The 72,089-nt window shown below is 36.2% G+C and overlaps 4 protein-coding genes across 4 annotated transcripts; 1 reads left to right on the plus strand and 3 right to left on the minus strand.

Annotated features, from left to right (window-relative positions):
* The first annotated feature begins 608 nt into the window (after positions 1–608).
* LOC107822910 (26S proteasome non-ATPase regulatory subunit 13 homolog B) lies at positions 609–6,268 on the plus strand. The gene is made up of 6 exons (XM_016649503.2): positions 609–866; positions 1,680–2,126; positions 3,321–3,401; positions 5,033–5,229; positions 5,328–5,427; positions 5,824–6,268. Exons 1-6 carry the CDS (start codon positions 717–719, stop codon positions 6,007–6,009), a joined length of 1,161 nt encoding a protein of 386 aa, XP_016504989.1. The 5' UTR covers positions 609–716; the 3' UTR covers positions 6,010–6,268.
* A 25,592-nt stretch (positions 6,269–31,860) lies between these two features.
* LOC107807644 (uncharacterized) lies at positions 31,861–33,625 on the minus strand. The gene is made up of 2 exons (XM_016632067.2): positions 33,152–33,625; positions 31,861–32,271 (listed from the first exon to the last, which is right to left on the minus strand). The coding sequence occupies exons 1-2, from the start codon at positions 33,552–33,554 to the stop codon at positions 32,045–32,047; spliced, it is 630 nt and encodes a 209-aa protein (XP_016487553.1). The 5' UTR covers positions 33,555–33,625; the 3' UTR covers positions 31,861–32,044.
* Positions 33,626–36,223: 2,598 nt separating this feature from the next.
* On the minus strand, positions 36,224–51,022 carry LOC107807649 (protein BLISTER). Its single transcript, XM_016632071.2, has 13 exons — positions 50,549–51,022; positions 48,999–49,749; positions 48,312–48,835; positions 47,326–47,445; positions 46,649–46,714; positions 45,384–45,494; positions 44,416–44,492; positions 39,729–39,796; positions 38,484–38,597; positions 38,205–38,383; positions 37,997–38,065; positions 37,488–37,643; positions 36,224–36,807 (listed from the first exon to the last, which is right to left on the minus strand). Exons 1-13 carry the CDS (start codon positions 50,603–50,605, stop codon positions 36,727–36,729), a joined length of 2,373 nt encoding a protein of 790 aa, XP_016487557.1. The 5' UTR covers positions 50,606–51,022; the 3' UTR covers positions 36,224–36,726.
* Positions 51,023–54,999: 3,977 nt separating this feature from the next.
* On the minus strand, positions 55,000–56,427 carry LOC107807650 (putative glutathione S-transferase). Its single transcript, XM_016632072.2, has 2 exons — positions 56,029–56,427; positions 55,000–55,420 (listed from the first exon to the last, which is right to left on the minus strand). Exons 1-2 carry the CDS (start codon positions 56,335–56,337, stop codon positions 55,067–55,069), a joined length of 663 nt encoding a protein of 220 aa, XP_016487558.1. The 5' UTR covers positions 56,338–56,427; the 3' UTR covers positions 55,000–55,066.
* Between the last annotated feature and the right edge of the window lie 15,662 nt (positions 56,428–72,089).

Below are 72,089 nucleotides of genomic sequence, written 5' to 3' on the forward strand. Positions count from 1 at the left end.
AGACACTCAACATTCTAATTTTACTAACTATCTCAGTACGAGCAGACATATTCATAGAAAAATAGTAAAATTCTAATCTTGCGAATGCTAAAAAATTAGTGTTTAAAGTTTAAAATTAAAAAATTTAATTGAAAAATAAAGATGAGAAATTCAGAAAAGTTTGGTATGAAGATGACGATAGAGAGAATTGAGAGAAGGAGTAAAATTGTAATTTTAATAAAGTTTATTGAGTTATCGATTAAACTGTTAATAAAATTAGGCAAACTAAGACCCGAACCAATAACTCAATAGTCAAATAACATTAAAACGTTACCGAACTATTAATTCAATAACCCAATACCCATAACCCAATAATATTTTTTCGATGCGAGTATCGATTTTACCTGATATATGCCAGCCCTAAGTCTAGAGGGGTGAGTCTATTATCCACTTAATTTTGAATTGCCTTTGTTCTTTCTTGGTTATAAAAAATAAAATCTTTTTAAGTTTATAAAATCTATATTGAGTGGGTAAATTTGTCTTATGAAAGCTTCGTAAATCCCACATTTGCCCATTAATCATATCCAAATTACGAGAAACCCCACTATAAGATATTTTGAGAGTCTATTCCTTTCTTCGTGCAGAAGAAGAAATCCTAAATTTTAAGAGGTTTTATAAAAGGATTTACAGTTTCACTTCTTCTTCTTCTTCGTGTTCATCATTGAGAGTAATCGGCGATGGCCGCTTTAGAGTACTTAGATTCACTTCGAAATGCACATCCAGAGCTATCCGATTGGTACAATACGCTATCAGATCTGTACCAGCGCAAGCTCTGGCACCAGCTTTCTCTTAAGCTCGAACAATTCGTTGCCCTCGCCGTTTTTCAGGTCTGTTTTTTGAAATTTTATGGTAGAATTATCTCAAAATTTTGTCTAATATTAGTGGAATATATGTTATTATTGTTATATTTGGCATTTTGTAGTTGTGCGATGGGTTTAGGTTTGTAAAAGAATTAGGGTCTTTGCGGATTAATTTGTTTTTTTCTCTCGTGCTTGAATATATAGTGCACAGAACTTCTACTACTTTTTATTTCTATTCCCGTTCTGCATAATGTTGGCCTGAGATGAATTTAAATTGTAGAATCATGTTCAGTAAGGATTCATATAGATGGCCCCAATAGAATTCAGGTATACATGACTTGTATAAATAACAAAAACACAAGTTAAGAAATTAGAGCTTTGCTGGGGAAGTCTTGAGATAATTTTAACTAATTGATAAGCAGATCTAGGATTTAAACTGTATGGACTGTATGGGTTCAATATCTGAGTTTTTTAGCATTGCACCCATTATATTTTTAAAGTTATGGGTTATAGCTACAATTTGTTGCAATATTAATGAATTTTTACACATAAATTGTGCTCGCATCAAAAGTAATGGGTTCAGATGAACCCGGTACCATAAGGCTGGATACGCCCCTGTTGATAAGGCCTTCCATTAGCTCCATCCCTGAATTTGTTAATTTGTGTTTTGCTATTTAAACATGTCATGTGTACCTGAATACTATTGAGGATGGAACTAGTAAAACTATGTTGCATTAGATCTTCTCAGGAGCGGGTAATGCTCCAGAGTGCTGACTCTTTTGGAGCTTAGAGTGTAATATTCTGAACATATTTCTTGTTGTTCCCTTATTTTACTTTCAGGCAGGCGATGCACTGATACAGCTGTATCACAATTTCATCACTGATTTTGAGACAAAGATCAATCTTCTCAAGCTTGCACATTTTGCAGTCATTGTTTCCCGGCGGTATGCAGAGAAAGAAGCTGCTATAGGTTACCTTGAAGGAGTGATCGAGAAACTTCAAAATACTAAGGAGACACGCATAGAGGAGCCAATTCTATACATTAAGTTGCAGATTGCCCTATTTAAGCTTGAACAAGGGGATCAAAAAGATTGCAAGATTCTTTTAGAAGAGGGGAAAACTACACTTGACAGCATGACTGACATTGATCCCTCTGTTTATGCTAGCTATTATTGGGTTTCGTCTCAATACCATAAAGCTCGCCAGGAGTTCGCCGAGTTTTACAGAAGTGCTCTTCTTTATCTTGCATACACTTCTGTGGAATCTCTTTCTGAATCGTTTAAGCTGGTAATTGTTTCTCGGTTCTCATAATATTTGAAGACTGATCTAAGAATTTTTTGGTCATGGCTAGCTGTATTTATGACACCCATGCATACGTCTCCCTTGCTTCAATTTTCTTGGTGCTACAAATCTGCTTGCTAATCAGAAATCCTATAATTTGATTTTGGACTAAATATGGTGTTTTATCAGCTTTATCAACACGACTGTTTGAGATTCCAGTGGAAAGTTTGCTAGTTATTTCCTTGGCTAAATTAAGTTGATTATCTTGCTTAAAACATTAGATTAGCATCTTGCTTTTCTTCATAGATTCAGTTTAAGTTTAGATACTTTTTAGTGTTACCTTGGTTCTCCTTCATGGCTATGCTACTTGGTATTCAAGAGATAGGAGGAATCTTTGGCATGAACCTTTCTTTAATCCCCATCACGTTTGAAATTGCGTACTATGAGTCAACCACACATTAACAAGAAAAGAAAACATTAGACATGTCACATTACCAAAAATGAAAATATTGTCATTTTTACTCCAGCCTCCTCTCTGTGCTGTGTATCCTTGCATTATATAAGCTCTCTCTCTCTCTCTCTCTCTATATATATATATATATATATATATATATATATATATATATATATATGTATATATATGTATATATGTATATATCCTGTATATCCTTAACATTATGCTGTGTGCCAGTCTAGTTAGAGGTAGAGAGTATTGTTGGACGGAGCTGCCGGTGCTATCAGTGAGTTCCTTAACATATACAGAATTTGAACTTCTGTATGGCAGTGGCAGCTCATGTTCATAGTTTGGTCCTTAAGTACAGTATTATTCACTAGGGTTTCTGAACCGATGGTCATCTGTTTTTTCCTTTTTACTTATTAACTCTTCAAAATTTGGGAGAAATGGTTGAAGATCCTTGGTTTTGGATTTATGATAAGTGTTTGGCAATCTATCTTGAGTCTTTAAAAGGTATTCCCATAATGCTTATTTGTCTTTTCTATCAGTTGATTGCATTAAGCTGGATTGCCTCTTGGTTTGTTATTGAGGGCCGTTCGTACTAGGTATTTAATTTCTGAGTAGAAATAATTCTTGGTTGTGGTGCCTTGCAACTTTAGTCTGTTAATGAAGGTACACCTCAAATTTTGTGATTGTCATATGTTTTATTGCTATTTAGTGCTAATTATTTCTCCTTTGACATGTAGGATTTGGCGTTTGATTTATCTCTGTCAGCTTTGCTGGGAGACAACATATACAACTTTGGTGAACTGCTTGCTCATCCAATTGTAAGTTTACACCATACATTTCCTTGTTTTTTTTGCTTTCCGTATGCTAGAGAGCCTAGAGTTCTGGGATTGGGAGTGTCCGGTAAAGCTCTTTCTTGAGGAAGTGGCTAAGTGACGACCCTTCTGGGAATTTGCTATTGGCGTCCTCTCCCGAGGACTTGAAAGTCCCAGAAGCTTTAACATGATGTCATCTGTGCTGGACTGGGAGTTCACATCTGCTGCTGAAAGTTTATTATCAGGGCTAATGCCAATGATACTGGTTGACAAGGTGCTTTGATCCATTAAACTGTGAATGGTTCATGTTTCTAGTCTGGTTAGACACTAGATTTCACCTAAGTCAAGGCAAAACCAGTAAACTGGTCTAAACCACAATGGACCTGCTTCAATGGCGCTTTCCAGTTCCTAGTTCTTGAGCTGGGTATTATTAAGAAATCACAGCTTGTGCGCTTATGTTTCTGTACTTTGCTTCCTCCTTCTGTCTTTTGCTATAAGGATTTCAAGCTTTCCCATTAAGGGATAAAAACTGTCTTATGGTATTAGCTAAAAAATTCAAGGGTAGTGTCATTTAGATGTCCTGTTCTGCCTGAAATGCGTCGTAGTTTGTGTCTTTGTGATACTTCTAAATGATATGTCGCTGGAAGATTTCCGGATAAATCATTAAAAGTCATTCTATTTCAATTTGCCTGCTGATTAATCTCTGCACCATCTTCTAGGAAGTTTAATGATAAAACTTGTGTCTTCTACTATTTTACTACTTTCAGTAGTTATTTATCATAATGTCTTCAAAAAGATTATCGTCTACCCTATTTGTACAGTGTTGGTTCTGGATATCTAACATGTTTTACCGTGTTGATCTCGAACATTCAAGGTCCTTATGGTAGAATTCTTTATTGTCAGAGGGTACTATGAATATTACATGTTCTGTGTGGATAAGGGACATAATATCTTCTCTCTTTTTTTCTTTTCTCCTTTTAGGGATAAGGGTAGGGAATGTCGTATATTGTCCTAGCTATCACTGGTTGTTCCTTACATCTCTCCTCTTCTCCATAAAGATCTTGTTTCTTCTCATTGGAATTTGGAACATCCAAGTTGGCTAATAGATAAACTATTTATCTTTTTTCTCTACTCCTTGAGTTTTCACATGAATGGGGTGGATTGAATCCCATAGTCCTACACCTACTCCAGAATTCCAGATACCTTAACCTCCTTTTGAAGAGCTTTGTGACTTTAAAAGCTGTCATATGAGGCAAAAGTGACACTATAGCTTTTCGCTAAACACTTATAACCGTCCATCCTGATAGTGAGCGCCTTGACTGACTTTTTTCTTATTTCCCTTCAAGTTATTGTAAAAGGGAAGATTTTCTTTTCTTCTTTTTATTTATTGTGGGAATTTAGTTAATTCAGTACCGAAAGACTGAAACCGTATGCAATAGGGTCAAAAGATGTCCAGATCAATTATCAAACCGAAAACAAACTATCAACTTAGGAGCGTTACTGTAAAATTGGCTAAGGAACTCAGAAAATTCCTTTTTGACTACTGTTTTTGACCACGGGAGCCATATAGCAGTCTTATGTTTGTGTGTTGATGATGTCATGTCGAATATAAGGAGACTTGTTTTAACTTGTTATAGGTAAATAGCCTCTTGGGGACCAAGGTTGAGTGGCTCTATCATATTCTTGAAGCATTCAACACCGGCGATTTGATTCATTACCAAGAATTGTGCCATGTCCATCAAGCTGCATTGAATGCTCAACCAGCATTAGTGCAGAACGAGAAAAAGCTTCTGGAGAAGATCAACATTCTCTGCTTGATGGAAATAATCTTCAGGTATTGTTATAGGAAGTTCTGCAGGAAATGAAAATATTCATCATATGTTGCCTGTTACCATGATTTGTGAATTTCTGGATTATGTATTTTGCATGCAGTCGCGCGGCAGAAGATAGAACTATCCCATTGAGTGTCATCGCAGAGCGCACAAAGTTGGGTGTGGAAGATGTTGAATATCTCCTCATGAAGAGCCTTTCTGTAAGTGGAACTCTTTGTAGTTAAATTAGAAGAGTTGCCTTTATATATTTTCGAGGGACAAGGGAATTTGGCTCTACCATCTATTCAAGGAAAAGAAAGAAATTAGATAGTTTTGTGAATTCTTCGCTTTCATGATGCACCTTCCCTTTCTATTTCATCCATCTTAGCTTCATAATCCTCTTTTATTTTAGCACAACGACCTTTGATCTTCCTTTTTTTTTTTTTGGTTTTGTGGATTAATGAAAATAAGAGGTGTGGTGAACATTACAGTCATTCTGATGTACTTTGCATATTCCACACCTGCAGTTCTGATGTTAGCTGTCTTCCCTTGGAGGTTTAGGAAAGCCTTTTTGTTTTTATTTTACTTACGACTGTTTTGATGTTATCCTACTGTAGGTGCATCTGATTGAGGGAATAATTGATCAAGTGGAGGGGACAATTCATGTCTCCTGGGTGCAACCAAGAGTTCTTGGAATCCCCCAAATCAAGTCATTGCGTGATCGGCTAGACAATTGGGTGGAGAAAGTTCACACTACTTTGCTATCAGTAGAGGCTGAAACTCCTGATTTAGTTGCATCATAAATCATAATCAAGCAGAGACGCTAGCGAAACTAAATCTAGTTTCTTGGGTTGTCATTGTCCCGATTTACGTAACAAATTCAATGATCTCAATGTGTTTTTAAGGGAAGCTGGTGCTTGTTATTGTATTTAATTTCGTCAGGTTCATAATGACATTCCTAGGGAAAACAAGGAGCCAAGTTGTGAAATGGCTGTACTTTACTACTTTAGATACTTAGATCTTTTATGCACTAGAATCTAAAAGAATCCAGTTTTTGATGGATGTTTTGCGTCCTTTGCTTTCTGGTTTTTGACCTATTCTTTTGTTTGCTACGTTCCCTGAACAGTTAATGAAGTGGACACGAACAACCTTTGTTGGACATGATTTCCTTGCGATTTGGTGGATTATAGCTCAATATAATACGTATAAAAAAGGGGCTGTCCGGTGTATTAAGCTTTCGCTATGTGCAGGGTTGGGGAAGGGCCGGACCATAGGGGTCTATTGTATGCAGTCTCCCTACATTTTTGCAAGAGGCTGTGAAAAACAGCCTAAATTCGTGACCTCCTGATCACATGTAATTTTACTAGTTACGCTTAGGCTCCCTTCCTCAATATTAATACGTATAATTTCATTAATTTTTTTCCACATGAACCTTATTTATTCGTTGTTGATATATCCATTCATAGATGTTAGGTATATTCTGTTGGCTGTTCCAAAGATGAGTTTGAGCATTTATGTGACGAAGCAACAACTGTTATTTTAGCAAAAATTGTACTACTGGTTAAAGCATCATACTCGTCGATATGTTTCAGTTTTCTCGTGTCAACTGATAACTCACTTTTGCAGAAGTCTGGAGGTGTACAAAGAAAATCGACAAACTGCACCAATCCGATAATTCAAGTCAAACCGAGAAAAAAAATTCGATTATGGTTTGGTTTGATTTGATTTGGTGTTGGAAAAAAAACCCGACCTTAATTGGTTTGGTTTGGTTTTAACTAAAGAAAGTCAAACCGAAACCAAACCAACCCGACATTACATATATAGAAATTTTAGATATATTTAATATATAAATATACTTATTGTGATGTAATTTATAAATATTTCTTAAAAGATTTCATAATTTTATCTTTTGAGGTATTATTTCAAGGTTGAACTTAGAACTTTTGAATGTTCCAATAAGTTTTATAGCCATTAACATTAGTAAATTGAATAGTGCTAACAAACGCCCAAACCAAAATCAAATCAATACTAATGCTAACAAAAGACATTCAATTCAATACTACGAACATATTGAATATTTATTTTTTGTTTTGCAATAATTTAGATAAAAATGCATAACCTATTTTTATTTTTTATTTAGCGTTTAGTCATGTAATTAATACTTCCTTATTAGTCTACTTATTTTAGCATGACTTAGTACTTTTAGAGGTCGTTTGGTACGTGGACAAAATAGTACTGGGATTATAACCCCGATACTAATTTATACCACATAAAAGATGGAATAATATAATCCCACAATTGATGGTATACATTGGGATAAGATGGGATAAGTGGAATAGGATTTGGGATTATGTTTATACCTTGTTTGGTTAGAGGTACAAATTTATCCCAGGATAAATTTATACCTCCAACCATACAAGATACAAATTTATCCCAGGATAAATTTATACCTCCAACCAAACAAGGTAAAAATTTAATCCCAACTCTTATCCCACCTAATACCTCATACCAAACGACCACTTAGATTATGTTTATTTTTATTATGGCTTTTTAATTAGCAATATTTATATTACATAATTTTATTGTCTTTGTTGTTGAATATTTTAGGATAATGTCATGACATATTTCATATTTTGTATTATTTTCTTGGAAAATACTTTATATAGTTGTATCTTACTATGACTAAAGAAATATTTTGAGCACTATTTATATGTTTTATTCTACAAAGATTTTACCGGGGAAAAAAATCGAAAAAATCCGAATAACTCGAAAACCCGAGAGTAAAAAACTCGAATTTTATTGGTTTGATTTGGTTTTTAGATTTAATAATCCGACACAATTGGTTTGGTTTGGTAATTGTAAAATCCGAACCAACCCGACCTATGTACACCCCTTATGCAGAACAATGTTTGGTCGCTTATTTGTTCACTGTAGAATCCTTGCTAATGACATATCAATGAAAAGAGTCATTTGAATAAATTAAAAATAATAATTTTAATCCATAACTAGTTGAGGTCTGCAGCGTAAAATTTTAATACATTCCCCTTTATTCGATCTCATTTCATTCCAACACTAAATTTGTCTTTATATTTAGAACTCCTTTAAACTAGAGATAACACACTTATACCTAATTTGACCACAAAAAGTTCATTAAACCGACTAGTTTGCCAGAATTGTATTAGTGTAGTTCAAAACTTTAAACTAAAGACAAAGGCTTAGTATTGAGGTAGTTTCTTCCACGTACTAATTCTCCATAAGAAGTGAGAATAATAATAATGAAAATAAGGTAGAAAAATATATTAACAAGTAAAATCATAATCTTAAATATAAGGCATGTTTCTTTAATACAAAAGATAAAAATAACTTGGTAGTATAAAATAACTTTACACGTTTGTGGCTATTAATTAAACTCGGAAAACGAAAAGAATAATTAACTTAAATAACTTCCCGCTCAAATGTTTAAACTAAAAATATCAAAAGATATATAATATATTAATAATTCATATATGATGTATATAACGTAGATAAGTAATTTATAATCTAAGTAAACAATGGGGCTATGGGCTATTTATGTAAAGATGATGATCAGTCGGTCCATGTTTGACCCGATTCTTCAAATATATAAATAGGCCGTTGCACCATTAGCCAAGTTTGTACGATTCGCATTGCAACCGTAGAGAGAAAGAGAAGAAAAATCAAAATCCCTTGAGAATCAACAGCAATGAAGCCAATGGTAGTGGACTTTTTAGCAGACATGGAAGAACAAGGATCTACAATGGCGATGGACGTTGACGAAGTGGACGCGCTCGACTTTTTCGGTGAAGGCCCACTCGCCGCCGAACACCTCCGTCTCGCCGACGCCGACTTCTTCAATTCCTTTCAGGATGATTTCGATGATTCCGACATTAACTGAATTTTCATCTCCAAAACAACAACAAATTGTATGTTCTGTTCCTATCCGTCTAGGGTTTACTCGTGCCCTTTTTCCTTCTCAATGATGGTATTTTGTACTTAATTTTCTGGAGGAATAAAACAAATTTTCGAACGTTGTAGAATTTTATCATAGTTTATATGCTTATTCGCGTCAATGTTTAGCTTTTGAGGGGCTGTTTTGGGCTTAGTGTTCTAATTTATGATCATGAAACAATATTTAGTTGGATGTTGAGTATTAGCTGATTATGAGTTGTGGAGCTGATTTTGGTATTTTTGTTTGGTTAATTGTTGATTTTAGAGTTCTGGAATTGGAATTGTTTTGATAAAATTTTATTCATTGATGCACGCCGTGGTTCTGAACCCTGGCACATTCAAAGTCTGGTATCTAAGTTGAAAGGAGCCATTATGCGTTGAGTTTCGAATCGTACGCCATTGGCCCGTGGGGATTTCTTGGTTATTAAAAAAGTAATAATTTTAATGATTTGGGAAGAATTGCCATATGCAAGCCATAGATTGAAGAGAAGCAAATCTACCCAAAAGATATGATTCTCTCCTAAGACGCTCAATCATTAATACTAATACTACAATAGGTATAGACTATCTTGAAATCCAGGCAGATCTAGCAAAAGATAGAATACAAAGTTGAAAATTTGTATAGGTTATATCAACTAGAAGACAAATGCTTATTAGAGGACTCTTAGCATATTATTGATATAACCACTAGTGTATACTAGAGAATCCCTAGTGTTGGATAATCCTCAAGTACGGAGTATTCAAATACTGTATTATGGATCCAGACAGAGCATTGTGATAATGAGGATTCATACTGTCGATTAACTTTGGATTGAGGTGTAGCTGCTCTTGTTGTTGGTGTGCTGGAAATTTGTGGTTGCCTTGTCGTTATTACAAATTTACCTATGTGCAAAACCTTGTTGGCCCAAATCTGGATAAAAAAGGAATTTTATGTAGGTTGATCGTGCTTGATAGTAGGATGAATCCTCTTGACATGGGTGGAATCACGATTAATGTAATCAACCCCAAGTAATTTGGAATTTAGGCATAGTCGATTGATTTTCATATTGTTACGTGGTGGTTGCCCAAATTTGTAATTCTGCGCTTCAGAATAACAATTGATACTTTTCGAGTGAGCTGCGTGATTCCATTCATTGTATTTCACTATTCCTCATAGAACTTAAGCTGTCAGCTTCTGTAGTATTGTTTTCTTGGAGAGTCAAATTGCTTACACCTAAGTTTAGGTTACTGCGTTCAAGCATTTCAAGCTTATGGAATACAGGGATAATACTCTGGGTGGCTTGATTCCACTTAGGCATCAGTGTTGGCTTAATTTAATATATCTCATTTGTACTTACCAAAAAATAAAATATACTATGTCATTTTGAAGCTTGTCTTTTTAGAGCCAATACTGTGCATTTTACCAAACATTGGAAGGTAAATCAATGACATAGGTATTGCAAGAACATATAAGCTTTTCAAAATGCTTTTATCTAGGTTATGTATTTGTTGGTTGTTCATGTATAGTCAGTGACAAGGAATGTTTGGTTTTGTATGAAAGATTGTAACTTTTGCTTTCCATTTCATGTTGGGAATATTTTATTTTACCCTTTCTTTCATAATGGTTGTGTTCTAGCCAGCTTGTGCGCGGACCTTGGCTGATCCACCGAGTACATGCTATCTGTTGGTATCTAGGGAATATTTTACCATTGGAAGTTTAGTACTTAAATGAATGTTTCCGATGACCAGTATCTTGTTTCTGTGGTTGCACGTCTGTTGCTTATTGACATTGTTGGTATTGATACTGATGTTATTTATGTAGAGCATGTGTTGGTACTTGACGCCTAAATTGGGCGCTATAGGACTTTCAGATCTTGATCTACAACCTTATGTTGATGTTAAATATTTGTGTTGGGATCCTTTGCAAATATGGATCTACAATCTTATGATGATGTTGATATTCGTGTTGTTTAAAGATGTATCACTTAGTGTCTAGGTGAATTTGATTTCTTACCAATGAGTTGGCTTTTCCAGAACATAGTGATTTTTTAAGTGGATAAGGGAGATGACTTGAAAACTGGGGCTGCCTTATTGATTGTAGAGGGTAGCTAAGAGGGGTTAATCTATTTAACTAGAGAAACAAGCAAACTGCACCATGTAGGCAGTGTTGCATAGTTGTGAGCAGACAATACGAATTTTTAACCATAGTCCTCGCCTCCTCGGTATAGACATGAGTCATACCAAAATATCAAAAAGCTTGAAAGTAGTCGACTGCAGAAATGGTTCAGTTACAATTTGATACTGGTGCAACAGATCCAACATCTGTACTTAAAATGTATCCGATAACTTCTCAAACTTCACCATCTATATATGGTCGTTTTTAAATTGAAATGTAATAGATTTAAATGAAGTTTATTTAGTATATTGTATCCTAAAAATGAACGCTTTAAAATAATATCCAATGTATCCACAAAGTCTTTGTTCACGACTTTTCTTGGATTCTACTCAATTTTTTGTTTTGGATTGTTTGCACTTTTGGTCATGCACGGGAAATGCAGGTGTCTTGTATATTCTCTTTGAGTTTTGATTCTACATGATTTTTTCGAGCAAGAAATTGTATTTTTCTGATTTAATCACGGAAAGAAAGAGTTCTTCACCCCCCCACCCCCACCCACCCAAAAAGAAAAAGGAGAGATGAAATTTATCATGAATAAATGTACTGTAAGGTTACAATCTTCAATAGACAAACAAGAAAGCTCATTGTAAAAACAACAAAGGAGTTTCCTATTTTACATGGAGTTGAGATTGCAATTATTATTTTTTTCAACCGAAGATCAATCGTTTCGATTTGGTAAAACAGAGCTGATTCCAATTATGCCTTCCTTTGTCATATAGATCCAAGTAAATTATTTGTGGTAAAGACAGCTTTGTTCTTAGCACGAGATATTTAGGTTATACCTTTTTTTTTTTTTTTTTTTTTTTTTTTGAAATGTTTGCACTTTTGGTCTTGCACGGGGATGCACATTTTCTACGTATCCTCTTTGAGTTTTTCTGCCTTATGTGGAATTGAAATATTACAATTATTATTTTGTCGGATTGGAGGTCAATCACTTGTATTTGATTATCCAAATATTGAATCGACCGTCAAAAGATTTGTGTACATCATCTTTGAGTTTTTTCTACCTTATGCAAAATTGAGATTGCAATCAATTATATTACCATTGGAGTTCTATCTTTTCTAATTTGGTTACCTAAATGTTGAATTGGTCGTCAACCGATTTTTGAAGGCCAAACAACCAATTGTGTCTTCCTCAAGCCAGTTTGTGTCATATAATTCAAATAAATTATATTTAATAGCAATACCTTTGTTCTTAGCACGAGTTTTTTAGGTTGTATTCTAATTTTTTATTGGGAAATGTTTGCATTTTTGGTATTGCACGGCGCTTCTTTGAATATTTTTCTACCTTATGTGACATTTAGATTGCAATTATTATTTTATTGATTAGAAGTCAATCTTTTTTTTGATTACCCATATGTTGAATCGATCGTCAAGCAAGCAGTTGTGCCTTCCTCAAGCCATCGTATGTCATATAAAAGGATTAGTGGCCGTGAAAGAAAGGAAAATATAGACAAAGAAGATAAAGAAAAGGAGTGTTATCACTTATCATTTTTAGCCCGCGCCAGAAACTATTTATATTGTTTAGTCAAAAGTGTATAAAATTTATATAATTTTTGTATATATATACAAAAATTATACATTTTTTGCCATTATTTTCAGAGAGACAATATAGTGTCATTTTTCCAAAAAGAAATAGGAGAAAATTAGAACAAAGAGCTATTAAAGATAGTTTCAGACACTCTAAATCGAAAAATTTCAAGCCGACTGATCTGGAAAGGCTTGAGAAACTGGACTAAAAATTTGAGAACCTTGAAAGATATTTGGAATTTTCATAAAGCACTATCTTTTAGTGGTAATTAGCTATCTATAGATACCATTTGCTATACTACGGATTGTAGATACGTTTTCTGTTGTTATAAGATGTATTAGATGTATATAAGCTACTGTATGCGACTGTATTCATGGCGTGAAACATGGGATTACAGCTGGATAGATTATTGTATTCGATTGTATTCACGGCGTGAAATAGGGGATTACAGCGTTTTTAAATGGAAAGTGAAACAATTAACATAATAGACTCCTAATATAACTCAACAAACTCAATTATAACACACAAAATTTGTATTTCCAGTTATAAAAAAGATTCTCAACCGAAAATACCCCAAAAATATAGCAATCTTCAGAGAAATTATATAATACATCTGAATGCATAAATTATATATTAATTAAAAAAAACATATGAATATATTCATGGCATATAGTGAGACACTGAATACAATGAAATACATAGAATACAGCGAGATACATTGAAATACAATGAAAAAAAAAAGATAGTGAATACAATGAAATACATGGAATACAACGAGATACATTGAATTACAATAAGAAAAAAAAGACAATGAATACAATGAAAGCCAGATGTTTTGGCTGTCGGAGGATTCTCGATCTACGAGCAAGGAAGGCTCTGAAGTGCGTTTGAATAGTACGCGCTGCAACATTGCGTAGGGACTAACGAGAACGATGAGAACTAGAAGAGGTACGGCAGAGGGAAGATTCTAAGACAGCGATCCGACAGAGAAGAGATGTAACAATGCGTTGATTTTGCTGTTCTGGTATTTTGTTGACTTGATGATTTGCTTCTTGAAAATATTGATGATTTTGGTTAAGGGGTTGGCATTGGCATTGAGTAGGAGGGTTGTAGGGTGGTGGGGGTGGGTTAGATGGGAAACACAGAGAAGAATTTTGAGATTGAGCATCGTGTTTTCAGGGAATGAGGGAAGAGAATGACATGTATCAAAGTAGAGAGAGAAATAAAATAGTATAACTGAATAGCGTATTTAGTGGCTTAGGGGTAGGAGATAACCAAAATTAGATATTTTTCTACAAACATTAAAAGATATATAAAATATAATTTTTTAAATGATATTTATTTAAAATAAATAAGATGTTAACCTTTGCTAGGTAAAAATTCCTTAAAAAACAGTTCAAAAAGAAAATCGAGATTGGTGCAGAAGATCCGAAATTTGTACTTGAAATAATTGTAATAAGTTCTTCGACATCACCATCTAGTTGGTTGCGTCTTTAAACAAAAACTTCAATATAATATATTCAAATAAAGTTTTATCATGTTTTTTTCTTAATAAAGAAATGTCGTAAGAAATATTTTTTTTTTAAAATAGTAAAGCTTATTGTAGTTTATTATCTACATGTATTTTCCTCCAATATATATTACACCCTTAAATATCATTCTTCTTAGCACGCCCTTTTCAGATTGTAGGAGTATTCTAGAAGAAAAAAAAAAGTGATAAGATATTAAAAGGGAATGAAATAAAACAGGATAACAATTAAACACATATGGGTTAACATAATTTGCGCAATGGCAAACAAAGATAGCCACAAAAAGGCATATCAATAGCAGCAAAACAAGCATATCAATTATCTAAACCAATCACTGAAAAACCTCTCTATAAAAGCTTTTTATCAGCCCAGAAGGTTTTTAATTATATTGAATATCAACTCCCAAACAAATAAATAAAAATAAATAAGGAGCTATTCTATTACTAATATCAAGAATCAAATATAGCAAGTGCTCAATTCAATGCTCATCAATCCCATGACCAAGCTGGGGTGTGTCACACCTCCTTTTCCAATTAAAGGACAATCGAAACGGGATTTATTATTTAATTCAGAGTCACCACTTGGGAGATTTATGGTGTCCCAAGTCACCTGTTGAATCCCGAATCGAGGAAAAGATTGACTTTGTATTACAGTCTGCGAACCAAAAATCCGGATAAGGAATTCTGTTAACCCGGGAGAAGGTGTTAGGCATTCCCGAATTCCGTGGTTCTAGCACGGTCGCTCAACTGTCATATTCGGCTTAATTATCTGATTTTATACAATTATGAACCTATGTGCAAATTTTAACTTTTAACCGCTTTTATCATTATCATTATTATTTAACAGAGATTTGCAACGTATCTCGAACCACGTCACATCAATGTACCCGTGGTTATCGACATCTTTCGACTCCGTTGAGATTTGGATTTGGGTCACATAAATGTGCACCCGGATTTAAGAAAGTAAATTATTAAAGGCGCTCCTAAAACGACTAGCGTGTCATCATTTTGGGGAAGGCCGTGGACTTTTGCTAAACGGCCCATCCCGAAGTCTAAGGATTTTTACAAATACTTATAGAGGGCCCCGCAACTTATGTATTTCGTTTGTCGAGGCTCGTCTCATTTATTATTTAAAAGGAATTGCAACGTCATGGAAATGCATCTCGAACCACGTCACAATCAATGTACCCGTGATTGTCGACATATTTCGACTTCGTTGAGATTTGGATTGGGGTCACATAAATGTGCACCCGGGTTTATGAAGGTAATGTTTATTTAAAGTACGTGCCTAAAGAGACTAACATGTTGTTATTTTGGACGAGGCCGTGAAATTCGCTAAACGGCCCGTCCCGGAATCTAAGTATTTAATATATACATTTAACGAGGGTCCCGCCATTATGCGTTTTACTAAGCGAGGCTCATCTCGTTTTTTTTTTTAAAAAAAAAAGCAATCCTAAAGTGACTACATTTTCCTATTAATTTCGTCTTTTAAATAGAAGAGAAGAAGTCCTACTTAGTGACATGTTTATAAGCTCGTGCCTCTTGTTAGTTATTAGATTAAGACAAATGCGAACGAGAAATTGCAACCGAGCTTGCTCAAAGGGGGATTGTGTCGTTCCTTGTTCTATTAGTTAACAATACTAAATTTGAGATTAGGAATTGAACATGAGATTGACACACGGCAATGTCAGAATAAACTAACGATTCTTTGATCAATTTAAACTAACAGTATTAGATGACTAGGTTATTAGGAGAAACCTAATGTAATATCAATCCATTTTTTTTGAACTCTTTTACAACTGTTGAAAGTACCTCAATATTTGAAGATTGACATTAGCCTAACATTATTCGAGTAACCATTTCGTCAGCTTTGAACCTATATGATGATACTTTCAATTCATTTGAATCCCCAAAAAACTTGGAAAAAACGGTGGCTCACATGGTCTAGATACAGTCCAGTTAGGTAAATTTATGCAAACTAGTCTTATTGCAGAAAACTAAACATTATATATATGCAACCCTATAACTCAACTACATATTTAGATAGGGGGGGGGGAACTCTATTCGAGCACAAATCTAAACAAGAGGGATTTTAATCAGAAACAATGCCTGGTCAACACTTCATTTTTGCTTCAAACCAAAAGTGTACAAATGTGTACCTGGAAGGAATACAATGGGGAAAGAGAAAAGAGGAAAGTCAGCAGCAGTAGCAAACACCAGTTGCAACAGCCATGCAACAAAGATAGCCAGCAGCGATTCAGGAAACCAGTTAAAATTCCCAGCAATACCAACAGCAGTACAATCCCCCCCCGTAACTGACCCCAAAACAACATGATAGCAAACAAATCTCAATCAGACCACAGGCAGAAACACCCCTAGAATTCAGTAATCAAGAGAAAACTCGAAAATACAACCACACAGTTAAAGCTGAAGCTCTTTTCAGCTTTAATGGAATAGTACAGGTAGAACTAGGCTCACTCTCAAGACCCTTCTAATTTTTAGAATGTCCAATGCCCTAAAGATTTTCAGAATGTTCTCTTCCTAAAGTCTGCCCAAAAGATCAGCCAGACCAGCCTCAAAAAGGATCACAGAACTGATTTTTTAGCTACCAGAAACCAGCCTCCACTCTGTCCGACTATCCCCCCTATTATGTCCAAACCTTCCTCTATTTATCTGCCCCCCAAAAACAGACCCTTCCCCCTCTCAAAAGCACTTAAACTAATGCCACCACCATCTTTTGCCCATGATATTCTCTTACAGCCCATTATCATGCGTCTTGTGCCCAAAGGCATGGGCAACTTATAATATTCAATTAATCCCCCATGCTTTTATGTTTTGTTCCCCACTAATACTAAACTATTCATTAGTTTAGTGTTTTACTGACAGCCCACTTAAACTAGCCATTTTTAACCTTTTCAATTCCCAAATTACCCTCCTAAAGCCCCTGAAATCATACCTCAGCCTCTTTCAATTTGTACCCAATCCATCAGCTATAACTAATTCAACTAAGTTAGGAATCCTAACAATTGACTAACTAAAGCTCAGAGGTGAACTCAATCTCATATCAGTCCCCAAACATTGTTATTTGACTCAGCACACTCAAACAACCATTGAATTCAAACTAGATCAAAATAACATTGCACCAAGATGAAGGACATGGTGATTCAAGGAATAAACCAGACACAATTCCATGTTAATCCTAACTACGGACAATACTGTAAATACATTAAATGAAAACACTGAATTCCTATACAAAATGATGGGCAATCACAGATGACATACTTTGAACTTACAGTTATAGCGAGCAATTACGGGAATAGCTACAATTTATACACAACTTACTAGCACTGACTGATTCGAATCATTCAGGAAAACAAAGAAGAAACAAAATACAGAGTAAGCACAGAACATTCGAATTTAAACAAAATAGGAAAGGAGTAAAGAACGAATTTACTGAACCAAAACTAATAGAAAAAGAAGGTAAAAGTGAAAACCTACCAATTAAACGGGGCATGAGTTCGAACCTCCGATGCCTTTTGGACTTGGGGCCAAGACGGACCCTAGTAGAGTGTTCCTAAACGAGAACACATTCGACTAAGGTCCGTTTTGACCACAGTCTCTCAACTAGCTTCAAATTGCCATTCTGAAACCCTTGATTCGAGACTTTCCGGGGTGATTCGAAGGAAACTGAGCATGGGACTGGAATGAGGGAGGTCAGGGGGTGGCAGGGTGTGAGTTTGGTGGCATATGAACGAATTAGGGTTTGGGTCGATTCCTTTGATTTAAGATTCGAGGAGCTCGGGGGGTGATTCGAAGCAAACTGAGTGTGGGACTGGAACGAAGAAGTCTTGGGGAAGCTGTGGTGTGAAAGTGGGGGCTATTGGACGAGATAGGGTTCTGGCCTAATTTTCGATCTAAAATTCGAAGCACATGGCTGGGATTTGAGGACAATGGAGGGTAGATTTGGAAAGAGGAGGGTGTGGTGGTTCAGGAGTGTGAAGATGGGGTCGTTTGGACCACCGGAATCGCCGTGAGGCGATTTCCAGTGGGCGGAGGACGGTGGTTGAAGGCGGCGGACATGTTTGGCCTTTGAAGCTCAGAGACGAAGAGGTGAAGGGGGTATGACTTTTGGGGGGGGGGGGGGGGGCTGGGTAGGATCTTAGGAATATATACGATGTGAGGGATTTAATCTCGGCCGTTAGATCAATTAAGATCAACGGCTAGGATCAAAGAGCTAATCAAAACGGTGTCGTTTGGTTTAGTGTTGGGATCGGGGTCGATCCGGGTAACGGGTCAGGTATGGCGTTACGGGTGAGGGTGGAGTGATCTGGTCCATTGATCCAGTGAGATCAACGGTCCTGATCAGGGCCTCCCCAAAACGATGCCGTTTGGGTGTCCGGGCAAAAGGATGTTTGGACTGGGATGCAAAGGGGTTATTTTGGTGTGGGCCTGGTCTATTTAATTCAAAACTAGCCCAATCCGACTTTCTTTTTATTTTTTCCTTTTTTTCTATTTTCTTTTTAATTCCTAATTACCAACTAAAAATCCTAATTATAGAATTGACAATTAGCTAAAATATTAACTCTTAATAATAGCTATCACATGAAATTAATCATCAAATAAAGATGAAATCACTCAATTCGGATATTAAATGCAAAGTACATATTTTTTTGGTGATTTTTTCATTTTTGTAAAACAAACCTGTTTAATCAATTCGGACATTAAATGCAAAGTACATATTTTTTGGTGATTTTTTCATTTTTGTAAAACAAACCTGTTTAATTAATTCCTAAATTGTAAAATTAAATCCTAAATGCGCATGCAACACATATTTTTCTTAATTAAAGTAGAAATAAACATGCACAGACAAAAATACAAATAAATCACAAACAATACAAAACCATTTTATTTTAAATTTTTGTGGGAGTAGTTCTCCTAGGGCAAAAATCACGTGATCACAGCCGCCCCTCTTTGTCCGGAAACATGAAGAGTTTCCGTGCAAAGATAAAGTGAGCGGATACGAGCGATTTTTGCCCGTTCGGCTACTCCGTGTGAAGCTTTTTTTTTAGAAAGATTTGACCAAACCTTTGCTTCAAAGGTTTCCTACATATCCCTGGTTAAAAGGGAATCAGGTCAATGTAGTTCGGGAAGTTTTGGTAGCTGAGACTACCATGAGACTGGGATTTTGCTGTTACTGCTGTTGTTGCTGCTGCTGCTACTTACTGACCTCCTTGTTACACCTTGATAAAAATAAAGAAGTTATACTAAGCTATGACCTATGAATTACAAAGATTTGTTCTCAAACTTGGTCATGTGACTGTTGTTGCCTTGCGGTCCTGTTGCCTTGTGTTTCCTCTGATGTTTCTTTACTTCTGACTTTACTCGTATTCTCCCTTGATTGACGAATTTGAACTGCTTATTTCCTTCTTGTGAGCTTCGAATTATTCTTTCTTCGAAGCTTGAACTGCCTTCTTCTGACTAGTGTTGCCTTCATTCCGACTTCTGAGTTTTAACTTATGCTGGGGTTTTTTGTTGTAACCCTCCGCTTTACTGACTTCAAACTTCAATGTATTCCTCTGTTATATGGGCGGACTCCCAGCTTCAAAACTTGAAAATAAAATGTCGTTCCTTTCTTCAGGCGGGCTCCTGACTTCAACACAACTTTGAAAATAAAAACGCCATTCCTTTCTTCATGCGGGCTCCTGACCTCAACAACATCTTCGGAAAAAAAATAAAGCGCCATTCCTTTCTTCAGGCGGGCTCCTGACCTCAACAACAACTTCGAAATTCCTTTCTTTAGGCGGGCTCCTAACCTCAACAACAACTTCAAAAATAAAGTGTCATTCCTTTCTTCAGGCGGACTCCTGACCTCAACAACAACTTCGAAAATAAATCGCCATTCCATTCTTCAGGCGGGCTCCTGACCTCAACAACATCTTCGAAAAAAATAAAGCGCCATTCCTTTCTTCAGGCGGGCTCCTGACCTCAACACCAACTTCGAAAATAAATCGCCATTCCTTTCTTTAGGCGGGCCCCTGACTTCAACAACAACTTCGAAAAATAAATCGTCATTCCGTTCTTCAGGCGGGCTCCTGACTTCAACAACAACTTCGAAAAATAAATTGTCATTCCGTTCTTCAGGCGGGCTCCTGACTTCAACAACAACTTCGAAAAATAAGTCGCCATTCCGTTCTTCAGGCGGGCTCTTGACTTCAACAATAACTTCGAAAAATAAATTGTCATTCCGTTCTTCAGGCGGGCTTCTGACCTCAACAACAACTTCAAAAATAAAATCGTCATTCCTTTCTTCAGGCGGGCTCCTGACCTCAACAACAACTTCGAAAAATAAAGCGCCATTCCCTTCTTCAGGCGGGCTCCTGACTTCAACACAACTTCGAAAATAAAACGCCATTCCTTTCTTCAAAACTGCTTCCCTCAAAACTTGTATTGTCCTCCTTCTTCAAAACTACTTCCCTCAAAACTTGTACTGTCCTCCTTCTTCAAAACTACTTCCCTCAAAACTGGTGTCTCATTTCTCTGCGAACTACTGGGGATAACACTTTTTCAAAAATATGTTATCTTACTCCTTCAAAGGCTACTTCCCTTAGGACTGATGTTTCATTCCTCTGCAAATTGTTTCCTTTTGCGAAACTGGTCTTCCTCTTTTTTTCTTTTTCTTCTTCCTTCAAAGACTACCTCCCTCAAAACTCGTGTTATCTTTCTCCTGACATTGCTTTCTTTAAAACTTGTTTCGCGTTCTCCCGAAAAACTGCTGGGGATACTGCTTTTCACCAAACATGTGTTAGACTTCCCGAAATTTTTTGAAATGAAACAAAAATTTTCTGCCCTAGTTTGATAATCTTTCTTGTGGCGCATCTTTCCGTCATCAGTAACATTCCCTGTCCCTGCTTCAAATCAAAGAAAATTTGGTCAGTTTAAAACGTGGTGGTTGGTTGTGATACTCCTGCTGGGGATACTATCAACCATTTTCCCATCTATGCATTGTCTGACCATCTTGAAGCTTGGCTGATACCTTCCGTATCTTGACGATTCCTTATTCACAAACCTCTTAATCATTTTCCCAGTCTCCTTATCTGACCTCATGTATTTTCATGACAACTGATTTCACTTGAAGATCTTGCATGTTCATTGATTAACCACTCCCTCCATTGTCTGTGTTACTGAAATACCTTTTTCCGATGCAGACCCAATATCTTCTTTTGCGGTACTGTCCGTGAACTGGCATTTCTCCAACCTTTGAGTCTCCTATGAATTTCTCAATTATGTCCATTGATTTCCGCTGGCCTTGGCCTTATAACCCTCGATTTCTGCTGGGGGTATCCTTCTTGACACCTGTCCATCCTTTTGTCAAGCTCATCATCGAATATACCCTCGGTTCAATCCCCTTAGCCCTCTTTTTGTTGCACTGTCCCTGAATTGATATGGACCAATCTTGGGTATTTTGCGCGAACTTCAAAGCACGTTGACTATTACCAGCTCATTGTGCTTGTTCTTTCCTGACTTATATCACTTTGATGTACTAGTCAGATCTCGTCTTGCATAATTGGAAAGCTGATGGCAAATTTTGAAATCATTTCTCGCTTGTTCTGACCAAAGAGACTCAAGAAGAGGAAATGACAAAGGTAAAAGGAACAGAGTAAAAGGCAAAAGAAGGAGATGACTCCTAACAAGAAAACTACAGAGTAAAACCTATCAGATATGGATACCAACTCTATTGGTCATGACATGCACACGTGGCCTATCCTCCGTCGTTAATCGCCTTTCACAATCTTCGTCTGGTGTTTTCCTGTATGATTCTCAATCTTTATTTGACTTGTAGTGCCCGAAGGGTTTTCACTATCAAGCCTCTCTCATTTTGATTTTTCTCTCAACTTATAGCCGCCTCAAGGTGCCCGTGAAGGTTTTCACCGATAAGATTCTCTCATTTTATTACTTTTCTGACGGGGATCAGAGTGTTATTCTCGACTTCCATTTGCATGACTTGGCATCTTTCGAAGACTATTCAAAAGGTCTTTCTTTGGACCGTAACGTGGGGTTTTGGATAGGGCTTAGAAAGAAAGGTATTAGCGCCTCAAAACGAATCGATTTGGGTTAAAAATTTACATCCTTCGGAACCAGATTTCTTTACATCAAACACAACTTCGCCCCAGTTTCTTGCTTGGGGATTTTTGATTTTTTTTGTTACACTATGACCGAGCCGTGAAGCGCCTACGTATCCTCTTTGAGGAATCAGGTCAAACGTAGTTCCCAAGTCCTTTTTGTTTTCCTTTCCACTTATTTATTATTTTCTTTTCTTTTTCTTTTTCTTTCTCTTTTGCTCATTTCTCCTTTCTCCTTTTTCTTTTGTTGTTTTGTTGTTTCTGTTGTTTTCTTTTCCTTTTTTCTTTTTCTTTTTCTTTATCTTCCATGCTTGTGTTTTCTAATCTTTGCTACTGATTCCGAACGAGGGGTATGAATGAAAACCAATAAGGCTCAAAGGGTTAACGAAGGATAAAGTGTTTAGATAGAAGAATAAAATGCCTTCGTCATCCCAATCTTCAAAACATGCCAAGCACAAACAACACAATTAGACATTCGCCACATCTTCTGATTGTGCCGGACTTGATAACCATATCCACACATTCGCCTTTTCATTTGTCATTTTTAAAGCACCGTTGGGCAATACTCTCACTTTTGTTACCATGAACGACCCCCTTGTTAATATGGCTAACTTGCTTTTATGGTTTTTCTTTATGTTTTACTTGCCCCAGTTTCACGTGGCTCGGGCTTCAAATGATCTCAAACTGTTCTTATTTCCCTTAAGTGTCCCGATCATCTCCCAATGGCTTTATAATTAACTCTTAAGATTAGGCCCAAACTGTGCGCGCATGTCATGTCACTAGAATCAGCGTTGAACAAAGACAATACAAAAGGATAAAAAGAACTAAACACAAAAGATAACTGGAGGTAACAAAAGACCGTAATTTGTATTAGACCAGCGGTGAAACGGTTCGTATAACGAAACAAGCAAAATAACTGGGGTACAACCTTGGGACAAACCTAAAACAATCCTAGACAACACTAAACAAACCACTATGACAAAATGGAAGGATAAGAGGGTTTGACACAAGACAATGTCTGGATTACAACCCTACAAATAACCCGGACAATAGAAATGATAACAAAATGAACCACCGAAATTCCGCTCCGGCTGACCAAGAAAGGGAGCGTCTTCCTAATTACCAAGCACGACATCTTAGCCACTGAGCTTCGCATCAAGACCACCATCTGCTTCAACATCTTCAACTTTAGTCAATATCCTAAGAGGGTTCACATGCTCTTTATTACTGTCGTCGATCGCAATCACTCCTTCGTGAATCATTCTTTCTATTTCCCTTTTTAACGAATGACAACTCTCAATGCTATGCCCTGGGACATTGGAATGGTATACGCATCGTGTAGTAGGATCAAGGCTTCTTGCATATGGATATGGAGTATATCCGAGGAGCGGCTCAATTAGGCCAGCATGCTTTAGTCTTTCAAATAGACTTGCATAAGATTCTCCGATAGGGGTGAGAGCCTTTCCTCGTTTCAGCAACCTCTCGTTCCTAAATGCCTGATTTGGCCTAAAACCTGATCTAGGGGGTTTCTGGTGTGCTCGTGGGGGTGGATAGGCATTTTGTGGAGATGGGTACTTGGAGAGTGAAGCATGTTTTTGGGAGTCCCATTGAGAGAAGTAGCGTTGGAAAAATATAGCTGGACGACGAGTGATGGAGCTTCTCGGGTGGCTGGGAAAACTGTCATAAGTGGGTAGATATGGAGAATATGGAGGATCGTCCGTTATTGTGTTAGGTGTTTGGGTAAGGATAGAGTTCAGGAAGCTAGGCGGTGACGGGGGTGGTGCTTTCCCAGTCATCCATGCCCGATACATGTCTGCCACATGCTGTCTCAACATTTTTACCTCTTCTACCAACCCGTAGTCCTATTCAACCAGCTGTTTTCGGGCATTGGTACCAACCCACTTAGTTTTGTTGTTCTCTGCCATTGTCTTTTGCCTTTGTGTTGCAGGGAAGCGTTACTTTAGTACCACAACCAACCACCTTTCTGGAGATTGAAAGAGAACAAAATGGGAGCAACCCGGTAGCGTTAGGGTTTTCAACAGATAGGAAAACACACATTGAGGATGCAATGCAACTAGACAGTTAACCCTTTCTATCATGCATTTGCTTCAGTTACGTGCATCATTCCGACTTCTTATAATTGTGCTCCTTTTGAACGCCTCCCAATCCTTCCTTTATTTTCTTTGTTTTCTCTTTTTTCTCTTTTCTATATGTATATATTTTTTTTCTTTTTGATGGTGGTCGAATCTTATGTGGATTGCCTACGTATCATGTCCCCGCATGAATCAGACCGTGCGTAGTTCTGATAGATAAGTGCCAAAATGACTGATAAAATTTTTGATTTTCTTTTTTTTCAAATTTTCCATTAACGAAAAATGTGTTTATTGAAACGACCCATTACAATATTTACGGACTCTAAAAGACATTGTTATCAAAATGGCAATACAACTTAAAAATAGACTAACAGACTCTGACTGAAAAGTACTCCCTTTTCTTTTCTTTTCTTTTCTTTTTTTTCTTTTTTTTAAAAAAAAAAATTCATAAAATATCCGATTTTGTCAATACGGCTTTTCAGCACTTCGAAGAAATTTAAAGGTTGTGTTTGCTAACCAGTCAAAACCTTAAAAATGACCAAAGTTGGTGTTTATGCAAAGTCAGCCTTTCGGTGTCCCTTTTTGGGAACATTCGGCTATTTTTGACAAGAACGGCATCACCCGACTTATTTATGACGAAAATTAAAATTTTGACATTTTTGGCTATTTTTGCAAAAAAGGGAGGTTGGACCCGATGAGGGTTGCCTACGTATCTCACACCCTGTGAGAATCAAACCGGCGTAGTTCGGTCGATAAAACAAACTTCTTTTTGAAAACCAGACTCTTTTCATTGGCAGATAAAACTATATTTTTGTTTTTTCTTTTTTTTTTTCATTTTCTCAAAAAATTCGGCAGAGTTTCGACACTATTTGGACATTGGTTTTTTCAAAACAGGCGATTAGCTCTCTTTAACCCTCATACTGCTATTTCTCTTTCCTCAAAATATTCAAAAGTCGGTCAGCATGCAAGTTCGAAGCAAATAAATGCACAAGTAGCAAGTAAGATGCATCATGATGGTCATTTTCATTTTTGGTACACCTGTCCTAGACAGACCCAACCCTTGTGTTGAGCCTCCAAAGTCAAATACACGTGATGCAAACAAACGTTCCTACTAGGGATCCGGCATGAAGCTGAGTTATTCTAGGTTCATAACCTGGGTATTTGTTCTAGACTGTGTACCCGAGCGGACAACTCGAGTCGAGGAGGGGGCTACGTACTGGGAACCAAAAGGCCATCCGGCTTAGTAACTTGTCCGAGCCTCTTTCTTATTTCAAGGTATGACACTAACAGAATAGAGAGTCTCGACCAGCGAGCACATCCCCGAAGATGAGAAAAGAAGGGTTTCGTAGCAGTTTATATACAGTTCAGATAATATCAAAGCGGTAAAAGCAGCATTTAGCACATTAGGCCCAAACATGTAAAGATCAGATAATAAACAAAGCCAATTATAACAATTATTCCAAGCTCGAATTCTGAACCCTGAACTAGAGATTCTGGGTTCCTCCCCAGCAGAGTCGTCAGAGCTGTCACACCTCTTTTTTCACCCGCGCTGCCGCCAAGGGGCGCGGAGGGAGTTTTTCCAATTAAAGGACAATCGAAACGAGATTTATTATTTAATTCAGAGTCGCCACTTGGGAGATTTATGGTGTCCCAAGTCACCGGTTGAATCCCGAATCTAGGAAAAGATTGACTCTGTATTACAGTCTGCGAACCAGAAATCCGGATAAGGAATTCTGTTAACCCGGGAGAAGGTGTTAGGCATTCCCGAGTTCCGTGGTTCTAGCACGGTCGCTCAACTATCATATTCGGCTTAATTATCTGATTTTATACAATTATGAACCTATGTGAAAATTTTAACTTTTAACCGCTTTTATCATTATCATTATTATTTAACAGAGATTTGCAACGTATCTCGAACCACGTCACATCAATGTACCCGTGGTTATCGACATCTTTCGACTCCGTTGAGATTTGAATTTGGGTCACATAAATGTGCACCCGGGTTTAAGAAAGTAAATTATTAAAGGCACTTCTAAAGTGATTAGCGTGCCATCATTTTGGGGAAGGCCGTGACTTTTGCTAAACAGCTCATCCCGAAGTCTAAGGATTTTTACAAATACTTATAGAGGGCCCCGCAGCTTATGTATTTCGTTTGTCGAGGCTCGTCTCATTTATTATTTAAAAGGAATTGCAATGTCATGGAAATGCATCTCGAACCACGTCACAATCAATGTACCCGTGATTGTCGACATATTTCGACTTCGTTGAGATTTGGATTGGGGTCACATAAATGTGCACCCGGGTTTATGAAGGTAATATTTATTTAAAGTACGCGCCTAAAGAGACTAACGCGTTGTTATTTTGGACGAGGCCGTGAAATTCGCTAAACGGCCCGTCCCGAAATCTAAGTATTTAATATATACATTTAACGAGGGCCCAACCATTATGCGTTTTACTAAGCGAGGCTCATCTCGTTTTTTTTTAAAAAAAAAAGCAATCCTAAAGTGACTACATTTTCCTATTAATTTCGTCTTTTAAATAGAAGAGAAGAAGTCCTACTTAGTTACATGTTTATAAGCTCGTGCCTCTTGTTAATTATTAGATTAAGACAAATGCGAACGGAATATTGCAACCGAGCTTGCTCAAAGGGGGATTGTGTCGTTCCTTGTTCTATTAGTTAACAATACTAAATTTGAGATTAGGAATTGAACACGAGATTGACACACAACAATGTCAGAATAAACTAGCGATTCTTTGATCAATTTAAACTAACAGTATTAGATGACTGGGTTATTAGGAGAAACCTAATGTAATATCAATCCATTTTTTTTGAACTCTTTTACAACTGTTGAAAGTACCTCAATATTTGAATATTGACATTAGCCTAACATTATTCGAGTAACCATTTCGTCAGCTTTGAACCTATATGATGATACTTTCAATTCATTTGAATCCCCAAAAAACTTGGAAAAAACGGTGGCTCACATGGTCTAGATACAGTCCAGTTAGGTAAATTTATGCAAACTAGTCTTATTGCAGAAAACTAAACATTATATATATGCAACCCTATAACTCAACTACATATTTAGATGGGGGGGGGGAACTCTATTCGAGCACAAATCTAAACAAGAGGGATTTTAATCAGAAACAATGCCTGGTCAACACTTCATTTTTGCTTCAAACCAAAAGTGTACAAATGTGTACCTGGAAGGAATACAATGGGGAAAGAGAAAAGAGGAAAGTCAGCAGTAGTAGCGAACACCAGTTGCAACAGCCATGCAACAAAGATAGCCAGCAACGATTCATGAAACCAGTTAAAATTCCCAGCAATACCAACAACAGTACAACCCCCCCGTAACTGACCCCAAAACAACTTGATAGCAACCAAATCTCAATCAGACCACAGGCAGAGACACCTCTAGAATTCAGTAATCAAGAGAAAACTCAAAAATGCAACCCCACAGTTAAAGCTGAAGCTCTTTTCAGCTTTAATGGAATAGTACAGGTAGAACTAGGCTCACTCTCAAGACCCTTCTAGTTTTTAGAATGTCCAATGCCCTCAAGATTTTCAGAATGTTCTCTTCCTGAAGTCTGCCCAAAAGATCAGCCAGACCAGCCTAAAAAAGGATCACAGAACTGATTTTTTAGCTACCAGAAACCAGCCTCCACTCTGTCCGACTATCCCCCCTATTATGTCCAAACCTTCCTCTATTTATCTGCCCCCCAAAAAATAGACCCTTCCCCCTCTCAAAAGCACTTAAACTAATACCACCACCATCTTTTGCCCATGATATTCTCTTACAGCCCATTATCATGCGTCTTCTGCCTAAAGGCATGGGCAACTTATAATATTCAATTAATCCCCCATGCTTTTATGTTTTGTTCCCCACTAATACTAAACCATTCATTAGTTTAGTGTTTTACTGACAACCCACTTAAACTAGCCATTTTTAACCTTTTCAATTCCCAAATTACCCTCCTAAATCCCTTGAAATCATACCTCAGCCCCTTTCAATTTGTACCCAATCCATCAGCTATAACTAATTCAACTAAGTTAGGAATCCTAACAATTGACTAACTAAAGCTCAGAGGTGAACTCAATCTCATATCAGCCCCCAAACATTGTTATTTGACTCAGCACACTCAAACAACCATTGAATTCAAACTAGATCAAAATAACATTGCACCAAGATGAAGGACATGGTGATTCAGGGAATAAACCAGACACAATTCCATGTTAATCCTAACTACGGACAACACTGTAAATACATTAAATGAAAACACTGAATTCCTATACAAAATGATGGGCAATCACAGATGACATACTTTGAACTTACAGTTATAGCGAGCAATTACGGGAATAGCTACAATTTATACAAAACTTACTAGCACTGACTGATTCGAATCATTCAGGAAAACAAAGAAGAAACAAAATACAGAGTAAGCACAGAACATTCGAATTTAAACAAAATAGGAAAGGAGTAGAAGATGAATTTACTGAACCAAAACTAATAGAAAAAGAAGGTAAAAGTGAAAACCTACCAATTAAACGGGGCCTGGGTTCGAACCTCCGATGCCTTTTGGACTTGGGGCCAAGACGGACCCTAGTAGAGTGTTCCTGAACGAGAACACATTCGACTACGGTCCGTTTTGACCTCAGTCTCTGAACTAGCTTCAAATTGCCATTCTGAAACCCTTGATTCGAGACTTTCCGGGGTGATTCGACGGAAACTGAGCATGAGACTGGAACGAGGGAGGTCAGGGGGTGGCAGGGTGTGAGTTTGGTGGCACATGAACGGATTAGGGTTTGGGTCGATTCCTTTGATTTAAGATTCGAGGAGCTCGGGGGGTGATTCGAAGCAAACTGAGTGTGGGACTGGAACGAGGAAGTCTTGGGGAAGCTGTGGTGTGAAAGTGGGGGCTATTGGACGAGATAGGGTTCTGGCCTAATTTTCGATCTAAAATTCGAAGCACATGGCTGGGATTCGAGGACAATAGAGGGTAGATTTGGAAAGAGGAGGGTGTGGTGGTTCAGGAGTGTGAAGATGGGGTCGTTTTGACCACCGGAACCGCCGTGAGGCGATTTCCGGTGGGCGGAGGATGGTGGTTGAAAGAGGCGGACATGTTTGGCCTCTGAAGCTCAGAGACGAAGAGGTGAAGTGGGTATGGCTTTGGAGGGGGGGGGGCTGGGTAGGATCTTAGGAATATATACGATGTGAGGGATTTAATCCCGACCGTTAGATCAATTAAGATCAACGGCTAGGATCTAAGAGCTAATCAAAACGGTGTCGTTTGGTTTAGTGTTGGGATCGGGGTCGATCAGGGTAACGGGTCGGGTATGGGGTTACGGGTGAGGGTGGAGTGATCTGGACTGTTGATCCAGTGAGATCAACGGCCCTGATCAGGGCCTCCCCAAAACGATGCCTTTTGGGTGTCCGGGCAAAAGGATGTTTGGACTGGGCTGCAAAGGGGTTATTTTGGTTTGGGCCTGGTCTATTTAATTCAAAACTAGCCCAATCCGACTTTCTCTTTATTTCTTCCTTTTTTTCTATTTTCTTTTTAATTCCTAATTACCAACTAAAAATTCTAATTATAGAATTGACAATTAGCTAAAATATTAACTCTTAATAATAGCTATCACATGAAATTAATCATCAAATAAAGATGAAATCACACAATTCAGACATTAAATGCAAAGTACATATTTTTTGGTGATTTTTCCATTTTTGTAAAACAAACCTGTTTAATTAATTCCTAAATTGTAAAATTAAATCCTAAATGCGCATGCAACACATATTTTTGTATTTTTCTTAATTAAAGTAGAAATAAACATGCACAGACAAAAATACAAATAAATCACAAACAACACAAAACCATTTTATTTTGAATTTTTGTGGGAGTAGTTCTCGTATGGCAAAAATCACGTGCTCACAAGGTAAAATATCATCTACTCTTTAGTTATAAAATGGATTCGATTTATATGCATTCACAGCATCAATATTTTTTTTTATAATACCATTGTACTTTAATTTGTGATATAGCAGGTTAATTACTATTTTTTTAAGGTTATCAAATTAATTTTTATTTTAGGTATTAATTACTATACGTTACAAGTGACATGATTTGAAATTACTTCTTTGTTGTCTGTATGTGCGTAGAATTTAAACTCAGAAAAAGAATTACGATTTCACTTGTTCTTATTTTTCTTCTACTCTACGTGTAGGCCAAGACGGAGCAATGGGTAGAATCAGCAGACAGTACAGCAAATTCCTTTAATAAAATTGAAGATGCAATTCAAAGAGCTCGTGAGTCAGCTCAACGAAAAAGGAACAGAATTCTGGATTCCTTCATCAGGTATTTTTATTTGGGCAAAATACAAAATTGGTAGGCCGGCTGAAACTAATTGCATTTGCTAGCCAAAAAGTATATAAAATAAATACTATATTATATGTATAAAATACACATATATACACACAATATACATTTTGTCTGTTATTGTTTTTTGGAGAGGCTAAAAATATACATTTCTCTTTTTATTTTCATTAATAATTTTTAATAAATATTTTTGGTAATATTTAATTAGTTTTCTTTTTTTTCTTTGTTCTTGTTGGTTGTCTTTTAGACTGGAGAGCAAATGATGCACGTGGCTCAAGGCGCAGTTGATGGGGTGAAGAACACACTAGGAATAGGATCAAACAAAAACAAATGAAAGTAAAGATTACCAAATTAATATTGTACCATTTTTCTATTGGTTTCATTCTTATTTTTTTCCCTTTTTAGTGTGCCTTTATTATGCTACGAGTGAAATATTAGTAGTAGTTCGTATGTGATTTGAAGAGATTCAATAGTATGGTAAAAACCTACTCGCATTTATAATCATAATTATCATCACTATGTTATACGCATATAATAAAGTTTATTGGTGTTTGGGTAATAGATTACTTGTTAAATGAACCAAAAAGAAAAAAAAAATACCTCAATATGAGATAATTTGTTACAAGTGTTTGGAGTATTTCACGCTTAAATAATAATATTGTGACAATCCCCTAAGATACTCAAATTTTCCAACAGATAAAAATTTATTTGCAACCGATGTTTACTATTGTTGTTGTCTGTAGTTTAGGTCCATTGAGTGGGAAGAAGTACAATTCATTGTGAATTTGAGATAGAGTCATAGGGAGAAAATCAGGAGCATAGTTCAAGTCTCGTTTTCGCTGAGTCTGATTCTCTATGACGTGGACGTTTTTTATTGGATGGAGACCGATATATAAAAAGCATGCAGTTAGGGTGCTTGTTAATCACTAGGTAGCCATGTTCCGAGCAAAAATTAACCATCCATTTTAATAAAAAAATAACCATAATATTCTTGAGAAGATGAACATATCAAAGCTATTACAATAGTAATTGCAATTTGCAAACTATTTATGAAATGCTTCTATAAATTTCTAGCTTTTGGAAACAACTTTAGTAAGGATTGTTCCTTTCTTGTTATAGCTCATAATTTTCAAACTTTGCCTCAAAATATCCACTTCTCTCTCCCTCTTCACTTCTTGTTTTTCCATTGAATCAATTCTTTCTTTTAAATATGTAATTATTTCTTCTTTTGCTTTCAACTCCCCATGTAGCTCCTCTATTAACTCCACCTCTTCTGTTCTACAGTAGAGTCTTTCTCCTATGAAACAAATTACAAACATCAAGATTAAATTGTAGCGTTACAAAAATAAAATAGAATACTCCTTTAAAATAACATAATAGAATAAATTCTAGAGGATAACTTTAGTTAAACCCCTCGTATCACCGAAGGAAATGTTTGGATGATAAGTGTCACAGACGGAAGCCGGGGATTTCAACTATATGGGTTACGTATTTTAGAACGACTACTTAAAGCACTAGTATCTGGGTTCAAAATTCAATACATGTACATATGTAGTAAATTTTGTAATACAAATACATTGTTTAAGCAAAAGTTATTGTGTTCTGCATACGGGCTTCTAGATCCGGCCCTGATTCCTTAACCAAAAGTTTTAAGTTCAAGCCCCTTGGGAATATAGTCCTTTAAGGCTTTGTAACCTATTAGTGACGAAACCAGAAAATTCAATAAGAGTGTTCAAATTTTGAACACCCTTTGCCAGTAGGCTATGCAATGGTGTCCAAGGTCTATTTTTTAATCAATAAGAAGTACAATATTTTATCCTATACATAATATAATTTTTCAGCGAAGAGTGTTCAGTTGATCATCCTTTAACCCTGCATAGTTTCGCCCATGTACCCTATAGTGTACTTTCCTGATGCAAATACATATAATCTAGCAATGAATTTCGAATACCGAATATTCAAGCAAAAAAAAAAAGAAAAAGAAAGAATAAAAAGCAGGGAGGGAAGTTGGAGATATAGGGAAAAAAGCAAGTAATCAAGAAGAGTTCTTTTTGTAGGACATGAGCAAATAATTTGAGAAGGGCATAAACCAAAAAACACCATGAAAATCTGATAATTATGGAATGACAGCAATCAATACATTATGATGATACACATAATAAGAAAATGAAAAATACCTTGATTTGTCCTTTGAATAAGTTCATCAAGTTCAATTTTGATAGCAAAATAGAGCTGTTTCCACTTCTCAATTGTCTCATCTCTTCTAACTTGTTCTTCCCTAATATAACACTCTTTATCCCCTTTTTCATGATTTTCCACTCCTTTGAATTTCTCTTCTTCTTTTTCTTCCAACTTCTTTTTCAATTTATTCACTTCCTCTTTAAGTTTCTTCTTTTCTTGTTTCCACTCTGCTTCTTTCAATGCAAAAATAATCATCTCCTGTTGGTAAGTTTGACTCTCATATTCCCTTATGCCCATAATTTCACTCACCTCAGTTTGAAGAAGCCTTACTTTATACTTCAACCCTTCAATAATTTTGGCATTTGGATTGCTTTTATCCTTAGTTTGAAGACTCCCCATTTGGTAATTCCCTTGGCTTCCTATTCTTTTAGTTAAACTATTACAATTGGCCCCTATGTATATATATAGATAGTGTTTGCATATGCAGGTTTGTGTGTTCTAATAAAGGGCTAAGTCAAAGAGTCCACGTAAGATGCTTCTCATAATAGAGTTGGCTAACATTTAATTATAACTTAACAGAAATAATCAAATAGAGACACTAAAGTAAAAGTGATAAACTCATATGTCTAACATGTCTACTACAACACCGTTTGATAAAGGAAATAACGATAGTGAAAAAATAACGGAAGGTAAATCCGAGGCCTGCGGACATTGTGGAGGCATACCTTGAAGTCTCCAGAAAGCAACTAACCAATCAATCACTAGCGTCTAGCACGGGTAGACGTACCTGGATCTGAACAAAAAAATTATACGATAAGGTCACCTAAAAGATAAAAATCGGTAATTATTCATGATAAGTAACGAAAGGGTGAATCTAAGATTTAAATTTGATGGATACGATATTTAAGGTTATTAACATTAAACTTATTAATTTTTTAAGATTATAGGTTCCAAAATGATATTTGTTAAAATTTTAATGAATTATTTATACAGTATATATCTATGCACCGCATAGAAAATGTTGGATCGAATTAATTCGTTGTCGAAGGGTTTCATACGCCACTACAAGTACTTTGCTACAACATATTAAAATATACCGATACTACAAGAATTTTTTACACTATTCGCGTATATAATTTAAATATAAAAAAAAGAAAAGAGAATGAGTAGAGGATGATGCAAAGGCAAATATATATTGCAGTGACAACAACTCTTTGTAATTCAAAGAAAACTTGCAACTCTTTGCTTGCATGAATGGAACTTTGATTGGTGTAAGAAAATAACAAAATGCAATAAAGGGTATCTTGGATCAATAAAAGAGGAGAGTGGAAAGGGACATAAATAAATGCCTGAAAAAGAGGCTCCAACCATAGAATGTGAAGTGATAGCACTAATTCAATTATTAATGAAACTGTGTAAGATGCTTATGAAAGACAAGTAAAGCTAAATACTTTGAAAATGTTGACATTGACAGCTTATGAAAGAGAAGTAAAGCCAATACTTTGACAATTTTGACATGAAAAGAGTGACAATTGAGTGCATGAAACAAATGAGACGATCTAAAACTTAAATTTTATGGGTTCAATTCATAAGATTTTATGTTTAAAGGTAAATTTTTATATACATATTAAAAAAAATAGATTTACATAAATTGAAACGAATGAAGTATAATTTTAATAAATATTTACACATAAATTTTATTTTGTGTCCAAAATATAGCGTTAAGATGAATTCCATACTACAAGGCTACATCCAATATTTCCAAAATCACATGTAAATCATTTATAGGAGGAGCGTGTGTGTGGGGTATTGAATTTTAGATCTCTTTTTGCCAGCTCTTTCTTACTGGGCCTACATTCTCGGCGGAAAACATGGTGCGCATATTTGACAATAAATCTTTCTTTGAATATACCTTTTTCGGCATTATAATACTATTCTCTCCGTTTACATGTATATATATGTGATACATTTTATTTTTGTTGGTCTAAAAGGAATAACATACTTTAAAATTTAAAAATAATTAGTTTTTTATTTTTATTTATCATTACGGAAAACTTTATAATCACACAAATATTATGTTATGTTAAAATCTCAAGTTTTAAAAAATTTATAGCCACATAAATATTATAAGTACATATTTAATTAAAAGTCTTCATTTTTTTTATATACGGTGTAAATTTAAACTATATCACTTAAATTAAAAGTTTGTTGAGTACTGGAGTATAGATTTTGCTCAGTGGTCACATATAGACTAAAGAAAAGCTCCACGCGTCCACAAATAATTTAGCAATTGGCCAAGATTATTTTTCTGACAGTTACGTACTATGAGGAAAATGTGCACTAGTACGAATATTGATGTTTACCAACAACATGAAGATTTTTTCTTCAAGTCAGCAGAGTGGTTTCAATTTTGTTCAGAAAATTCGAGTAGTTCAAGTGTGTTGGTCAAATATATACAGAAGCACCTAACATCTTCTTCTTCTTTTTTCATTCGGTGTTTAGTACTACTTTAAGCGCCGACTAATCCAAATTACACTAATTTAAAGGGAGGGGCGGAGGGATCGCTCCTTACCAATGGCAAATCCATACCCAAGACACTAACCTGATATCTCTAGTTAAGCATGGAGGAATACATATCATTCCACCATAAGCTTTGGTGGTGCAATTACAAATGCAGATTCAGGATTTGAACTACCACATCTCATTTAATTTAATAGGTTCAAAATTTATAATTTGTACATATTTAATGATTTTTTGAGTAAAAATATAAGGTTTGAGCGAAGGCTATGAGTTTAGCTTAAAAACCCATAGCTTATAATCCTCTGGGTGCAAAAGCACCTACCTACCACCACAAGGGATGTAAATAAGGTTGTGCACATTTGATCAAGCTTTCTGAAGAATTTTGTAATAATCTAGTTCTACTATCCCTGAAAGCAAGCTTCGTATGCATTTCGTTTTTAACCCCTCCACATGCAAGTAAATTTATAATTTGAACTTCCTTTCTGATGAATTAAACTTTATGCTAAGTTATGACTTGCAGCACATTAGCAATCTTGGTACTGAGCATGTTGAAAGAATTAACGAGATCATTCTTTTGATATATTCGGCTTTAGACCCAAAAACAAATACATCAGTACTAAGACAACACCAAAAGTTTTTAAAAAAAGAAAGATCATTTTGATCCTTTTCCTCCCTGTTCCCTATTAATTCACAAGTAAAACCATCTCCTAAATATAAGTATTAACAAACTTATCTTGAGTCTCTTCATAGTAGTTTTTCATCATCCCCTAACTTTTTCTGTAGCATTTCTCATCTCCAGTCTCTGTAGGGCGTTCGGTAGGTGGAAAAAATGGACAAAGGTTCTGATCTGTTGCCAAATCTGTGAAATTATCAAATATCACATCTTCTAAAATGCCTCCTAGAAGCAATTTGCTTCTTCTGGGAAAAAATGGGACTATGAACCATTAATAGTACACATAAACCATCTCCATCAGGCCACAAAAAATACAAGGCGTAGAGGAGAAAAGATGAACTTTTGATGGATAACACTTGTCTAACTCCATCATGGAAACTAAATAAGCTTGCTGGTTCTCCGCCTTGATGGTCCTCCAGGAAATAGCTTTATGATCCATCCCAAGACTCGTTCCACCACCTGATGCAAAAGAAGAAAGTATACTCAAAGACGAGGTAGCAAGTATGAAATTTAATTATAAGGAGATGAGGAGGCTAAATAGTGAGAATGGTTGACGCGCAAGAGAATGAACACCTGATAACCGGCTAGCAAGCTGTGTTACACTTTATTCCAAGATCTCAAAATGAAAACTTACAAAAGGCTAAAATTTGTTGGAGAAAGAGTGTTCAACTGGTTCGAGAAAACATAAAGCAACAGTCCTATAGGTGGATGTTTTAAGGCATCGCTGCGTCATAGCCATTCCTGTAACTAGCTAAGCTATGTTTGAACCTCTACAATTTGCAGATGTTTGAAAACTGATATCTGTATTTTATAATGTTTCTATATTTCTGACAGGTCGATAAAGCTACAACAGCTTACTCTTGAAGCATGGCTTAAAAAATAAAAACAAATCCAAGGGCACAATGGTGTTCCCTTTTTATTCAAAGGGTGCTCTGTGCCAACTTAAACTTCAAATTCTAAATACAGAGTGAGATAGAAGTACAAGTGTTAAAATTGATAGATGAAAGGAGAAACTAAATAACTTTAAGAGGATGGTATTTTACAGGCATACAGAAGCAGTTATATTTAAGTCATATGAATACAAAAAGGTTCATACAGTATCGTTATAGAATGAAAAGTTTCAAGGTACATAATATTACCTCATCACCTTCATCAGCATACGTGGTGCTGTCGTGCATGGATAGAGCATCTGGTTCCCTTGTTTGGTTGTTACCAGTTGCCATGCTTTGAGAAGTCAAAAGCTCTAATCTTTGTGTTTGAGCTTCAAGCTTTTGGGTCAAGTCCTTATTTAACTCCTTTACTCCGCAAGGAACAAAAGAAAAATCCACCACAAAGTGTAGAGAAAGAAAATTGTTAGTATCCACCTTTAAAATTGCACTTCCCAAAGCACTATATGAAGATTGAAAGATATTTGAGAAAACATGCGCAAGCATACTAGAGGGGCTGGCTTACAAAAGGAGACACACAACCAAAAATGGTACATTTGCAATTATACATCGGTGATTTATGTAGAAGCAACAGAAAGAGGAAAAGCGCAAAAGGATCCTAAAGTTAAGGTGAAAATATAATTTGACTCACATATTAGATCCAAAAAGGAAAAAAGTACTGAATGATATTACTAACAAGGATAGTGGCTTCATCAAAATACCTGCAATTTTGAGCACTGAGATGATTCCAGTGACAAGGCTTTCATCAACTCTTCTTTCTCCAAGGCTAACTGTAAGCATCCAAGTTGGAAGAAAATTGTTCAGATCTTTGGTATGGTAAAAATGCCTTAAAATATAAGCAGCTAGGCAGACAGGAAGTTGAGGGAGCAAAAATGATCTATCTCAAATATTTTATGCGAAGGAAGCTACCTCAGAAACCAAAGTATTGATGTTTTGGATCATCCTTATCTGATATGGAGGAATGGCCGTTGATAAACTTTCAAGACTGAGCTGGTCATTCTCAGGCAGATATGAAAAGGTCGGGCCCTCAGTACTGGGAGCTTCTAAGTTAGGGTCGTCCATGGTAGTATTTACGACTTTATCTTCACCTGAACCGATACAACACCATATAATTGAATCTTATGAAAATGTAAAAACAAACATAAAGAGACATTCTGAAGATGTATTGTGAAATCTGAAACCACATACGGAGATCCTCTGTTGAAGTCGATACATCTTTTTTACTAGGAATACTCCTGCTAACATCAAGTGATTTGCTATTACCAGAAGCTTTTCGTAGTTTCACCTGCAAGAGCTTCTTTTCTGTAGAGAGAAAGAAAAACAAGAAGATCTCAATACACGTATTGGAAACTGGTGGGGAAAGAAATGGCAACTCTATATCACTCTAAACCAAGTACAAGCAAAATCACTCAAGTTAAAAATAGGGGTCTCTAATAAACTGGCAAGGGAAGAGATGACACTTCAATTTTTCTCTAAACCAATTACAAGTAAAATCACTTGAACATTCCTTGATAATTTAATATTGCTCTAAATCAATTACAAGCAGAAAAACTCAAAAGACTCCAAATAGGTTCTTGGATAAAAATGGTAAATGCCTCTAACACCTGCAGCGTTTGTCCAAGCAGGCTCTGAGAGAACGATAAAGCTTTTAAATTTTCGAGGTTTGAGGATCAGATATCAGAAGAGGAATTAGTGTATAACTATATATATTTTAAAGCAAGACCAAGAGAGAAGAAAACTCAATCATTTGCTGGCACAGTCATAAAGAAATATCTTGAATTCTTGCATGATAAACTTACCAACCACTCAAAAAGAAACGCTCACATATTTCTTCTTGAATTTTCGTATCACACTAGAAGGCTAACTAACCAAATAAACAGTCAGAAAAGAAATCGTTCATTGTTTTAAAACATGTCGAATGGGTCTATTATTAATAGTCAGATCCAGCCCCTGCTCGGACTCTCCGGATGCCATTACTGTTTCAGCTTACAAGATAAGCATTTATGCAAGATCCAAACAAGACCTTCAAAACTGTATTCCCCAGTGGTTTATTACAGGAAAGTTTTTCTGCCGGTAGATAAACTCAACCTCCATAGCCAAGCAGCAAATGCATGGACCTACTTACTTCACTACAACAGTAAAATTATCACACACTTCCGAAATCTGTAATCCAGTTGGTAACAACAAAAGAGTATTAGGTAGTTATTTGATTATGATAGTTGACTTATATAATAGCTGATGTCACAGAATAACATTGTGAAATAGATTGTTTATATTGAGTCAAACTGCCATAGGAGGAAGCAAGAAGGTATTATCTATGTGAATTTTATTTAAGGCGGTGAAGAGGAGATGTATATCAATATAGCCACAGCTCATGTATTCCTACAAATGAAAACCACCTTGTTATCTAGCACACAGCCACTATCTTCTTACCTTCTTTTAGAGCATCAATTGTTGACAACAGATCCTGACGGTCCTTTTCAAGGCTAGTCATTTTCTTTCTGCAGAAAAACAAGAGAAAGTTGAATGAGATCAACACCCACATTTAATGCAATTTAGAAGTCAATGATTAAGGAAAAACGAGTCATATGCCACTCAAGTATTTATCCCATAGAATATGCATTTAGATGATTTATCTTTTTATAAACAAGATGAGATAGGCGCAAGTGGGAACAAGGAAAGCTGCTTTCTTTTTAAGAGGTATGGTTTGGAGCATATAATGTTACTTTTGGGTCTAGACATGAAACATATTTCTTCTTATCTTCAGAAGATGGATGTCAGGTCAAGGACCCCATATAATTAAGCTCCTGGATTTAGAATTATTTTGGTACTTTGGCAAATTGCCGTATATCGAAAGGAATCATAAGTATTCAGCAGTTGAGTGTAAGATATTCAGCGGTTTCCTAACTTATTCTAAGTCAATTATCTGAGTACAAATCAAAGTTGTTGAAATTTTAATCTTAGTAAAAAATAAGAATCCTCAAGGGAAAATGAGAGTTGGCAGCTAATAAACACATGTTTTCCTTAATATATTGGCGGAAATGTTACTTAATTTCTAGATTTTTCGTCAAACCTTTTCATCCTCTAATGTTGCTATTCTTAACTTTTCAAACAGTAACCTCTGTCCACTCTTGCAGAGTATTTGCTTTCATTCCTCAAGCCATATATCCTTATTACCATATACCTATAATCATCACAACAGCACTCTAAATCAGCCAACTAACTATTAACATCGAACTCCAAAATAAGTGAGTCAGATCAGATTTACTTAGTTTCTGGAGATCTGTCTTTATACCAGTTGCACATCTTTTCTATTAGTGAAAGCACAAGAAGTTCTCTGCAGCGCCAGCTTTCCAAAACATATGTATGGGGCGGACTTGCAGTGCAACAGGAAAAAAGCACCAGCATGATTCCATTGTTTAATAACTGGTATGCGATGTATTCCTATCATAGTAATTTCATTAAAATGATTCTGTTATCTAGTTTCCCTTAGATTTTATCCCAGTTATGATATCTTCTATGCTATCAATGATTTCCACCTGCATCTAACAAGAAACAACAAAACCACAAACCAATTTATGTTTTTGCTCCAAAAGGAAAAGATGCATCTCCACTCTCCAAAAGGGTGGGTCGTTCATGTGAGAAGGCACGGGAAAAAATAAGATTGATATTATTCTCATATGTTAAACATGATACAATGAGCCTTATATATATACATAACATGTCCTACTCCTAATATATATGGGATTAGGGTTACACAACTATTCTAACACTCCCCCCTCAAGCTGGTGCATATAAATCATATGTACCGAGCTTGTTACATATGTAGTTAATACGAGGACCAGTGAGAGACTTGGTGAAAATATCTGCAAGCTGATCATTCGACTTCACAAACTTTATAGCAATATCTCCCGAGAGTATCTTTTCTCTGGCAAAGTGACAGTCAATCTCAATGTGTTTAGTTCTCTCATGGAACACTGGATTTGACGCAATATGAAGAGCAACTTGATTATCACACACAAGTCCCATCTGACTAATCTCACCAAATTTTAACTCCTTGAGCAACTGTTTGATCCAAATTAGCTCACATGTCGCCATAGCCATTGCTCGATATTCTGCTTCTGCACTAGACCGAGCAACCACATTCTGTTTCTTGCTCTTCCACAATACCAAATTTCCTCCTACTAAGACACAATATTCAGAAGTAGAACGTCTATCAGAAGGTAATCCTGCCCAATCAGCATCTGAATATCCAACGATCTGCTCATGACCTTGATCCTCAAACAATAAACCTTTGCCTGGAGCTGATTTTATATACCGAAGAGTGCGAACAACTGCATCCCAATGACTAACATACGGAGAATCCATAAACTGACTCACAACACTCACAGGAAAGGAAATATCAGGTCTTGTCACTGTAAGGTAATTTAATTTACCAACCAACCTCCTATATCGCAGGATCGCTAAGAGGCTCCCCCTATCTTGGCAGAAGTTTAGAATTCGGATCCATCGGAGTGTCAACAGGTCTACAACCTGTCATTCCTATCTCCTCAAGAATATCTAAGGCATACTTCCGTTGTGAGATCACAATACCTGAGCTGGACTAAGCGACCTCAATACCCAGAAAATACTTTAGTTTGCCCAGATCCTTAGTCTGAAAGTGTTGAAAGAGATGTTGCTTCAATTTAGTAATACCATCCTGGTCATTGCCGGTAATAACAATGTCGTCAACATAGACCACCAGATAAATACAGAGACTCGAAGCAGAATGCCGATAGAATACAGAGTGACCAGCTTCACTCTGAGACATGCCAAATTCTTGCATAACTGTGCTGAACTTACCAAACCAGGCTCGAGGAGTCTGCTTTAGACCATAAAGTGACTGGCGCAAGCGACATACAAGGCCACGAGACCCCCCCTGAGCAACAAACCCAGGTGGTTGCTCCATATAAACTTCATCCTCAAGGTCACCGTGTAAAAAAGCATTCTTAATGTCCAGCTGATAGAGTGGCCAATGGCGAACAGTAGCCATGGATAGAAAAAGGCGGACTGATGCTATCTTAGCTACCGGAGATAAGGTATCACTGTAATCGAGCCCAAATATCTGAGTATATCCCTTGGCAACAAGACGAGCCTTAAGACGATCAACCTTACCATCCGGACCAACCTTGACTGCATACACCCAACAGTAGATTTACCTGAAGGAAGAGGGACGAGCTCCCAAGTACCACTCGTATGTAAAGCAGATATCTCGTCAATCATAGCATGTCGCCATATTGGATGAGACAATGCTTCACCTGTAGACTTAGGGATGGAAACAGAGGACAAAGAAGATAGAAAAGCATAATAGGGTGATGACAAACGATGATAACTTAAACCGACATAATGGAGATTAGGATTAAGGGTGGTCCGTATACCTTTCCGAGGTGCAATCGGTGTACTAGGAAGAGACAAGTCCGCAGTAGGAGCAGGGTCAGGTGCAGGACGTGAATCAGCTGGGCCTGATGCTGGGTGCGAACGACGATAATATGTCAAGAATGGTGTTCCTGTGGCAGGGAGTGTAGGAGGAGCCACACTAGACTCCCCAACGGTTGGAATGGGTAAGACTTCTGTTGCGGAAGGTGAAGCATTATCTCATCTAGGATGGCGACAAGCTATGATTGACGAGATGTCTGCTTTACATACGAGTGGTACTTGGGAGCTCGTCCCTCTTCCTTCAGGTAAATCTACTAATGGGTGCATGCAGTCAAGGTTGGTCCGGATGGTAAGGTTGATCATCTTAAGGCTCGTCTTGTTGCCAAGGGATATACTCAGATATTTGGGTTCGATTACAGTGATATCTTCTCTCCCGTGGCTAAGATAGCATTAGTCCGCGTTGGAATGGGTAAGACTTCTGTGGCGGAAGGTGAAGCATTGTCTCATCCTGGATGGCGACAGGCTATGATTGACAAGATGTCTGCTTTACATACGAGTGGTACTTGGGAGCTCGTCCCTCTTCCTTCAGGTAAATCTACTGTTGGTTGTCATTGGGTGTATGCAGTCAAGGTTGGTCCGGATGGTAAGGTTGATCGTCTTAAGGCTCGTCTTGTTGCCAAGGGATATACTCAGATATTTGGGCTCGATTACAGTGATACCTTCTCTCCCGTGGCTAAGATAGCATCAGTCCGCCTTTTTTGTTAAATGATCTTGAACTCCTTGACCTTTACACCACAACTCGACAGACGAAGCCCAAGCTAAGTAGTTTGAACTTCCCATTAAAGGTTCTGAGGTAATCATAACACCGGAACTGCCAGAACCCGGGTTTTTAGACCCGAAAGCATCGACTCCCAAAGACATCGTTGGATTATCACCAAATAACAGAAAGAATCAACTGACAACTTGCTAAAACAGACGAAGGAAACACTGTTTTTTGCCGGAAAATTACTGTAGTTGCCGGAAAAAGTCAGTGTAGTCGCCAGAAAAAACTCAAAGTGGTCGGAATCAAACGAAAAAGGTATGGATAGACTCAGAATTACTAGGCGATCCGACTGTCCAACTGGAAGTTTTCAAAAAATGGCCGGAACACTGCTCACACGCCGGCGCGTGGGTCAGATCTCGCCGGAAAGTTTCTGGCGCATGAGGGCGCGTGTACGTGAGTTTTCGGGTGGGGTTTACTGGGGTTTGGTCGCCGGAGCCTGAGGAGTCTTGTGGTGGTGTTGGTTTTTTTTGCATGCACCAACAGAAATTGAGGTGATTACGGGCAGCCTTCTAAGTCGTCGGAAAATTGCACGGCGACGAGGTCTTTCTTCCCGGAAGTCGCTGGAATGATGCACAACGATAGATTTCTCACTAAAGCTCTGATACCATGTGAGAAGGCACGAGAGAAAATATGATTGATATTATTCTCATATGTTAAACATAATACAATGAGCCCTATATATATACATAACATGTCCTACTCCTAACACATATGGGATTAGGGTTACATAACTATTCTAACAGTTCAAAAAGGACAAGGCAAGGATAATGAAGAGATGGGAGGAGGGGATGAACAAATATAGCGAAAGATGACAATGACCAGATCAGAGTTCGGAATGAAAATTATGGCCTAGACGTGTTCACAGGAAAGCTTTGAGCATACCTGAAAGAAGATATTTCAGCTTGTGATTTCTCCAATTCCCTCTCCAGTTTAAGCTCATTAGATCTCAGACGAAGTGCCTACAAGATTGTTTAGTCAAAGTTATTATCCCGGAGTGGAGTAAATTATCATATATCAGAAAAACAAATTATCGCACTTAATCATCAATTCTGAAGAAAAGAAAACTAGAGAAGGCACAATTACAAAAAAGAGAGAAGACAGTCCCAAAATTCTAACATCAACAGGAAATATAATCAAATAAGAAACATGAGCAACCGTATGCACTGATCCAAAGGAAAAATAAAATAGACAACAAAGATTGGACATATAAATAACCCAAGTCAGCATTGTGATCCAAGCCAATTTAAATTTCATTTTTAAACCATAAGAAGAAGGGATGAAAGATCGCATACCACCCTAGTATTACATGTGACAACATTTATCAAAAACTAAGTTTTACATGTGACAGACATTGAAAAGATACCTCGGTGGAGGACTTAGCAGATTGGAAACAAAAAGTTCAAGACAAATGTAATTCCCTTGCAGAATTCTGGACAATTGATGAAGAAAAGCTAAATTCTTTGCATATGACCAATGCATTGTTATGAGGCTACCATATGAGTTCTCAGATAGCCTCACCCTACACTTTTAAAGTGATATATCAGGTGACTCCGCATAACATGTGTTGGCTAAAGATTTTACCAAAAAAGAAACCATATATACAACAGACTTTATTGGCTACACTCACAAAGCTAAGTTGCTTTCAAGTTTCAAGTCCACAAACGTGAATATCAATAGGAACTAAACACTATTTAAGTGGAATACAGATTCTCTTTTGAAAAAAAAGGGTATGTCTGTCTTCTAAAAGTATAACTCAGTAGTTTTATTTAATGTTTAAATTCATTTTAAATTCTCCGTAAGGGCTTCGTGAAGGAGTTGGGTCAACATCAGGCAATCCCATGGTTGGTTACCTTCTCTTCCAATCCAATCACTTCAGAAGCCAATAACCTCGCACGTTCATCTGCAGCATTACATTCCAGTTGTACGTTTGCATATTCCATTTTCACAGCTTCAAGTTCAACCTACTTACATTAGATGCAACAAATAGAAAATCAATAACCTCCAAGATTATGGTAAGAATCAAGTCCATTACTATGAATAGCTAAAATGCATAAGGCTATGTTAGTACAAATTTAGGTTGCCAGATATCTGAACTAATCTCATTATGAGAAACCAGTTCATTCCACAATTCCAATTCCAAAAACATTCTCCTAATAGGATCGCCGATGTATCCTTTACTATAGAGTTAAGATGAATGAACACATTCTTCAATAGGCATTAACATAAGAAATACGGTTCAAATTGTACCCATTTACAAAATTTGTATCTGGAAAACCATTCAACATCATTTCTAAAAACTCTTGAACCTTGCTGAATACTTCATGACGCCCCCTCAAAAGAAAAAACAGAAGAAAGAGGGGTGACCAAGAACTATGGTTCATGACCAAGTTTTTAATGTCAAAAATATATGTATAAAGGGCAGCCCCATGCACAAAGTATCCTGCGTTCACGCAGGGTCTAGGGAAGGGCCGCATCCCAAGAGGTTTGATGTAGGAAGCCTACCCTAATACAAGCATCAGTGATTGATTCTACGGCTTGAACCAATGACCTATGTATAAGAAATAAAAATGTAAATCACTACAATTTATCAAGAAAACAAAAATCATTAGTGCGACGTACTTAGAGAAGAAAAATCGTTGGATCCTTCAACATACTATCAACTCTCCAGATCTATCAAATAATTATTGGTAATCAGGTGCTTCATATGTCACTCATTTATGAGAGTCGAAATAAGTTATGCAACCCAACAGGAGAAAAAAATAAAAAAATGAAGAATGGAAGATCCAAACAACCAAATTTATTTGTACTCTTTAGAAACAACGGAACAAATTTACCCTAACTTTCCGCAACATTTTTGTTATTCTACCACTTTTAAGATGTCATATCAACAATAGCAAAGCAAATAGGTTGTTTCACTTGGTCGATCAACTTGAAAATGCACCCAATTCACTAACACTTTTAATAAAATCAGTGGCAGACACTAACACCCAATACCACCAATTCACAATTTTAGCTATGTTGTGCAATGTAATTCAAAGTGTCAACATCAAAAAGGAAAACACAGATCAGCTAATACAGCAATAATTGGGAGTAAGTAAGCAAGATTTGTACAAACCAGTTGTGCTTTAATTTCCGCCTGCAAGTTTTCTATGTCGCCCTTTAATTGGGTAACAAAACTGCCCTGCAAAAGAAAATTAAGCAACTGATTAGAGTAAGAAAAATTCTTTCTTTTAATTTATCAACAAAATTTCCAAGAATGTTAGACATGTGAAAACAATACTTAATGCAACAAATGTAACTGGTGTTACACAAGCGAACCCTCAAGGAGAAGACTGGACTACTTGTTGCTACACGTTCAGGTTGTTAATCACTTGTGTACCGAATCATTTTGGAATACAGTAGTCAATGTTGGCTATAGTTAAGCATGCGAAGTTCAGCAGGTGTTTCAGAAGAAGAAAAAGAAGATGTAGATCATGGGATGTAGCCCTTTTAGCTATCATGCGGGTTCTTTGGGGAGTAAGGAACCAAAGATCCTTCAAGGAAAATGATTTATACAAATGAAGGCCTATATTGTGTTTCTTAGGTTTTTCAGTGCACCCATGAAGTTCATACTAGTAAAGATGATTTAGGTGTTATTTATAGCAAATCATAACTTTGTGTAGAAGTTTCCACCACGTTAATGAAATAATTACTACTCCTTCTATTCCATTTTATGTGACACTGTTACCTTTTCAAGTGTCTGTCTATGTATTCAGCCAATCTGTTTAATATATATGAACAGATAATGTGTACCTGTTGGTTATAACTCTCTGTCAGGGCTGAATTTTCAGCAGCTAGAGACTCTGCCAGAGCTCGTGAAGCCTCAAGAGCACGTTGCGAAGAGAACTTCTCTTGTGTTAAATCTTCAATATGCTGTCAAAATGCAAAAGTAAACATCATACAAGTATTTAACAATTTAATACCCTGATGCAAAATCCTACAACCCTGAGAGTTATGCAATCACGTATGGTCCCTATTATCCTCGCTCACTGCACCTCGATGTAAATGCAAGAGACCATTCTTAATCTTGCCAGTTTCTCTAACCAAGCACTTGAAGTGTGCTCTTGTACTGACAAACATTCAACAGGAGAAATGACTAACAGATGGAAATGTGAATATTCTCGTTCTAGTAAACAAAGGATCTTTTTAAGATTTGAGTGAAAGAAACGTGATTAGCCAGTGTTCACTTCACATCAGAGCATATTTATTAAGATATTTAACATGTTAAATTAATTTACTTCTTTCAGCTTAATCTCTACACAATCACTGTCTTTTCCAAGTGCATGTACTACAATATAAATTTAAATCGATTTAACTAACGCAGACCTCAAGGTTAGCGGCAGTATTCTACCTTACTAACATTTTTTGCGTCGCGTTCAATTTTACCGAGCCACCATCCACTATATTTTATAATGAAACTTTTTTAGTCTTCATATTTCAATGTGAAAGACTCAAAATCTTGCATTCAATTCACAGAATCTGGATCATCTAAGACTATATAGGAAATTTGGTAGCTCAACTTCGGCAGTTCTCTTCAAGACGCATCACACAACTGGCAAGTGGACGGCTTTATTATTAGTGCAACGTTCTCACTACTAAGAATAATTTTCAACAGCAGAGTGCTTTTCATATATTAGCCATCACATAGCAGTATCTTCAAACTAAATTTTGACTTCGAAGACATACTGACCTAAATTTATCACTTCTAAAGCAAGGGAAACAAATGCCAAAAAAAAAACCTGTTCTAAAGCTGCAAAATCTTCATTCTGTTTTTTTGCATTAAACTGATAATGGTTGTCCATGTTGCCCGTGTCTTTCTCAGTATGATGATTCAACTTATCAGACCCATTAGCAGAAAAAGTTGAAGAGTTCATCATGTTCCTGGAGTTGGACAATTCCAAAGTGTCCGTGGGATGAACCTTCGGGTCAAATCTGTCTGCAGAAACTGATTCAGTTGGAGAAGAGGATATAGCAGGAACTTTTGAAATGTTGATGGAATCAAGGAAAGATGGACGAGATCTCCTCCCAACAGTGGGTGGAGGCAATTTTGAATAACTAGAAGAACTTCTTGCTTCAGAACTGATGCCATCATATTTAGAATCAGATGGCCAAGAAGATGAATTGTTGGTCATATAAAAACCGGAGCTGCTAAACTGGCCATACCCAGTATCAGAAACCATAGAACTATTAGCTTCCACAGCACTGTCCTTTTGCCCAACTTGCAAAGAAAAATTTGTGCTGCTGGTTGCAGGGTGCATATAATCTATAAAGAAAAAAGGGGGGAATAGATGTCAGATTATGCAACCCCAAGTGATTAACTGAATAAATGAATAGCATATATGCAATGAGGTTTGCTAGGTAAAGGGAAATCAGAATACAAGGGATAAAAGGAAGTTAAAGCAAAATTTAACATACCACAAAATTACCTTCATATGACGAGGAAGTCAATCTACTAGCCAAACGATCCATATAACCTGGTTTTTCTTGCAGATGAGGACCAAGGGAATATTCAGGTGAAATCCTAGCAGGTGCAGAATGAGAAGTACCAGTATCTATTACAGAAAGATCCTTTCTGCTGTTTTCCTCTGGTATGCTTTTACCCAGACCATCATGAGTAAACTGACTGGAAATTTTATTGTAACTGGGGGCTGATGACTGAAAATTAGCTGTAGAATGACTAGTCTTAAATCCAAATCCAACACTTCCTAAGGCTCCATAATTTTCCGTCTTTTCAGAGGAATCATAACCATCGCTGAATTGTTTACACAACTTTAGATTTTCATCACCCTTAAGCACTTTATCTCCAGAATGAGATGACACTGAGATGGAAGAATCAAAACCATTATTGTTTCCACTAACAGTAGAAGAAGCGCTAGCATCATTGTCATTGTTGTATAAACTATGAGTTGAACTAGCATTAGCATCATAGGAAGAAGCTAAACTACTCTTCTGGGCAAGATCAGGATTCATGAAATCATGCTTAACATCTGCTCGAGGTAACTCTAAAAATGCTCTACCAACTGCATCAGATGTACCAGCCCCACGAGAGTCAGTGATTCTTGTGGGTTCATTTTCCAGAGGCTGATTCTCAAAGCCTCCATCCGAATTGTGAGGTTGATTGTTGGAAGTAGACTTTTTAGACCTCTGTGCTGCTCTTTGTTTACGAAACTCCTCTAGCTGCAAATGATACAAAATAAATAATTAAAAGATCATAGAAACATTGCACCAAAATTTTAATATAAAAAAACCATTCTGATACTCCAACCAAATATTCACCAAAATCAACACTCCCCATCACACATCGTTGCTATTGCTAATCAAGGCATTACGAATAGGCATATTCTTTCTCAAAAGAATAGGCACAAGGGAAAACAGAAACTACAGAGGCAAACACTATTCTGCAAATGGTCACCCTATCTAAAAGATAATGCGCATGTGAGATTACATTACAGAGGCAAACGCTATTCTGCAAATGGTCACCCTATCTAAAAGATAATGCGCATGTGAGATTACATTATTACAAATAGGATAGGTATCGAGAAGATCCCATTGATCTTAATTGAAATTCAGATCATTAAGGCTCAAAGTTCGTTATCACCTTTACATGTTGTAGCAGGTAACCTGCCTTATTCTCAAGATTACGAATGCCATTTTTATGGAGGGTTACTGGTAGATATCATTTGAGTGACCCGATAGTATAAAAAGTTGCACTGTCGTGCATATAAGTTAAACTCATACAAAATCAACATTTCTGATAGCAATTCACGCATACCACAAATCGTAATCAGTTCATTAACATTATTCAGAACAAACATTAAGCAAAAGATAACATAAAAAACTGATCAAACAAACAGTAAGAATATCCTTAACTACAATGACTCATTATTTTCCGCCAATCTAGTAATTCAACACATAAATGAATCAATAAATACAAAAGCAATCAAATTAAAACTTTCTAAAATGTTCGAATTCGTACCTTCTTTTTCCCAGCTTGCAAATGCTCTTGCTTACGCAGCACCTGAGCCGACGCCATTAAATCCGAAATCTCAATCAACAAAACTAGAAAAAAAATCACTTAAATCATTGTCGAAAACCCTAAAATAATTATCAGGCTGTCCTCTAAAACACAGATCAATTAGCAATGTAAGTGAATCTGTAAATCAATTGGTGCACGAATGGAAATAAATATAGAATTGAATTGCCGTTTACAAGTATTTAATGGGAGAAAATTGGTAAATTTTGAAAGATTGAGGAGGAAAATGAATCCTAAATTCGATTAAAAGGAATCCATAAATTGGATCGGAGAGGAAGAAAATAGAGGGAGAACGGCTCTCTTTTTTTTTTTTTTTTTTTTGTAAATTTGATTTTGGAGCAAGATCTCTCTTTCGCTCTCTTCTCTCTTATTTTTTTTTTCAATCTCTCTCTCATTAATTTCCCTTATTTTATGTTTATTCTCTTTCTCATTTATGTGGTAAACATACCCAAAAGCTCATATATATATATATATATATATATATATATATATATATATATATATATATATATATATATATTCCTTTGAAGTTTTTGGGATTGAGACATATACACCTTTAGGAATCATTTAGTTCAAAGACAAATTATAGATGGATTAGTAATACAAAAAATAATTGAATAACTTTTGAAATATTAACGAAGCATTTGATTAAAACTTTGAACATAAGAAGCGTGGTTCTGCATATTAGACATAGGAAAGAAAAAAAAATCTAGTCTGAAGTGACGAGGTAATTTTGTCATCGTAGTACTACTTTCTGTAATGTTATTCCGTATTACAGAAAATAATCTATAAATTTTGTATAGCTTATGCTTGTATTAATCATACAAAAAAAGCGAAATACAATTATTATTTATGGTAAAATTTATACTATAATTGTTATGCAACCAAACAACGTAATATACCGAAACTTACACGAAAACAATTTGTATATTAGTTATGCTCCTAATTATGTGTTTTTGTTTGACCAATTAGACAGCGATAAAAACTGACGTAATAAAAGCTTCTTTTTCCATGAAATATATCTTGGTTTTGTATGTGACAGTGACTCGAAGTCGAAACACTATGTTCCTATTAACTTAACAGAGTATTCATATAGGGATTGCAGCATTGCTGATTAACGACTGAACAAGACAAAATGGATACACACAATTCATATAGAGAATGAAGCGTAGTTAATGAAGAGAGTTGGTCGAGGTTTTACTGTTAAAGAAATCTCCTTATGGTGATGTGCTGACATCTTATACATAATTAACTAGTATTACTACCCGCGCGATGCACGGACTTTATTAAAGAATATTAATCATATCAAACATTTATGATCTGATTTGTTTGTATACATTTTAACAAAATTGTAGTTATCGTCTTATCTCAATGTAAGTACCCTTATAATAAAAATATGTAACTAAATTAAATAATCATATAATCATCGAATAACTCTTGGATGATACTAAAATATCATACTCCTTTCTTTTCAATTTATCTGGCAGTATTCGAGTTAGTAAAAAATAAGAAAGACTTTTAAAACTTGTGGTCTAAAATAAACCATAAATATTTATATGCCTACAAATCAATTCATTAAGGGGTAAAGTATACATTCTACTAACAAAATTATTTCTAAGTAAGGAAAGGTGACATTCTTTTTTAGACTGACTAAAAAGGAAAAAAGTGCCGCATAATTGAAACGGGTGAAATAATTATATAGTTTGTGCTCCACAATTCTAAAAATATAACACGATTCTACACAGATTAGAATATATTATAATTTAATGAATCTAAAAAATGCTTGATTTTCTATTTTTATAATTTTATTTGTTATTTGATCATCATTGTCATCATAATCATTGTTAGAACCTTTAATTTTGTCCTCGTAATGAAGATCATAAAGTTTTTCTTTTGTAAAGAGAAGTATATTTAGAGCCTTGGGGTTTGCTCCCTTTCAAGGTCTCAAGTTCGAAACCCACTGGGTGCAAACAATTTCTGAGGGCCATCGAACTGGGTAAAACCTGAATTAACCGTGGTGCACTTGCAGAAAACTCCTTGCCGAGGGCCTGTGCACCTCCGGGATTAGTCGGGGCTCGAAGAGACTTGGACACCCGATGCAAATCAAAAAAAGAAATAGTCTCATATGAGAAAAATAATGTTATGGCTTTTAATAATTAAAAAATAATGTGAAAATTATCTTTGACTGAATTAGAAGGTATTTTCAACTTATTTTTTGATAGATTCTTAATTCAGTAACTCGATTTATTGGTCTTACTTATTTAGTTATTTTATGAAATCTTATAGCTCTCAATTAGCTATGTGGATTGTAAATAGTGATGTTATATTCTTACTTTTATGTGTGTGTATATATATATAGATTCAAAAATTTATCTTTGAATACAATTTTAATTTATTACATAGTCTAACATATATTATCTTAAAATTATCAAGTGGCTTTTTATTAGCTTGCCACTTGGCATAATCTCAAACTACTCAATTCAAAATATCTATTAAAAATTCTTAGTAAATTTTGTGCTAATTTCTATTATATTTGATTCTAAATATTATTAGACTTTATCCTAAATCTTATTAGATTTTGTCCTAAAAGTCCCACATGGCTTAATATCGTTGTCAACTACTCTATTTATTGATATATCAACAATATTTTTAAGTATTATCTGTTTACTTAATTTTATCAAATAAATTTAAATTGTGAATATAATCATATTATATCTATTCTCCTCTTTATAAATTAATTTATGTTCATCAAAATTTTAATTTTTTTCGCATTTAGTGTTTATGTATAATACAAATATTATTGTATTGTTTTTCTAAATGGATGAGCTTGAATTAATTCAAAGAGTAAGCATAGAAGTTGTTTTTATTATTTATTGTATATTATAAATCTACTAATAAGCATCATAGTTATTATTTTGTATTATTTTTTATGAGCAATTAAATTAAATTCTCCTTCCCCTTTGTATTCTTATCCTTTTATTATATATCTACACTAAATTTAGAGGGAAAGAATGTCATCTATTTATCAGTTTTATCAATGTTATTAGGAAATGACATAAGTTTGCACCGTTGAATTGAAGTAGACTCTTCCTAATGAAGGTCCAATTGGATGAAAATTTTGAGATTGTATTTTCTTTTAATTTGTTCCGCAAGTAGAAGTAGTTTCTTAGCAATTAGCGCAATGGTAAAAATAGCAGTGTAGAGGATTTCTGCCAAAGGTCTTGAATGAATTAGCCCAAAGAAGAAAAAGAAGAAGATCCAAAAAAGTTGCTACTATTAAACTCAATAGAATGAGAAGAATAATACCCAAATTGGATTAATAAAGGAAAAATAGGCAAAATAAAACTTACCTTACTACTGAATATATACTCCCTTCGTTGATCACATTAGAAGAATTCTCTCACAGATTTTCGTTGTTAAAATACTGCAAAAATACAAAACAAACAAAACCTACTTAGAAGTAAATTAATTAAAATTGAAATGCAGAACCTGCACTTTTTGAATAAAAAAAGAGCACCATTTAGAGTCGCACAAATTACAAATTTTAATCCATGTAGTTTAATCATTCCTAATACATTATGAGTTTTAATGAGAATATTCTCAAGATCTTCTTCTACCTTGACTCTTCTATCCTCATCGGAGTTATCAACTTCTGTTACTTGAATGTTTCCTGCCTTGCTAGACTTTAATGCTTCATGTACATATCCACGGAAATTGTTTTTCGAAGGTTCTATCCTCGAGCAGAATACTTCAAGAAAGTTGTTCGTGCACCCCCGGTCATACACATTGATCCTGTTATCTCCTCTTAGTCCTCTACGACGAAAGTTCTCGTATGTGGTATATAAGAAAACAAACAAAATCACGAATGGGGAAAAAACAAAGAAAAAGAGCATATTGATATGAATTTAATTTTCTGATCTGCAGTTGACAACCTCAAAAAATTTAATCTTATGAAAAGTTAATTCTTGTTGTAAACTGAAGCTAATCCGAATTAAATTATACATTGACATAAGAGGTGTAAAAGACTAACCTGATTTCGACATATGAGATACAAATGGAAGAGGATTGTCAATTCAATTCAACTATACGTTTTTTCTAATTCAATATATGCAAGAGGAGAAATTCAGTTACTTTTTAAAAGGAAGGGGAGTGGAGGGAAGTGGGAGTAGTTGGTGGTTTTTATTGGTAGTTTCTATTGCTTGAATTTTGAAAAAAAAGAAGTGTAATTCAGTTAGTTTTTAAAAGGAAGGGGAGTGGAAGAAGTGGGAGTAGTTGGTGGGATTGTCCAAATTTTTTTACATGTGTCATTCTATTGTTCTGTTATTTGGTTTCATGAGGTGCTTTTGTCTTCTGCTTTTAATTATAGATAGATTTGACAATTACACATAACGAAATGGATACCGAAAATTCATATATAGAGATTAAAGCATAGTTGATTGAGTCAACATATGAGAAATCTCCTTATGGAGATGCTAACATCTTGTCCCTAGCATTCTTCATATACACAAACATCTCATCACGATCAGGGAGATTTGCTTTGATGGCTGGAACTTCTTTGAAATTCTTGATCCATGTGTTGAGACGAGGAAAATTTTGAGAATCAAGTAACTTAACTCCCACAATATCTTCTATAATCTCCATCCATTGAGCATACCCTCCAAAGGCTATGTCCACAAGCCCAATATTTTCACCACCAAATAACTTCTTTTCTCCCAAAGCATTTTCCTCTATAGTTTTAAGCATTTCCAAGCTCTCTTTTATGGCATTTTCTTGCTTCTCTCCAGTGTTGCAAAACACATTCCAGGTGTTATACGACTGCAGCACAAATTAACATCCTTTGTCAAGCATTTGAAAGGAAAGAAAGAGAAACTAAGGCATTTATTTCTGTATTTTAGGTCTCCTAGCTTGTATAAAAAGGGGTGAAATTGTGATTTTCTTTTCCATATTAACAATCGATATCAAAGCTCATTCACCTGACTAGTTCAGATTTTAGCCAGCAAATTGAAAGATTCTCGTTCTCGAAACTCAAATTCCAAACCTTTAGTTAAAAATAGAGGAATCTCAATCATCTCATCGCACCCTGGATAGTAGGGAATTACAATTTTGCTAAATAAAGTATAAAAGGAGAAGAATATAGATCTTAATAACATCATACCTTATTTTTAACATATATATTTTTATATTAATACTACACCCTTATCTTTAACATATTAACTATCGATATTCAAAGCTCATTGGCCTGACTAATTCATATTTCAGCCAGTAAATCGAAAGATTCTCACTCTCAAAACTCAAATCCGACTCCAAACCTTTAGTAAAAGATAGAGGAATCTCAATTATCTCATCGCACCTGGATAGTATGAAATTACAATTTTGCTAAAGAAAGTAGAAGGAAAAGAACGTAGATCTTAATAACATCATACCTTATCGTCAACATATTTAGCCCAAAACCGAGCCACGGCTCTGTTGTAAGGGTCAGCCGAAAGTAATGGATTCAGTGGCCATGTCTCGTCGATGTATTCGACGATGACCAGGGATTCACAGACTGACTTTTCACCATGGATTAGCACAGGAACTTTCTTGTGAATTGGATTGTATTTCAGAAGCAAAGGACTTTTGTTGGACATGTCTTCAGTTATGTATTCGTAAGTTATTTCCTTTAGCTTTAGTGCCCAAATAACTCTGTATGTGAAAAAACTGAAAGGAGTCCCTATTAACTTCACTGTTTCCATTTCAAAATCTGGATTCAGTAGAAAATTGAAGAATGAAAAGCTCACTTGTTGTAGTATTTATGTGTATTTCTTAGGGAGCAATATTGCAACTTCCAAGTTTCAAGATAAGTTTTATTTCACTTTCACTCTTGTTTAAAAAACTTTGGTCAATGTTTGTTGTTGACTTCTTTCCTTCTTAATTAGTTGAAGTTATATACTAAATTAGGCTAAAATGGTCCAAAAATACTCTGAACGCTTTGGGCCAAACTCGCACGATTTTCCCCAAAAAGTATCACACCATTAAGAGTTGAATTTTTTTTTCCATGTGAGACTTTGTTCACATACACCCAACAATCTCCCTTGAACTAAGTTCCACATGACCCATCACCATTTATGGGCTAATTTGGAGATTAACTGTCTGCAACCCACATGATCCGAGTATTTATGATCATGGAAGCCCAAAGGCTGTGTATGCGTCTTCAAAGCTACGGGTAAAGGTCATAAACCTCGTAGACGGCCAAAGGCACTAAGCCGGACCCTCACGCCACACTCTGTCATCTTCATAGTCCCGCCAAACCATTGGCTCTAATATTAATTATTAGGCTAAAACGGTCCAAAGATACTCTTAACATGGTGTGATATTGTCCGATTTGGACCAAGCTCGCACGATTTTCCCCAAAAGTCTAACTCCTGATACCTTAACCTCTTTCTTTATATACAGTAGTAATTTGAATAAATATATACTATATCTGATAAGGATTTGGAATAATTATTAGCAATTAGATGAATAGGTACGTTGTTGTCATCTTTATAGTAAAGTAAAGGAAAAGTCTATTGAGATATTTCATTAAAAAATTAAAGGTGACCTCGATGCAATAAACTATACATTTTCTTATCTTTCATTTATCAAAAGTCTTGCTAGAATAGCTGCCACAATGATCTTAAAACAAAAAATATTCGTCCTGGTAGATATGTGGAGTATATTAATAATTTCATCAACTAATCCCTTTAATTTACTGAACGCATGACCTTTAGGAAACTGTAACGACAAGTTTGACTTTGACTATATATATATATATAATTAATTTCAGATAATTACTTCACCCTCATGTACCATTTACACCCATTAAAGAAATACGAACTCTTATAGAAAAAAAAGATATATTCACTAAATTAATTTTAATTAATTGTTACCTTGGCAGTACACATTGGAATATGTAAATAAAGCCAAATTTTGAAAAAAAAATTAATACTTATTCACTAAATCTTGATTGATACTTATTTTGAACCAAAATAAAAGGTAAAATGGTCACTTATTGTGGACCGTAATCTTTACAACATTGAGATTGATATTAAAAATAGGATTGTAACTCACACCTTGGAAAAGGAGCCCCAATCATAAATTCGATTACGTTCTCATCTTAATTTATCACTTAATCAAGATAAATTAGTAAGATTTATAGTAGGGAACACTAATACTTGCAAGTGATAATATTATCAATATTATTACTACAAACCATAACAAATATCTACACCTCACTAAAAAGAACTACCTGCGCAGTGCACGGGTTATCGAGTGGTTACAAAAATAACAAGAAAAAATACTCACATTTTTTTATGGCGTTCCGTACATAATTCAACGTGACGTTCTTCATTGAAATTCTCATTACCATTCATTGCAACTATGAGTGCCTTAATTTTGCATTATAAATTCAAGTAGCAATAACAAAGAAATGTAAGCTAACAATTTCCTTCGGAAAACAAAATAAATCTAACCACTTCTTGCTCCCAAAAACAAAAAAAGTGGTTAGATTGTGAATTCCTTTGGAAATTCTCATTACCATTCATTCTCAATATGAGTTATTCCAACATCAAAGCAGCTTTCCTACTATTCATATTATCCATAAATATTTTACAAGTAAGAAGCAACAAGCTAAAAGATTTTTTTGTTACAAGAAAATTCCATGTTCAAGTTGTGAATTCCCTTCCTATAAACTCACCTATCTTGAGAGTTCATTGTGCTTCTAAAAATGATGATATTGGATACCATGACCTTGTTAAAGATGGCCAAATAGAATGGTCATTTCGTGAGCAAGTTTTGTCTAACACTCTTTATTTTTGTCACTTTTGGTGGGGTTCAAAAGATAAAGCTTTTGAAGTGTTTAATGCTTTACATGGATGTATTAAAGATTCACAACTTGATGGTCAGACTCGTCTATGCAGATGGTCAGTGACGGATACAGGATTTTTTTTGGAAGATGATAAAAGGAAAAAATATATAGTTTCCACTTGGTGATTTAATGGTTGTTATTTCACTCGATCTTATCTTATTTGGGATTGAGGTATAGTCGTAGCGATAGTTGTTGTTGTTGTTCTGTTATGGGTGTGAATACTTTTGCATGATTCGTTAGTGAGGGAATAAGTTCATTATTCTATGTAATGTGTGTTCAAATAAAAAACATAATGTAAATAAACGATGTTAGTTTTCTGGTTCATCTATTAGCGCAAGAATTTGGGCTTACGCATGTCCTTAATATAATTAATTATGTGTTTCTGATTGTTCTACCTTCAACGTAAAACACCTTCTAACTCCAAACAAACCAATCGGAACCGGCCGGGGGTATTCGGCATGGGTGGAGATAGCATTTGAAGGGTTACTTCTCTTTTGGAGATCACACACCGATCCGAGCAATCACTAGCTACAATCGATGGTATTTGATTGAAACTATTCATAAAAAAGCCGCATGAAACCTCATCCACCTTTTCTATATAGTCGCATAACCATAATAAATTTTCTCTAATGCCATACCAAACTAAGACCTTTCATACAAGGAAAGAAAGAACCCACGGCTCCCCTTTTTGAATACCCCCCTCTCACTCCCTCCGGAATGAGTTTTTTTTTTTTGGTGAGATTTAGAGATTCTGTCTTTTGCTCATATTATCTCCTATGGAGATGGATTGATATGGGCTTTCTACTTCTACCTATTTACTTCTACTTGAATTGTTTAACGAGCGTTGTAACAATCCAAAGGAAAATCTCCTGGCTCACCATTAGTCAAACTTGTACGACGCAAACAACTTTAATAGACACTATAAAACTATAATCATGTATTGGATTTTAATGAAGGAAATAAAACGTTGTTAGAATCTTGTGTATCATAATTTTTTTTTGTCAAGTGTATCATGATCTGTTCTAAAATTGGACATTTAACTTAGAATCTTATTTATTAACCATATTGCTAAACTGGCATGATACTTGAATATGGCAATATGAGTTTTTCAAAAAATGGAAAGTGATTATGAGTACATAGTTCTAGATTAGTAGATTTTATGAAGTCAATTTCCTAAAATATAACTGGAGTTCTCATAATAATGTAACAGAAAAAGTTCCAATTTAAATATATGTTTCATGAAATTCATCAAATAAATTTCTGTATTGGGAAAATTGAGTTTACATATTAAAGTGGTGTAAAGATGACGTGTCATGACACGTAGACTGGTCAAAGAGTTACAATTGGCAAAGAGGCACGAGTTGCAACAGATACGAGCAAAGGCAAAGGAAGAGGCACAAGTGGTTATGTAAAAGACTCAACGCTCGTACTTATTTAAGTCCATGAATCAAGGAGAATGAATCTAACACTACATGGGAGTACAAATACAATATTTAATGAGCCTTAAATACTAAAAACGTTAGAGAATCCATATTAAATGCAATGATTATGTTACGTAGCATTTAATGTCTTTAATGGTCCATAATTGCCTTATTATGATAAAGGCAAAACGCATACCCCCAAATAGCTATAAAAGAGGGGAGAATGGGTCAATTGTAACATACACGAAAAATTATCTGAATATACTGGTTTACTTGTTTTCTTCTGATTATATCATTGCTAGTAAAATTACTTTCTTCTATACTTTCTTTGATTATCAGTAACCCGAGTTCTTCTAAATTATCGCTTTGACCAAAATCCCACTTTTTGGTTAAACAAATTGGTTCCGTTACCCGGAATCTGATAATCTAACCTCTTTTAGCTTAACTTTCCTTGTTGCATCAACCATATCGAACAACAATGACAACATTCAAGGAAACCAACAACTTCAAGAAAATCCACAGGGTAATCAAACCTCGGTCCCATCTCCACAAAGCTCTCCTCGGCGGTCTCGTGAAGGCTCTCCTGATGGATCTCATGCAAATGGAAACGCTCAATTTGAAAATGTTGAAGCTATCGATGAAGCTTTGCAGAAACTAATTGTTGCACAGGTCAATAAAGCTCTTGAAGCTTTTGTTAGCCAGTTACCTGCTACACCACCCACACCCACTCCAAATAACAACACTTTGGAGAACCCTCGTTCCGGGCTTGTTAATTCAGGTAGCAGTAGAACCCTCAACGAATCACAAGAGGGAGAACTAGGTAGCTTAGTCAATTCTGATTTACAAAATTTAGTACTAACATTGCAGAAACAGCTCAAGGAGCAAAGTGACCGCATAAAGCAAATACCCAGGGTGTCGCCCGTAATCAAAGGGTTAGATACGGATAAATATTCGCAACAACCCTGAAAGCCAAGTGTTGCTCCCCTCGCAATTCCAAAGAAATTCAAAATACCTGATATTCCTAAATACGATGGAACAACAGACCCACGAGACCACATGACTGCATTTACAACATGCGTAAAAGGCAACGACTTGACCAAGCAGGAGATTGAATCAGTATTAGTCAAAAAATTCGGTGAAACACTCACCAAGGGTGCATTAACATGGTATTCTCTTTTGCCCGAAAATTCTATAAATTCTTTTGCTGAGCTTGCAGATTCTTTCATCAAAGCACACTTGGGAGCTCAAAAATTTGAAAAAAGAATGGAAGATATTTTCAAGATCAAGCAAGGGGACTCAGAATTGCTTAAGAAGTTCGTGGACAGATTCCAACGTGAAAGAATGACATTACCACATGTACCTGATAATTGGGCAGCTATAGCTTTCACAAGTAACTTGAATGAAAAAGGCTCAGAGGCTACGAGGCGACTCAAGGAAAGTCTTCGTGAATTCATAGCTACAACATGGAATGATGTTTACAACAGGTATAGCACGAAGCTAAGGATAGAAGAAGATACTGTTCCACGATTCCAAAAAGAAGAAAAGTAAGTTCGAGACGGGCGGAAACCGAAAAAAGGTCCGGTAAAAATAGGTACGAGCCATACATGGGACCTGCGAGAAAAGATTCACGGTCAAAACAAGACAATCAAAGGTATGATCATAGGTCAAGAAATAGAGAGTCAGGCTCTTTATTAAGATTTAGGAATGATCGAAACGCCCATGAGTCACGAGATGATGATAGAAATTTAAAGGCGAGATTTTGTGGTTACAATTTCAATGTGAGCACTTCCGAGCTCATAGCTGTTTTGAGAAGCATGGATGATAAGGTACAGTGGCCAAAAGAGATGAGATCGAATCCAAACAGATGCAACCCTAATCATTGGTGTGAGTTTCATAATGATCACGGGCATAAAACAACAGACTGTAGATTTTTACAAAGTGAAGTTGATCATTTATTAAAATAAGGGTATCTCACCGAGTTATTCAGTGAGAAAGGTAAGCAAGCTTACATGAAGAATAGGTAGGAACCCCCTAAACCACCTTCTCCCAAAAGGACCATCAACGTTATAAGCGGGGGTGAAGACATCAATGGCGTAACGTACCCTGCAGCTAATAAAAGTTCCAAAGTCACAATTACCCAAGGGAAATGAGTGTGACATGTATTTGAGGAAGATAGCATTACATTTGATGATGTTGATGCGGATGGCGTATTATCTCCTCATAACGATGCCTTGGTAATATCTTTAATTGTACATGATACTAATGTGAAACGAGTTTTGATTGATCCAGGTAGTTCCGTGAACATTATTTTGCTAAGAGTATTACGAGAGATGCAAGCTGAGGATAAATTAATACCGAAGGCGCATACTTTATCTGGATTTGACAATTCTAGTGTTGTGACGAAAGGAGAGGTAACACTCACCACATTCGCAGAAGGAGTTGTCAAAGATACAAAGTTTCAAGCAGTAGAGATGGAGATGGCTTACAACATGATCCTTGGGAGACCATGGATCCATGAAATGGATGTCGTTCCTTCAACTTTGCATCAAGTTATTAAATTTCCATCACCATGGGGAATATATCAAATCCGCATAGATCAACATACATCCAGGAGCATCAACTCTGTAGAAAATTCAAGTACAAAAAAAGAAGAAAAATAACAATCATAGAAGACAGTTGAGGGCACCACTGCACAAACCTCAACTGAACAAGGGCGGATAGACTTGATACCATTTAAGAACCAGAAGAAAATGAAAATATCAAAACAACAATTGAAGAACTAGAGGCTGTGATTTTATTCGCACAATAGCCTGATAAGAAAGTCTACGTAGGGGCCAATCTAAGACAAGGCATGAGAGGTAAGTTAATTGAATTTTTGAAAACTAACGTGGACTATTTTGCTTGGTCCCACTCTGACATGACAGGAATACCCTCGGAGGTAATGACTCACGAATTGAATGATGATCCAACGTACCCTCCTATCAAATAGAAGAAAAGAAAGCAATGAACTTTCAAGAATCGGGTGATTCAAGAAGAGGTTCAAAATTGCTAAAGATTGGATTCATCCGCGAGGGCATGAACTATTAAGTTTTTTAGATGCATATTCAGGGTACAATCAGATCAAAATGGATCCGGTAGATGAAGAAAAAACTTCATTCATAACAGACAAGGGGACTTACTGTTATAAAGTAATGCCTTTTGGTCTCTAAAACGTTAGTGCAACATATCAATGGCTGGTTACTAAAATGTTTCAAGAACATCTGGGAAAAACCATGGAGATTTATATAGATGATATGCTCGTTAAAACTCAGCATTCGAGAGATCATATATCACACTTGTCTGATACATTTGAGATTTTACGCAAATTTAATATGAAATTAAATCCAGAGAAATGCGCATTCGGTGTCGCGTCAGGTAAGTTTTTGGGTTTTCTTGTTTCTAACCGTAGTATTGAAGTGAATCTCGCACAGATTAAGGCCATTGAAGAAATTCCTGATATGCTTTCAAGCAAAAAAGAAGTGCAGAGATTGACAGGAAGAATTGCAGCCCTGGGAAGATTCATTTCTAAATCATCAGAAAAGTGCGTTAAATTCTTTTCAGCTCTTAAAAAGAAAGATCACTTTGAATGGAACGAGGAATTTCAGCAGACACTCAAAAATTTGAAGACATATTTATCAAATCCACTGTTTCTCGCAAAACCCAAGGCTGGGAAAATACTGCTCATCTACCTTGTTGTATCAGAAGTAGCGGTAAATGTTGTTTTAGTCTGTGAGGACCAAGGTAAACAATCTCCGATCTATTATGTTAGCAAATCCATGTTAGATGCAGAGACACGGTACCTCAGTTGAAAAAACTTGCACTTACATTAATCATGGCATCTAGAAAATTAAGGCCTTATTTTCAATATCATCCTATTGCTGTAGTAACTGCTTACCCATTATGCAATATATTACATAAGCATGAATTGTCAGGTAGGTTAGCTAAGTGGGCTAAATTAAGTGAATATGATATCACCTACCAACCTAGAACTGCTATAAAATCTCAAGTGTTAGCTGATTTCGTCACTGATTTTAGCCAAGGGATGCAATGGGAAGTAGAAAAAGAGTTGCAGGTGTTCAACGGAGCTAACCCGGGAACTTGGACCTTGTTTACTAATGGTTCATCTAACGTAAAGGGTGCTTGTTTAGGGATTGTTTTGGTACCACCTACGGGTGAAACCATTCGACAAGCCATAAAATGTCATTTTATAACTAACAATGAGGCAAAGTATGAAGCTGTGATTGCATGTTTAGAACTGGCACGAGAACTTGGCATAAATCAAATTATAATCAAAAGCGATTCACAGCTCGTAGTTAATCAAATGCTGGGGACTTATACGGCCAGGGAAGCAAGGATGCAACAATACTTAGCGAAGGTACGGGATTTGATAAAACAATTTCAAACTTGGAAAGTAACACTAATACCAAGGGATGAAAATGTTGAAGCCAACGCCTTAGCTAATCTTGCGTCTGTGGCAGATGTGGCAAGCAATGAAAATGCTTCAGTTATTCACTTATTTAATTCAGTTCTCGACCCCGATAAGAATGAGGTAAATTTTAACAACATAAACTGGGATTGGAGGAACGAGATTGTTGTTTTTTTGCAATATGGTACCGTCCCTAAAGATAAGAAAAAACCTCATGCGCTTCGAAAAAAGGCTGCTCAGTATTGCTTAAAGCAAGACAATCTTTACAGAAAAATGTTCGGTGGTCCCTTAGCAAGATGCCTCAGACCTTCTCAGACGGAATACGTAATGAGAGAAATACGCGAGGGGCATTATGGAAATAACGCAGGAGAAAGATCATTGGTAAGAACCTTAATTAGGGCAGGTTATTATTGGCCCAAAATGGAAGAAGAAATGGAAAGTTTCATGGCTAAATGTGATAAATGCCAAAGGTACGGTAATAATATGCATAGGCCTGCAGAGTTACTACATCCTTTCATTGCACCATGGCCATTTATGAAGTGGGGGATGGATATCGTGGGTCCACTTCCACAAGCTAAAGGTCAGGTAAAGTTTTTGCTCGTACTCACTAATTATTTTACTAAATGGGTGGAGGCAGGAGCATTCAGACAAGTGCGAGAAAAGGAAGTTAGAGATTTCATTTGGCGGAATATCATATGCCGATTCGGTGTGCCAAAGGAAATCGTGTGTGATAATGGCCCTCAGTTTATAGGCGCTCAAATCACAGAGTTCTTTCAAAGTTGGCAAATCAAAAGGATTACATCCACACCTTATCATCAGGTAGGTAATAGGCAAGCTGAGTCAACAAAAAAATCATTATCAACAATTTAAAGAAACGTTTAGAGGAATCCAAAGGTAATTGGCCAGAAGTGTTACCTGGTGTTTTATAGGCATACCGCACAACAACGAAGATAAGTACAGGAGAAACACCATTTTCTTTAGTTTATGGAACTGAAGCTTTAATTCCAGTTGAGAAAGGAGAGCCGAGTACAAGGTTCACACATACGTCAAAAGAATCTAATGACGAGGAAATGCGTGTAAATCTTGATTTACTTGAAGGAAGAAGAGAAGTTGTGCTAATAAGAATGGCAGCATAGAAGCAGGTCATAGAACAATACTATAATCGAAAAGCACGCCTCAGATTCTTCAAAATTGGGGACTTCGTGCTCAAAAAGGGTTTTCAATCTACAAAGGCAGCTAATGCGGGAAAATTAAGTCGAACATGGGAAGGACCCTATAGAATTCGTGATATTGCAGGAAAATGAGCATGCGAGCTGGAAACAATGGATGGCAAGATACTACCTTCACATTGGAATGATGTTCATCTGAAGAGATACTATTTCTAAGGAATACCCGCGATCAGGTATCCATATTTCTTTAATTAAATTATTGAATTGTTAAAGTTTTACTAATGATTTTAGATGATAGGTGTGAGCACGTGATTTTTGCCCTATATGAATTACTCCCATAATTTCAAAACAAATAATTTCTTTTCATTATTTGTATTTTTGTGGATTTGGTGGCATTTTCTGTTAATTATTTGTATTTGTCTGTGCATTTCATTTGTTTAATTAATGAAAAATACAAAATTATGCTGCATTTGCATTTAGGTTTTAATTTTTACCTTTTTGAATTAATTAGTAATTTAGTGTTTTATGAAAATGAGAAAAATCACAAAATAGTTCATTTTTGCACTTTAATTTTAATTTTTCGAATTTTGTTAGTTTTCTTTAATTTGGCATTTAATATGTGGTGGTAATTATTATTTAGAATTAATTAATTCAATTTAATTAGATAATTTGATTAGGAATTAATTTAGGTTTTATTTTTTTAATTTTAATTTAATTTAAAAGAAATTAAAAGGAAAATTGAAAAAAAAAAGAAAACAAAGGTGTGGAGTATTATTTCAATTATCAGGCCCAAGTGTCTCCCCCATACCCTTCCAAGCCATGTCCATACCCGGCCCAAAGCATTCATTCCCTAGGACCAGGAAAACGACATAGTACAGGCGTGTAACTACGTCGTTTTGAGCTCAATAAACTTCAACAAATCTGGGCCCTCCAATTCGCTTCATCCAATGGTCCAAGGCATGTCTCACTATCCACTTAAGAATGTCCGAAAAATTCAGAGACAACTCAGTCTCATCTCATCTCTCTCGTATCTCTCACCACTCATACACAACCCTAGCGCAGCCCTAAGACTTCCGCCATTTTCACAGGCGGTTGACCTCCCAAACACCACCAAAAATCAACCCTACACTCCCCATAGCCCTCCAAATACTATGCCGGTATTAATTTTTACAAAATCTCCACGAATCATTCTCAATCTCGGATCTAAGGATGAAATACTTAGTCCGTTCTAGTCGTTGAACTCATCACACAAGGGCCTGGTTCATGTTCTCCCATTGTTGAAGATAATTTGGGCCTGAAACGAGTGTTAATCGGTTGTTCTCACAAGAACAGTCATTTAACACTCATTTTTGGTTTAAATCAGAAGAGCTTGGCCTGAGTCATCTGTCACCGGCTTTAGGTATTTCTATTTCCCTTGGGTCTTTTATCTGTCTATCCGTTCTTTTCTGTGCCTTCTTCTCCTTTTCTGTCAAAAATGAAGATTGCTTGCTTTCTTGTTTGTGCTTAACCACAGGGTTGTAAATTGCCAAATGTCGTTAAACGGCTTAGCATGAATCTAGTTTTGTTAGGCCTTTAAGTTCATGTAATTCCTCACTGAACCATCGTTGGTCCATCTGTTTAATTTTGTTACAACTCTGTGGTCTAGCTTGAGTTAGTTCTTTATGATTGTTTTGATTTTATTGGGTCGAATAGTTGCTATTTTCTTCTTCTTCCTCTAAATTTGGATATGTGTCAGGCCTTGGCTAACTTGGGGCCTGCATTGCACGCAAACAGGCTTACTAGTTAAAGCCTAAAAGGTTGTGAGGGGTTTGGATTGGTCAGTTGTTTAAGTGTTCCAAGTCTCAGCTAGGGGTAGAGGTAATTATCAGGTGCTTAAGGGGTAGTTCAGGGTTTTTAATTTAGGGAATCTTTTGATAACAGAAATAGAAGCTTCTAGGGAGGGGTTCTGGGATTTTTCAGACCTTTTGATGCGTTAGCTTGGGTAGGAAGTCGTAAATTTAGGGATACCTGAGCTAAAACCAGAGTTTAAAAGGGGGTAGAAAGTGAATATGTGATTCTGAAGTTTGCCCTATGGCCTAGCCTATAAAGGCATATCATTCTTGCCTTTGAAGGCGAGAATTGAAAAAGGAAAAAATTCGAAAGAGAAAAGGGCTGAAGTTTTCACTGTTTCATTGAGCTTTTCTTCTTTCTTTTTGATTTCTGAAATTTTCAAATCCTGAAACACTGTCTGATTCGTCTGGGATCGAATATGAATTGACTTGGGGTTTGAAAGCTGGGTTTCGAGCTGCTGAAAGTTTTCTACTGTTTCATTGGCTAGCTGGTTCTGTTTGCTTGGGTTGTTTACTGAATCCTCATTTTTGTGCTTTCCTCTTATATCAGGTACACATTTCACACTTCACCCAATGTAAACTTGATTTGGAATTGAAAAATGGGAATCAGGAGTTGTGAGCACTAGTCACAACAGTTGTGTTCATAGTTTAACTTACTTGTTCTGCCTGTCTTCTTTTCATTTAGAGAGCTTTCCTTGTTGTCTTTTACCTCTGAATATGTAATTAAAAGCTGAGATTCTGAACATTGTATTCTGTTTGGTAATTTGGATTGGTATCCACTTAGTCTGGCCTCTTAAATGTAGTCTTTGACGTTACTCATTCTGTTTTAAGTTCTGGACTTGAAACTATGTAAATATGGCTGATTCATGATGCTTTTATGGGTTCTTAGATGTATATTTGATTTGTGGACATGTCTGCCTTCCCATAACGCAGATCTAGACCCGCTTCTTTGTTTTTCTTTGGTTTCAGGCTTAGCTCAGTTGTTTTTTTAGAATCTGAGTGTTATACCATAGTATTTTATCATATGGTCTATTAGAATTCAAGGGAGGCACTGGTGTTCTTGAAAACTAAGACTCAAACAATGAGTTTATGGTTTGACAAATTACCAAACTAGCCAAGCTATGCCAGGTTTCTTTCATTGTTTGTTGCCAAGTTCATGACTGAGATTCAGACTTCGCCTCATGCATTCATGACTTAGTTTGTTTGGAATTGGGGATTGAATTCCTATTATTATTCCATGTTCAATGCGTTATTTTAGATAACAACGATCACTTGGGTCTGCCCTTTTAATCAAATAGCTAGCCTAATAAGATTGCCTCATCTTCATGGCAGGATTAGTTCAAAAATGCATGAAAATGATCCTAGAATCTGAGTTTTTTTAAGTCATTCGTTTTATCCCTTTAGCTCAAAATAAGCATTCGTTGAGTTTGATTCTCTGCTCCATGTTGGTACCAGTCAATTAGCACCCGTTGATCAACAAGTAATTTGGGGTATGAGATTGGGCCTGACGCAGGCCCAGATAAGGATGTTATCGGATCCATACCTCCTCGTCACCATGTATAGGAATCGTTTGAGCCCAAAAGCTCGACGACCTCTCAGGAGGATCTGCCCATTTGTTCATTTTGAAGTAATTTTCTTTGGGCTTGTGTTTTTTTTAAACACGTTGTTTTTTTAAGTCATCTCGTAGGGTAAAATCTTTAGCTCAAAATAATTAGAACCCTTTGGTTTTTCCCAAATTAATTATGGGGGTGAGCTACACTAGATAGAATAAATAGAATCTTTAGAATTCGAGGCGTGCCGTTTAACAAATTTCCACGGCCCTCGCAAAGTTAATAACACGTAGTTGCTCTAGGAGCGTTAGTTAAATAATCTACCTTCCTAAACTCGGGTGTGCATTTCATGTGACCCAAATTCAAATCTTAACAACGTTAAATAAAATGTGTCTCGGACTGCGGGTGCATTTCATGTTGCATGATCCAAAGATGTATTTTAAATGACGTTGAAATCTTCTTTAAAATAATTAAAAGCGGTTTTAAAATTAAAATGCACATGGGTTCAAAAGTATTTAAAATCAAATAATAGGCCAATTGTAACAGTTGAGCGACCGTGCTAGAACCACGGAACTTGGGAATGCCTAACACCTTCTCCGGGTTAACAGAATTCCTTACCCAGATTTCTGGTTCGTGGACTGTTAAACAAAGTCAATCTTTTCCTCGATCGGGATTTGAATCGGTGACTTGGGACACCATAAATTATCCCAAGTGGCGACTCTGAATTTAATAAATAAATATATCCCGTTTCGATTGTTCTTTAATTGAAAAAACTCCTTTATACCCTTTTATTGGGGTGTAGTTAAAAGTAGGTGTGACAATAGGCAAAAAACTAACCCGTACTAAATGATGAGTCACGACCTGTAAGGCACATGGAATAAATTAAACTTTCTGGCCTAGGGTTACAATTATTCTGATAGAAATTCAAACGGGTTAAGCAATCTTCATCTATAATCGTACCTCCGAGTCCGGAATGTTTTTCCATTACAGGGAAAGGATCAAATGAGTGGAACAATCAAGTGCTCGAGTCTTCATACTTCAACGCTCAAACAATTGGGGGACCACATAATATACACGGGCATGTGTATAAGAAAAGGCAAAGAAGATCAAGCCCTGAAAAGCTCACTCATTGAATAAGGCAAGTGCAGAGCAAAGTCAAGAGCTAAGGATAAAGAAAAACCTTACCATAGTTAGGGTAAAGGCTATGTACTGAAACGGGTTATAGATAAAAACCTCGTGTTTGTTTTTCTTTTTTAAATCTATTACAAGGAAAACAGTTACGAGAAAGTTATAGATGTAATTCAAATACGTGTAAAGTGTTATTCAAAACTAGACAAAGTTCAAATAAAAACTTGTCAAAGTTATTTCATAGAAACATGTGTATTCCTATTTCTTTTATCGTATGATAACACCATTATGAAGTTGAGACGTCTTCTTCATTAAGTGTCGAGTATAAAAGGGCCCTCTTTTATAAAATTCATGATTAATGTAAATATTCATGAAGTTAACAGAAGCATATTTTAAAAAATAAAAATGCAAATTATTCTATAAGTCCTTAGAAATAAAGGCAAGAATAAACTAAACGGAAGTTCAAGAAAAACTTCTTAATATTAAAAAGCTTAAGACTAAGTACAAACTTAGTCATAAACTACGAGTTGTTTATACAAATTGCCCCATGAAAGGCCCGGGGACTTGAATTTCCAAAACAAACCCTCAAATAAGACCAAGGGTTTTACCACAATTTTCTCAAAACACAAAACAACACAAAGAAATTCAAATGACTTAAACTTATCACTAAGAAGATGTGGGAACTGGAGTAGGTGCATCAACAGTAGCGAGTTCAACTTGGTTTACATCAGCGGGCTCAACTTGGCTTGAAGTAGTTGGGATACCCGTATCAACTTCAACATTCACGGAAGCCTCGGCCACGGGAGAAGGAAAATCTTGAGTTTGCTGAGCCTTCTTAATAGTTTCATTAATTTTAGCTAACTCAGATTCCAAGTTAAAAGTCTCTTGGCTAGCCTCAACTAGGGTATCACAGCGAGAATTCAAAAACGCCCAACTCACTTCAATGACAGACTTATCCTCAAGAATTTCGTAATCTCTTTCCCAGTCAGAAATTTCATTCTTTAACTATTCATTTTTAGCCAAGGCAGACGTGTAAGAATCTTGAAGAGAGGTATGGGAACTTTCTAAGGCACAAACCTTATCAGAAGAAGCTCGGAGGTTTTCTTGTGCCTGAGTCAAATTCTGCACGAGCTCACTAGCATAAGCTTCTTTCTCACCCAAGAGACTTAACTCTCTAATTTCTTCGCTAGCTTTTGACAGCTGCTCTGAGAAAGAAGTTTCAAGACGAGCTTTTTCTTTATCTACTTGACTTGAGGAAGCCTTTTCAACTGCCAACTCCGTAGTCAAAGCCCGAATCTGCTGCTCCAAGGTACTCTTACTTTTTTCTAAATATTCTACATCAATATGAAGGCTTTCATACTATTCCTTCCAATTGAACGCCTCTAATTGAGAATCATGCACTAACTGCTCTGAGAGGGCGATCTTTTTCATCATCTCCGTGCTGATAAGATTGGCCTAAAAAAGGGAGAAATAAAGGGAAATAAGAACCCCAAAGATAGAAAAATTACAAAGTAAAAGTTTTAAAAAAACAAAAGAGAAAGGGAATGCCTTTAAAGAAGCGTGCACAATGTCGTTCATCAAGATCAAGGAACTACAACTCTCTAGTTTGGCTTTCTCAATTGGTCCAATTAAGGGCTTTAGCCATACATCTGCTTGACCCGATTTCCTTAAAAGATTGCCCTCAGCGGGGACTTCAATAATCACTTGCCTCATAGCACCACTCCTTCTTGTGGAGCCAACTTCAACACGGGGGGTGATTGGAGGAGGAATTATTGAAGGAGGAACAGTGGAACTAGTAAAGATAGTCTAGGGAGGATCAAAAACAGTTGAGATCGGCAAAGAAGGAGTCACAGACATGGGTGTAGAAAAAGAAGCCAGGGGTGCTTCATCAAGAACTGGGCCTAAGCCTTCACCACCAAACCCGCTGATGAAAAGCTACTCAATAGAATCATGAGCAGCAATGGGAGCAACGTCATCATCAGAAATTACAACCGGGGTCTCAACAGACTCGGTAAGGTGAATAAAACGGCAAGGGGATGC

This window comes from Nicotiana tabacum, chromosome 20 (genome assembly GCF_000715075.1).
Source record: "Nicotiana tabacum cultivar K326 chromosome 20, ASM71507v2, whole genome shotgun sequence".
Taxonomy (NCBI): domain Eukaryota; kingdom Viridiplantae; phylum Streptophyta; class Magnoliopsida; order Solanales; family Solanaceae; genus Nicotiana; species Nicotiana tabacum.

Excerpts from the sequence above, each read along its gene's own strand:
- LOC107822910 (XM_016649503.2), top strand. The coding sequence starts at position 717 with ATGGCCGCTTTAGAGTACTTAGATTCACTTCGAAATGCACATCCAGAG. Across the intron at positions 2,127-3,320 it reads TTTCTGAATCGTTTAAGCTG|GATTTGGCGTTTGATTTATC; the intron begins GTAATTGTTTCT and ends TTTGACATGTAG. Across the intron at positions 3,402-5,032 it reads AACTGCTTGCTCATCCAATT|GTAAATAGCCTCTTGGGGAC; the intron begins GTAAGTTTACAC and ends AACTTGTTATAG.
- LOC107807644 (XM_016632067.2), bottom strand. The coding sequence starts at position 33,554 with ATGGGGAGTCTTCAAACTAAGGATAAAAGCAATCCAAATGCCAAAATT. Across the intron at positions 32,272-33,151 it reads TATTCAAAGGACAAATCAAG|GAGAAAGACTCTACTGTAGA; the intron begins GTATTTTTCATT and ends TTTGTTTCATAG.
- LOC107807649 (XM_016632071.2), bottom strand. The coding sequence starts at position 50,605 with ATGGCGTCGGCTCAGGTGCTGCGTAAGCAAGAGCATTTGCAAGCTGGG. Across the intron at positions 48,836-48,998 it reads GACTTCCTCGTCATATGAAG|ATTATATGCACCCTGCAACC; the intron begins GTAATTTTGTGG and ends TTTTCTTTATAG. Across the intron at positions 45,495-46,648 it reads CGGAAATTAAAGCACAACTG|GTTGAACTTGAAGCTGTGAA; the intron begins GTTTGTACAAAT and ends TAATGTAAGTAG.
- LOC107807650 (XM_016632072.2), bottom strand. The coding sequence starts at position 56,337 with ATGGAAACAGTGAAGTTAATAGGGACTCCTTTCAGTTTTTTCACATAC. Across the intron at positions 55,421-56,028 it reads CTAAATATGTTGACGATAAG|TCGTATAACACCTGGAATGT; the intron begins GTATGATGTTAT and ends TTTGTGCTGCAG.